The following is a 72089-nucleotide window of genomic DNA, read 5'->3' on the forward strand; positions in this document are numbered from 1 at the left end:
ACACGTGGAAGGCCATTTATTGGCCTGAGTTTGGTACGTGCCACCTGCAATATATTGGTCAAACAGAATCACCGTTTAGAATCCGATTTATTAATCGTCGTTCGCACTCAAAGAATGTCCTACACTTTCCGCTGTCAAAACACCTATGTACAACTGTATGTACACCCGGCCACAAAATATTACGGACCATGAAATTTGAGAAAAAGCTGCATATCTCCGCAACCTCACAACGCAGTCTGGTATTTGCATTTCGGGCATCGCCTAGAATATGTTAAGAACATTTTCGTATACTGTTCTACTGGATACTGCTACAGGCTGCTTGGAAATTTAACGTTTTGTGCGATTCTGTGGTCCGTAAGCTTTTGTGGCCGGGTGTACATAGTGGACTGTACAAGAGCGCGAAAAAAGAGTGCAGTTATGTACACTGTTTCGAGGGTATTAAAGTGACAATACTGGAATCTGGTTTTCCTTCCCACCACGATCGTTTAGTTCGCGAATCTTACCCGATATACAAGTTTAACTTGTATATCACTGCTGTGTAGTGTAGTTCACTGCTTGTGGTTTTAATGAAAACATCGGAAAACTAACCTGCATCCCTAATTTATATTGACCAGTTTATATATATCTTCTTGCTTGTGCACGTGGTCACGGTGACCTTTTGTATGAAGTTTTTCTATGTTGGGAAAGTTGAGATTTGTTCCCGGCGGCTGGAACCTGCAGCTATGGCATAAGCTGCCCCGGTAGCTGTTGACTGATGCTACGAGCGTGACTATTAGAATTTTGAGATGATAGAAAGCTTTGGTTATATAAGGCATGTTACACCGGTTTTGTCCTCGTGTGCGTTCTTAAATCTGTCCGTGTGTGCATTTTGAAATCCTGCTTGCTGCTGCATTGCACAATACAGTGCTAACCTTCATCTTTAACTCGTGTGCAGCTTCTGCTGTGTATTCTAGAAACCATGTACTCGCTTTGCATTTTGTTTGACTAGAGCTTTATTTTGCGCATGTTCATGTGGGACAGAGAGATAAGTGTCTGGTGTCTCGAAATATTATTATGACGCGACTATACTTGCATTCGCTCAGACGAAGGCCGGTCCTACATCCGAATCGGCAGTACAAACAGACAACATAACCATCGTCTTTGTTTTCTGTTTTGAACGTTATACGTTATATATTCGGTTCTGGCGCGGAACCCTTCGTCTTATATATATATATATATATATATATATATATATATAGACTGAGCAGAACAGAAACTGAGGGGTGACGGGGCCCAACTTTCGTTAGTCCAATCCTAATCCTGAGGGGCCAACAAACAGTGACTCCAAGGAAAGCTCAGGGACATAATCTGCAGTTCTTAACTGAAATAAAGAAATGAGAAAGAAGTGGAAACGAAAGTGGTTGAAAAAACAACTGACCTCAGGTAGGATACGAACCCAGGTCTTCGTATTACGCTTCGGCTCTCGTTCCCATCCACTTACTGGGGTATTTATGCTCGTCGACTAGAACTAGTTTTGGAAGTGTTAGCAAGCGCCACCACTCGTTGCCCTGCGGCAGATGGGGAACATGCTTTTTGCCTCACGTGTCATGCTTACGTGAATTTTCGTACTTTCCATCCACTTTATTTTTCTACTTATTTATCATGTCTTTGTTTAGATTACAAAATTCAGAAAAAGTCTCCTATGTTGTCCTTGGTGCCATTGTTTGTTGGCTTCTTATGATATGACTAGTAAAAAACGGGTCGCCTTTGTTTCCTTTCTTCTCGTTCATTACATAGCGAGGGTCTCGAATCCGGCAGCTTTGATACTTTGAGGCAGCACGTGTGTGTCTATCTCGCCAGTTGCCTTCACCCAAGAATGTTCATGTTCGCCGAACGATCGCCGGTTCCACTACACTCCTGGAAGAGACAGGACATGTGTCAGGTGACATCCTTAACGATTATAAGCAATGTACTAAAGGTGGTTTAAATCGTGGATCAGAAACATAAAACAGGATCGAGTTACGTAAGGCTCATGTAATTGCATTTAAAGGTTAACCGGCACTCACTTTCTCACGTATCATAATGCTCCAGTGCTCTAAAGAGATGTAGCGTTTGTGTCCTGATAAAGTACTCTTGAAGTAATAATTTTGTCTTTGTGCTTTTCGAATACAGCTAGTGTTTGGTCAAACATTTTACGGCAATACCATGCAAGTTTTCTGTCGCCCACACGTAAACCGACCAACAGTACACGAAGAATAAAAGTGCCAGACTGGGAATTTTTTTTTCGACGGCCATCGACCAACATAACAATGGCGCTGGCAGAAACGAAATGTCGAGGCGGAGACTTTGCTTGATTTTTCACATTTAACCAATTGAACGTTTTTGTGTTCCAGTGACCGTTTGTGTTGTTTGGATGCATATATCGTGTTTTATTCAATATGAGACCGCAGTTTTCTCACAAAACTTGGCTAGCTTTGGGCTTGTATATATTGCTACTATGCGTTTTTGTTCTACCTACACTGTTACTAGAAAATTACATCATAATTTTGTCCGCAGGAGAAATATGAAGAGCTTGTAATATGTTATTAAGTGCTGCAATTGCTGCTAGCAACCTTCGTATATTTTTTAAGGGTCGCCTCAGACTCTTCCTCACTGTAGTAACATAACAATGAGATGTAACTTACTTCACTGCTTCACAACTTCTTCACAGGAAAGATTCACACATTTGCCGAGCAATTGTGGTCACAAAATACTGGTTTGGAAAGTGAAGCTGAAGCCGTTGAATGCTACGAGAACATACAAGAAGGGACATTTTAGGCAACTTCAGTGTGAGGATGGCTCCACAATAATTTCATTTTCTGAAGCTGCGTTTTGCCTGCGCTTGACGGCTCATCACATAGGACGCGGAAAAGCTTGCTCGATGCCATCCCGTAAATGCGATAAATAGACGAATGCTTGTGTTTATGTACATTGCGAACCCAGGGCTTAAACAATGTGGCTTGGCCCGAATGAGAAAGGAAGTATATATATATATATATATATATATATATATATATATATATATATATATATATATATATATATATATCGGTAAAGTGGAATTCTTCAGGCTACTTTTCAAACGTAAACGGCATGTGAAAAGTCTCCCGAATTTACCCTTCTACAGGCACGTTTGGCTGGCAGATCACTCCTTCGAATGCGTCAGCGTTGTGCTCTTGCAGTCTGGTTTCCAACACACCCGTGCACGCAAGCACAGAGAATGTTTTTTCATCCATTAATTTGGAACGTACACTAAAGGAATTAATGAGAGTCCGGGGTGGCTGACGTGCCTCCGGGATATGCCGTGAGAGCGCATGGGAAGCGCGATTACATGTTCTGTACTCTAAAATTGAGACGCTGGCCACTGGTTGCTCGTCCCTACATATGCGCCTCAACAGGGCGAGCGGAAAACCAATAAATCCAGTTTCCTGCACCCTGCCACTGAAATGGTTATTCTGAGTGACCTATTGCCCCTTCTTGGAATCCGCACGAGCTGACTTGATGTCAGTTGCCGGGTAAACGTTCAAAAACTGGACCACAAGGAGGCTCTTTAACTCGGCTCGCTAAACCTAAGCCCGGGGGCGCACTTGCTTTTCGAATCCCACGCATATATTCTTTTTGGAATTATATATTTTTTTCGCACCGTAGCTGGACCACAGAGTTGCCGGAACGGGCCGTGCCTTGTATATGTGTACTGTGACACTGTGTTTCTTTCCACAAGTTTCCACTCTTCTGTCTTCCTTCTGGGCCCCTTCTCTATTGTGCCCCCCGCCACCCGAATCAACTTGCCCTCTCTCCCGCTACAACGGCAGCACGCGCACTGGTGCTGCGCAGCGACCGTTTTCTCCCTCCTTGCCTCGGGTGAACGGGGACCTAGCTGCCGCTACTGCCCGCCCCCTTCACTTTCCGACTGATGTCTCCCTCCTCCTGCGTGTTCTTTCTTTTTCTTTTCTTCTTTCTTTTTTTCTCGCACTCACCTCCTTGCCCTACATACATGCGACTCCGCCTTCCTCTTGCCCTGCATAGTTGCCAAAGGCAGCTGTAAATCTGCCAAAAGAGAATGTCAATCACTGTCATAACTGTCCCTCTCGGTTTGATGTAACTAACGTCCGGGCACCCGGTCTGGTGTCTACACTACCAGGGCCGAACTGGCATTTTTTTGTAAACCTTGATGAAGATGGGTCCGCCGATCGAAACTGTTGAATTTAAATACTTGTTCTGTTTACCTTGCATCACCGCTCAAGTTCTTTATATATGTAAATATATATATATATATATATATATATATATATATATATATATATATATATATATATATATATATATATATATATATATTTACATATATAAAGAACTTGAGCGGTGATGCAAGGTAAACAGAACAAGTATTTAAATTCAACAGTTTCGATCGGCGATATATATATATATATATATATATATATATATATATGTATATATATATATATGTATACGCACCTGGCAGCTAACCTCGGCCAGCCCAGGAACCTCCTCTTGCGCAACCCCACCAGTTTCTCTCTGGGGCTATGTGCGCGATGACTATGGGGGAGCACATACTTAACGTTCGACTAGCATTTGTAAGGCATTGTTTGGTACGCGGTAACTGTTGGTGTTGTCCTCGTCACAACAGACTCTTGCTACGCCCTCTTCAGTCTGTTCTCTCCGGTACACTCCGCAGCTCAGCGGCTATGCATTACCGCTTGCACATCGCGCGGTGAGTTTTACCATGACATTCTTCTTTTTACTTTTATCCTTTGGTTTCAGGAAAGTCACGCAGCGCTCTCTCGCAGTCTTTTTACTTCGTTTATCTTTGGCTCCTGCGTTCATTGCAGTCGGCAGTAAATATGGAGGTCAGCTGTACCACTGCTAAAACTGTGCATCTGCACTGATGGTGCGAGCAGATAAAGGTAGTGTTAATTCTTTCGGACCGGCCAGGAGTTGCGAAATTCTGAGCGCCTAACGCGATGTCCGACAACTTCAAGGGCAACGCAGAGAGCCAGACTCTCCATGGTGATATCGTGAATGGCAGTTAAATGTGGCATTACCTAAACTGAAGTGTTTTTTCCGAACCAGTTTTAGCAGCGTCTAATTTTGTTTACAAGGCAAGCCTTCATACCGCGCAATATCAGCAGGAAAGGACCCAGTACTATCCTAAGCTGCCAAAAAAAACAAAAGCACACGGGGCTTACTCAAGAAAAACGCATGGGCGCACCACCCACACTTGTGCACGCATAGGCAAGCACACAAATAAGAATTTCCATATGCTTTAAAGATGCATGTAGCATAATTTATCCTTAAGCAAAACACTTCTATCACTGCCAAGAAAGCGCATCATAATTATTTGTGTTTTACAAGACAAGACGATGCACAGTCAATACGGATATTTCTTTTGTGTTTACCAAAGATTGCCCACACTTTCATATGTGATCTCGCATGTGTAATCCTTCGGCATGTGCTATGTGCTGAGTGATAACGAGGCCAACTGAACCAAGCTGAGCCTGATAACGGTTAGTGAGTTCAATTCAGCCAGGTTGTTTAGAATTCAGGCGAGTCGGAGTCCGCGTGAACACGGCTGAGTTGAATTTTGGTGAGCGCGAGCTCGAAGGAGCTCGGATGAGTAGAAATTATGTGAGTTTTGGTCTGACTTGCCCAGGTTGAGTAGCATAATCATGAGTCTGATTGCGAGTAAGCCCTAAGCAAAACATACAATTCCTGAGTAAGGCGGAGTTCCAGTGTTGCCACAATTTTTTAAAGCTTGCTGTTAAAGTGAGAAAGAAACGTTGTTGAATCTCTGCTGAGTTTTCTTGCAGTGTCGCTGAAATACTCTATAAAGCTATTGAGTTCATTTTAGCTAACGTTATCCTTTGGGGCACTATTTGAAGCTAATCTAGCGCAAATCAGTTACCGAAACGTGTCATTTTTCTCAAGTGTCCGTGTCGGTATGCGTAAACATTGAATTTTGTAGAAATGGAAGTGGGCTTTTACGTTACCTACCCGTATAGTTACGTGCTACTTGATGATGACATCTGAAATTCCGCGCTTACATTCATATTGAGAGGCTACGAATGCAAGTCGTTCCAAAAGAGCACGAGTAATATGATCTTCGTAGTAAGCACAGCGGCCCTATCCACTTTCTACCTCCATGTTTCCTACGTCTCGACGCTCACGAAAGGAGAGCTAAATTCTGTGCCACGCACTCGGTAGCATGATAACACGGTTATTAAATTTACAAGACCTTATTGAAGGCAGATGACACGCTTCCCGCTCCCCGCGTTGATCTCCCTGAAAGCTCCGCGCAGTATTGATTTGTTCAACAGCCATGTGAGTTGCTTGAACGAGTCCAGCTTCTCGAATACGTACGCGTTCCCGCAGTGGATCTGTCGAATGAATCACCTACTGCACGTATTCTAAGATCTCACCATAAAATGTAGTACAATGGGTTGTGGTAAATTTACGCCCGGAAATCTAGGAAGTGTTCGCTAATCGAGCTTATTGAGTGAAAGCACAGATACGGCAGCATTCAGCCTCCTTTGAGTTTTTTTTTAAATAAATAAAACGCACATGCACACAAACATTTTTTCGGCGTATTATGAATCCTGTGAAAGCCTCCGTGCTGTGGAAAAGTGTGAAGACCATAGATATGGACGTAATGGTTCTTCCGTCACAGTCGCAAAGCCCATGAACGCGTCGAAGCGCCAAATTTGGGTCCTTACATATCTTTTTTTTTTTAATTTAAGTGCCTTCTAGAAGGCCATTTGTCACGCAACTTTCCTAGCTACAAACGTGCTCAAATGTGGCAAGTTGCTCTGTGACGTCGTTAAAAGAAGCCGCCGGTGTCTACTTGGAAACATTTGCTGCTATACAGACAAGAAACATGCTGGTTCTAGTGACAATATCGCTAATACGGGAGCAGTGGTGAGAGGACCGAATTCGAACCTCTCGCACATGCTCGCATCACTTAAGAATATGCGCCCTATACACAAACATGTTTGTTCATTGGGAAACTCCTTGCAGCGATTCACACGATGCCGGATAGCATGCTGTCCCCGAAGAGCACCGCATAACATCGACTGGCACAGTACGTACGATATTCGTCATTTTTTCTTAACTAACGGTTTTCAACCTCGATAATATTGACACGTGTACTTATCTTTATCGGGCGACCACGTTTGGTGGCCTAACAAATGTTATCGCGCAGCGCAGGACGCGCCTGCATGTAAAAGAAGTTTCTGGAATGTTATCGATGGTTCCGTAGACTGTCTTTCACCGCAACTCGTGTAATCTGATTGCATGTATGTGCGACGCGAATAGTGTAGAACTCTGTGGAAGACACGCGGGTCCCATCGGTTAATCTGGAACATTCGACGACTGATCTATAAAAGCCGACGCGCTTGACCCGCTGATCAGACTTTTTGACGATCGCCGACTGTGTTCGCCGCTTTCGTTGTGCTATAAGTGTAGCCTGTTTTGTGGGCCCAGGTTCGCCCAATAAAATCTAGTTTTGCCTTTCACAGTATTGCTACTGTGCTCTTAACGTCACCACCACGTGACAATATTAACAAAACCTCGGTGGCCTCAAAACATATCTAAGGTCTTGGTAGCTACCAATATTCTTCAGAAATACTGTAGCAGCGCCATCTTTTACTAACATGGCACAAAAAGAATATATTTTCACTCCTTTCTCTACGGCCACCAGTCTTCTGCAAAAGACAGCCTTGATAAAAGCTATCAGAGAAAGAATTTTCCGTATGGCGTTTAGTGCTTTTTTCTTTTCTTAGACAATCTTCTTCCAAAACTGCCGAATCCTTTCTTTCTCGCCCTTCTGACAGCGTTACGAGAAGCGACACCCCTTTTTCCACGTTTCAAGGGCGCTTGCGGATTCGGCTGCTGGCAGGTGCCTTCCTTGCAAGTTGAAATCTGTAGGAATGGGAAGAAGTTAGAAAAAATAACAGCAAGATATATTATACTGCTCGCACTTAGAGAAAAAGAAGAAATGTAGAGCATCACTGATATGGCTGACAAATTAAAGCGTTCGGAAAGCATGATATTGACTCAAAGATGCGCGCTAGCCTGGGCAACCTTCATTACTAGAGGCGTAGCCAGAAAGCTCGTTCGGGGGAGCTCACGCTGCAGCTCGGCCTCCTCCTAATAGAATTTGTCGAAAGATGAAATACATGAATAATAGCTGCAAACGAATTTTCGAACGCTACGCACTGTGAAGACAGGAAAAATATGTATTTTTTTCGTAAAAGAATATACTCGTATGTCCTAAAAATTGTGCCCGAAATAACTGATATGAATGCTTCCATGTTTTTTGTCTATTTGTTAAGTAAAGAAAAATATCACACGAACTTGAGAACTGTGTAAGTTCGAAACCAGCAAAGCATGGCATGTCGCTGATATGAAAAATGGAAACGCCGGGAAATGAAGTAGACGACAAACCATCATCATCATTAGCCTGTTTTATGTCTACTGCAAGACGAAGGCCTCTCCCTGCGATCTCCAATCACCCCTGTCTTGCGCCTACCGATTGCAACCAGCACACGCAAATTTCCTAGTTTCATCGGTCCAACTAGTTCTCTGCCGTCCTAGACTTCGTTTGCCTTCTCGTGGTATCCATTCTGTAACCCTAATGGTCCAGCGGTTATCTATGTGCCGCATTACATGACCTGCCCAGCTCCATTTTTTTATTCTGTTGCCAATTAAAATATCGTCTATACCCGTTTGCTCTCTGATCCAAACCGCTCTCTTTCTTCCTCTTATCGTTATGCCTAGCAATATTCGTTCCATCGCTCGTTGCGCGGTCCTTAACTTGTTCTCAAGCTTCTTTGTCAGTCTCCAAGTCTCTGTCCCATGTGTTAGCACTAGCAAAATGCACTGATTGTACACCTTCCCTTTCAGTCATAATGGCAAGCTTCCAGACAGAAGCTGACAATGCCTGCCGTATGCGATCCAACCCATTATGATTGTTTTATGAATTTCCTTCTCATGATCAGGGTTCCGTGTGATTAATCGGCCTAGGTAAACGTACTCCTTCGCAGACTCTAGAGGCTGGTCGGCATCCTGACCTCTTGATCCTTTGCCCGGCAATTCTTCATTATCTTTGTCTTCTGCGCATTAATCTTCAACTCCCCTCTTACACTCTCTCTGTTAAGGTCCTCAATCATTTGTTGTAACTCGTCTGCACTGTTGCTGGATAGAACAATGTCATCGGCAAACCGAAGTTTGCTGAGATATTCGCCTTCGATCCTTACTCCTAAGCCTTCCCAGTTTAACAACTTGAATACTTCTTCCAAGCACGCAGGGAATAGCAGTGGAGAGATTGTGTCTCCCTGTCAAATCCCTTTCTTTATAGATATCTTCCTGCTTCTCTTGTGCAGAATTAAGGTAGCTGTAGAACCTCTGTAGATAATTTCGAAAGTGCTTACGTAAGCGTTCTGTCCTCCTTGATTACGTAATGCCTCTACGACTACTGGTATTTCTACTGAATCAAATGCCTTTTCGTAATCTATGAAAGCCATATAGAGAGGCTTATTGTGCTCTGATGATTTCTCGGTAACCTGATTAATGACATGGATGTGATTCATTGCAGGGTATCCTTTCCTGAAGCCAGCCTGTTCCCTCGGTTGACTAAAGTCCCGAGTTGCCCTTATTCTATTGGAGATATCTTTGGTAAATATTTTATATAATACCTGGGAGTAGGCTAATGGCCTATAATTTTTGAATTCTTTAACGTCTCCCTTTTTGTCGATTAGTATAATGTTTGAATTCTTCCAGTTCTCTGGGATCCTTGCAGCCGATAGACACTTCGTATAAAGAGCCGCCAGTTTTCCAAGCAGTAAGTCTCCTCCATTCTTCATTAAATCGACTGTTATTTCATCTTCTACTGCCACTCTTCCTCGTTTCATGTCTTGCAAGGCCCTTCTGACCTGATCTCCAGCTATAGGACGAGTTTCTGTATCCTGTCCATTACTGTTTCTAATGGAAGTATCCTGACTCCCTCTTGGTATTCTTCAGGTCAGTATAGAATTTTGCCGCTTCTTTTACTAGATCTTTGAGATGGCTGATGATATTACCGTGCTCATCTTTCAGTGCATATATCTTGGTTTGTCCTATGCCAAGTTTCTTTCTCACTGATTTCAGGCTGCGTCCATTTTTTCCGGCTTCTTCAGTCTTTCTCACGTTATAGTTTTGAATATCACTCACTTTTGCGTTGATGATCAGTTTTGACAGTTCCTCTCGAGTTGGCCGCTTTCATTCTTTGCCATTTCTTTATCATGTCCTTTGTTACTTGGCAGAGCTTGTCTACTGGTTGCCTTGCTGCCTTGCTACCCACTTCAATTGCTGTCTGTGAAGTCAACCTAGTTACGGTTTCATTCATTACCTCTGTGTCAGCTACATCTCTCTGTTCTAAGACCGCATTTTGTTTGCAAGTACCAGCCTGAATTCGTCTGCTTTTACGCTTACTGCCTCTAGGTTGACCTGTTTAGTCTTCCCCAATTTTACTCTTTCTCTCTTCAAATTGAGGTGAATCCTAGCCCTCACTAACCTATGATCACTGTACGTTTCCTTACTTATCATTTCTACATCCTGCACTATGCTGGGATCAGCAGAAAGTATGAAATCAATTTCATTTCTTGTTTCACCATTAGGACTTTTCCAGGTACCCTTTCTGTTGCTACGCTTCCTGAAACAGGTGTTCATTATTCGATGCTTATTCCTTTGTGCGAATTCTACCAACATCTCACCTCTAGCGTTTCTAGAATCGACGCCGTAGTTGACAATTGCTTGTTCACCGGCCTGCTTTTTCTCCACTTTTGCATTGAAGTTTCCCATTACTACAGTATGCTGAGTTCGCACTTTTCTCATCGCTAATTCAACATCTTCATAAAACTTATCTACTTTGTCATCATCATGACCGGATCCTGGAGCGTAGGCTTGTACTGCCTTTAATCTATACCTCTTATTAAGTTTGATTACGATTACAGCAACCCTCTCATTAATACTGCAGAATTCGTCAATGTTGTCTACTATGTCCTTATGGATTAGGAATCCAGCCCCGTAATACTTCTGAGCGAAACTTCGTCATTCAAGAATGTTGTTTAAATTTTTGCACATACGCAACGGCCAGGGAAAAATATTAATGGCGCTCTTCCTCGTTCCAATATATTGCGCAGTAGGAGCTGTCATCGTTCGTGCACTGTGAGTAATTGCACCGAAATTATAGTCGCAATAGAAAGCACATAGAAAAAGCAGGATTCCTGCTAAATATACGAGGGTGAGTCAAACGAGAGTGAGCCAACGCGAATATATTACAAACGGGGCACTTCATTTAAGAGTAGTCTCCATGAGCATTGTAACATTTGTCCCACTGACTAACGAATCGCGTGATTCCCGCCTCATAAAGCTCCTTTGCTTGCTGCTTCGAAAACTCTATAACTGACCCCTTCACGTCATTGTCCGACACGAACCTCGTTCTTTGAGCTGTTTCTCAATTCCTCCAAATTGTGGAAGTCGCAAGGTGACAGCTCTGGGCTGTATAGCGGATGTTGCAGCGTTTCCCACTTGAAGTTTGCCAGTTTTGTATTTACCACATCAGCGACGTGGGGACGGGCATTGTCCTAAACAGATGACGCCATTCATCAATTTTCCACGTCCTTTGTTCTTGATTGCTACACGCAGCCGATCCGGCATTTCACGTACAATATCAGAAATGATTGATAGCCTCACCAGGTTTGGCAAACTCGATCAGTAATGGCCCTGACAATCGAAAAAAAAACGTAAACACCATTTTCTGGCGGAAATGACGGCCTTTCCTTTCTTTGAGGAATGTTTCTACTGTAAGCAATAATGTCGTGTTTCAGGCTCGTAATAGTGGCACCATGATTCGTCCCCGGTAACAGTTGCGGACAGGAAGTCGTCACCCTCATTGTGATACCGGATCATATGAGTCAAGGCAGCGCCGAACCTCTCCATCTTCTGGCCGTGGTTCAAAATCTTGGGCATCCATTGCGCACACAAGGACTGATAACCGAGATGTACATAAATTAATGTGTGAACCGAACTGTGACTGATGTCCACAGGCTCTGGTAGTTTGTCGACGCTTATCCTCCGTTCTTCTCTAATCAGCTCATCAACCTTTGTAACTGCGTTGGGGGTGACTGCACAGTCGCTTTGGCCCCCCAGCCTTGGATCATCTTTGCAACTTTCAAGTCCATCTTTGAACCCTTTGCTCCAACGATTCACAGTGGCCAACAAAATGCAGTGTTCAACGTACACGGCGGCGATACGGCGACTAATTTCTTTTTGGGAAACACCTTTAGCTGTCAAAAACCTCACGGCACCACGCTGTTCAACTTTTGGAGCGTTCATTAGGTCACGCAACCATGTTCAACCCAGTGTATGAGAGCATTAAAGAACATTGATGCTCACATTTGGGTGTCACTTTCGTAAATGAGAGATGCCTGTGTGCTACGCGCATGCCTCGCTGACAATGAACCGAATCATTATTTGACTCGGCCTCGAACATTAGAAATATAGGATACAATGGAATATACAAACGCGAAGCTACAGCTTGATGAAGGGCAAAGAAGTGTCACTGGAAACATAGTTCACCGCACGTATACACAAAAACTCGCTACAATATATTTAAATATACGTATAAGTCCCCAATAGATCTACATATCTATGAAAAAGTCACTGTATATAATGCATCAAACAAGGCAAATAAGTATGTTAGGCAATCACAGATTCACAGATCAAGGAATCTTAAGGCCTGCCCCCCCTCAACCCCCGCCTCCCTCCACTCCCCCAGATGCATCACGAGCGGCGGAAGGCAGAGCGCTTCCTCCCCGCTTTTGTCCCTTGCGCACACAAGTATGAGCCATCATCGTCGGCTTACCCATGCCAACACCCCCCCCCCCCCCTACGTTCTCACTCGCCTATGCAGCATGCGGCACCTGGTCACGATGTTATCGCCCTTGGACTTTCTACGGAACATGAGGGTGACGGCGACGGCAGGAATGTGCCTGGAGTGTCCACATAATTGCTATCGAAATAATATGATAATATTATTTCGATAATATAATATGAGTATCCGGCAACTAAAACTTTCCGTGGCCCTTTACTTTCCGCAAAAGAAGTAAAGAAATCGAACGTTCTCAAGCGGCAATTCATGGCGCCGCAACAATGTCTTTTTTTTTTCTTTTGTAGGGCCGGAGCACCGAATTGAAAAAAAAAACACATACACACACAAATGAAAGCGTGTTGGCCACAATGGAATGCCTACTTTGGGCACCCAATGTGGCTACAGAAGGAAGATCGAAGAAAACATGAGACCCTTGGCCCACAGAGAACGATACGCATACTGCCCCGTATACTACACCAGCGAGACAGGGCTTTCCGGAGAGGTTACGCTGAGGCGACCGCGTTGCAGTCCGTCGAGTCCCCACACTGATGGCGATGAGCGACCATTGTTTCTATTACTCGTCTGCTAGCCTGAAAGTGCCCAAAACAATGCCAGGCAAAAATCCACTGGGCCATACAAAAAGGACCGCGCACCGAAGTGCGCCGCGTGGTGGTCGGGACAGCACGAGAAAAACGCATGCTCTCTAGTTGGTTCTGGCAGCCCGCAGGTAACGGGAACAAGAAAATTGAAGAGGTTCAGTGTGGTCTTCGCAAATGAAAGTCAAAGCAGACAAATACATATGATCGTAGTTACCGTTACTGGATTTAGTGTCTTGACATGGTGCTTTAGCGTATATGAAAAACATGTTGATATTCTTTTCTGTGACATGACGGCACCAGTGAACCACTACAGCGTTTCGTCTCATCGGACTTCGCTGGTTGCTTTGTCAACTTCTCTGCTAGTGCTTTGATTTGGTATGTTTCGTTGTAAGGGCTGATGTACGAGTTTAGAAAAGTCAATGCACCTTTGGCGTCAAATGTTTATAACAACCTTAAACCCACAAATTTCCGTAATGGAAAATCTAAAGCACGACTTCTGAAATGTCAATGCACCTATCATATCTAATGTTTACAATAACTTCATACCCATAAAATTTCGGAAATGAAATCCGTTTCCTACGTAGATTACGGAGCCTCCGCGAGATGCCGTGACGAGCCCGTTCACCATCAAAACGCCCTTGAAACATTGTGCTAGGATGGAGCTCCTTGCGTTATGTGACTCACGGTGCATGGGCGTCGCCGCGAAACCCCGCCCGTGTTTGACTTTTAGAGCGTGAAAAAGTCATTCTAGAGAAATTCCAGAACGATTTCCGGCGCCGGTGGTTGTTTTGGTCGGCGGTGCTTGAGAGCACGTTAAAATTTCGAGGGGGTGTGCTGAAGCCCCATAAGCCCCGCCCCCCCCGCCCCTATTGCTACGCCCCTGTTCATTACTTATTGGTCTTAACTTTATTTAGTAAAGAAGATAGATATATAATTTGAGAGCATATTATTAAGGGGGGTTTTTAGCTTTTGATGAAGTTGATTTAGATAATTATAGGCTATGCGATCGTGGAACTTTGGATAGAAATAAATGTGTCATCTATATCCTTCTACATACCTGGGCTTGCGACAAGAAAGTTTCTCCAACCTGCGAAAGTTAGTATAAATAATTAGTTCAGTATTGTATAAGATGAAATAGTTCGTAAGTAATTATTTATTATATGCGCACATTCACAGCATCAGCTTTCAAGGAACTGCGTCGTAGCCAGACAGCACTATCCTCTCTCAATAATACGACACACACTTTTTGTAGACGTTTCAACTTACCGTTCGACCATGTAATCTCTCTGGCACTCACAAAGTGACACGGTAACCCGCTAAGTGGCGGACATTTGGAAAAGACGTAGTCCCTCCCAAAAAACGAAGCATAAGTTGCGTTAGGAAATGATTAGACAGACATAGGAAGTATGGATAGCAGCTTTATCGGCCGTATAGGCGGCGAGGAGTTACGGAGTCGCCATCTATCGGAAGCGCCTCGCTGGCGTAGTACGAGGGATCATGCGGCGCGCCCCTCATAGGTTTTGCTGCCAGCGCTCACTGAAAACACCACGCATGAGCTCTCCCGGACATTTCTGTAAGTACTTTCGAAACGAGAGAAGTTTTTTACTGCCTAAATAATAATCTTGGGTAAACTGAAAGCACAGAATCGTTTACAGACGCTATGTCTTTACCGAATACGCACAGTGAACGCCACTGCGCGCGGTCGCCGCGATGGAGTCTCCTGAACCGGCTTCTTAATATGCGTGCAAGGTAGGTAAACGCTGAGAGCAAACTATATGAAATATGTTCTTACACTGTTTGTATAACTAAATGGCGCGTAATAGAATGAAGCCTCAATGCAGCGATCGCACAGATTCGCAATTCGCAGCGACCGACTGCGCGTCTGCGTGCTTGTCCGCGCACTGTTTCGCTTTCGCCGCGTGCGCGTTCTCGCACCGTGCCATCAGCTTTAGGCCGCAGTATGAGCATTTGACAGTATACAAGCAACCATTGTTGCGTGGGCGCTATCAGAGCTGTTCAAAAATAATTTCATTGTAGAGACTTCGACGCCTACGGGGACTGTGATGTGCCGCCGCAACGATTCAATGTTTTTTTTTTTTTTTCATCAAAATTCTTGGACGTTTCAATAATATTTTTCGAGTTGCGCCGCAGGGTATCTTTATCGGTGTTCTCATCGTGCGATTTCCCGCTGCTTCGTTTTTGTTATCCAGTGCATTAATTCATAACACAAACATGACCATATGCTATACTTCTGTTCTTTAGTGTGCTTCTTACCGCTCCCTTCTCTATTCCGGTGAACTTGCCAGTATCTATGGCATCGACAAGTGTATAGACCAAACCGTCATGACATTAGTCGCGCAGCGGACTCGGTCGAGTGTCTCAGTGCGCGTGTCCCGAACATCACAGACCCGGCGCCGTAGCAGAAATTTTCCTCGCGTCTGTGCTTGCTGCATACTCGAGTAGTAGCCGATGACTGTTTGCCGGTTTTATGTTTCGCGAGCCAGGCTTCACGCAGCTTCTTATCCTGCGGCTGCGTGAGAATAAGGCTGGCACCGGGCTCCGTTGCATACGTCCGACACTGCGGCACCGAGCAGTAGCCTACCATGTTGCGCGCCTTCGAAGGCAGCCACTACCTATTGTAGTGCTTTCAAGCGTTGTAAAGGAGACACTCGAAGCGGGAAAATCTCGCCACTAAATGAAAACTGCAGCGTACGAGGGAATTTAAACTCTCGTTTCCAGCTCGCTTGAGCGCTCCCGAAGCAGCCGACGCGGCCGCTATGTCCACGTGATCCCTAATAGCACGTCACGCCGACGGGGGCGCCAGCTTTTCCAGTGGTGGAGCTCGAGGCCAATACACTTATAAACATTCACATACTAACTAAATTAGCAAGCGTGATCTCAGCACGCATAGGCAAACATGATTACATCACACTCGATGAGCGTGGACGCTCGCTCTCAAAACGCTGGCGTGAGGAAGCGCGGTAACCACAGCGAGCGAAGTGACCTTCGTGCTGTTTATCGCTTCAACGCAAACTGAGCGTCGAGAATACAGCGCACACAAAGCTACGAGCCATCGGCTCACCTAACTGTCGCCCGAAAGCAGATCCCTTTCAAGATAGAGACAGCGCGGTCGCGCCGTACGCAGTTGTAGCCCAAGCACAACACCGTCAACTCTCTCCTCCACCCGGTACCATGCACGCGACGGAGGGCAGCACGCTTCCTCCCCACTTTCCTCCCTTGTGCGCGCGATATTGAGCCGCGATTGTCGGCTCACCTTCGCTCGCGCATACAACATACCCGTAGACGGAGGCAGTGCTTTCGCGCTTGAATTTTATACGGAACATCAGGGCGACGATAGAAATGCGCCTGGAGTGTCCATATAATTGTTATCGCAATAAAAAAAAAGTCATCTGCGGGACCAGGACCGAGAGAGGGCGTACGCAATTTTTCCAGTAGGTAGCGAGAAGTCAGGCATTTTCAATTCAACAACTACTAGTCATCTTAACCGGGAGCTCGTACAGAAGACCACCTAATGATAAAAAAAAGGAAAAAGAGGTGCTTGCATTTTCTTCTCGCTTAAGATAGCAATAAGAATAATTGACGGATACCTATATAAAGAATTTTCTTCCTACGTTCAAGCTTTGTTGGGCTAAAGAACGAGAATATGAAGCTCTCTACCGAGCCACAGTGTCTTATTGCTGTGATTGCCTGATAGACGTGGAAAAACCGGCAACCTTGGTACCAAGCCTGGTGCTGTTTTTAAGAACTAGAGCAATGACTGTTATGTGAGTCATTTTTCGGCGGTCATACCGTACCCTGAGTCTTACGCAGAATGTCAATACCGGCCGGATAATCGTTTTGACACCAAAATCAACTTTTAGGAGTAATCGAACGCGTTCAGCGGATTCGCTTTTACGTGACTTACACGCGCCACTATTCAATTTAATTCGTCTAGGACGCCATTGTATGACAGCTGAGATGTTACGAGGAATCGCAACACTTTATTGATGCGATCAGGCCACTTCACGCCCTAGGTCTGTCTGTCTGTCTGTCTGTCTGTCTGTCTGTCTGTCTGTCTGTCTGTCTGTCTGTCTGTCTGTCTGTCCGTCCGTCCGTCCGTCCGTCCGTCCGTATGTCTGTCTGTCTGTCTGTCTGTCTGTCTGTCTGTCTGTCTGTCTGTCTGTCTGTCTGTCTGTCTGTCTGTCTGTCTGGCTGTCTGTCTGTCTGTCTGTCTGTCTGTCTGTCTGTCTGTCTGTCTGTCTGTCTGTCTGTCTGTCTGTCTGTCTGTCTGTCTGTCTGTCTGTCTGTCAGTAGCCTTGTTTACATGAATGCAACAGTAACGTATCGTATTATTTGTCTAGCTTATCGCACTTCATGTAAACGCAGTAATTCGCTAGGAAGGCGTATCGTATGCAATGCGACAAACGAGGTAGATTGAGATTAAAGATGCGCATTTAAAAATTACATGTATACAGAATGGCATTAAATTTGCTCCCCGCTCAAGGAGCTTTCCATGTAGCGCCTGGGCAAGTAAACTTTAGTGGTGTCCTTAGGGCTCACGCGTCAACCTGAGCACATTAAGAAAAAAAAATGTCCATAGAGCTTTCAAAGTGGTTTCTTGTCATTTACATGATGCACATTACTGTGACCAGAAAACCTTTATATTTAAAAAGCATAGACAGCTTTTCGTTCATTTTGTATTTAGTGAGTGTTGCGGCAGAAAATGTCATGATATTTGATTTTTCTACTCGCTGTTAATGTGCCTTACGACTTTTAACGTTATGTAGCTTGAAGCAGGGGACATGGGGATCTCTCCATCTCATTTTATAGTCTAACAGGTGTCCTGCAACAGCTCAAATGCCTGTTTCCCCTAAATGCTTTACAAAAGAAGTGCAGAATGTTTTGTGTTGCTTGCTAATCTATAACCCCGCACGAGTCGTACCCAGGCTTCAGCTTTGCCCTGCACCCCCTCCCCCCCCAAAAAAATGAGCAGGTTTTGTCTTTCAACTTTCTACAAAGTTGCGTGCAAGGATTGTGACCTTGCCTTCTGTTACGCTGGGAAAACATGGACACCTTTTAGTATTTTACATGACATTCCCTTTATAAATGTGGTACCTCAAGTTGTGTTCAAGTATCTGCACATCACCTTTGTTTTCAGGTTTACGTTTGCCGCTAGCAAATGAGTGCACATGTTGCCAGTGACGATATATGTCAGAAATATTCTTTCAAGAGCACTCAGCTGCCTGGCAGTTTATTGTTCATAGAATTGGGTAGCAATGAGTTTTGCTCCTAATGTTCAATAAAAATTTTTATTTTGCAATCCTAATTTGATTCTTATGGACTCGTGAATACAATGCTCGAAGTTTCGAGTGCGTGCCTCACAATTTCTGTTGCAGTACACGTCAGGGACAGTGTGTGCTAGGTAATATCTGCGGTCACACAGTTTTGTTAAGCCTGTGGTTTATTAAGAGAAAAGTAAGCTTTGGCCAGGTTTTACTGGTTAGAAAAAAAATATGTGAGTAACACTGCCCCCCCCCCTCTCCCCTCACTGTCACCACGATGCTGAACGCAAAGGGAACTCTTGTGAGAGGTGGTCCTTCAGGAAGTCTCTGACAGTGCTCACTACGTTTGTGTCAGCTGGTGTTCTTGCTGGCTGCACGTAGATGTTGTGTTCAATGTCTCTCGCACAAGAAATCCACTGATCCGCAAAGATTTCGTGCCTCTCTTCAAAGAAGTTGCGCAGTATGTATACTGCTGCAGTAACGGTAGGCATGAACTTGTAGTTGATATCCGCTCTCTTCAAAGTTACCCGCCACATTCCCTTAAGTCTTCCAATGGCATGCTCCACAATGTTACGGCTTGAACTGTGGTACTCATTGAACGACTCTTGTTCAGCAGTGAGCGCTCCAGTGTATCCTTTCAAAATTCATGGCAAGCGTGAAGAAGCGGGATCACCAAGCAACATAAATGGTAATGGCAGGCCCCGAAATGTCTCCTCCCCACGTGGCAATACGTGTTCACTTCTGCGGTACAAGCAGGACACTTTTAGGACTGGTGAGTCATGTGCAGACCCAGGCACGTTGCACGTGTTGCAGCGAAATCTGCCAAATGCTAATAAACTCACTTGAACATACGTATATATCCCATTTCATGCGTTCACAGACAATGTCTCTGGAACCAAACTTCTGCTGCATGGAATGTCTGCACACTTGTATTCAGCTGTTCTCAGTTAAAGGAAATAATAGTAATCAGAGAATGTACCAATTACTAAGCTCGAATTAAAAAAGTGCCCCAAAATAATGCACTTACAGAGCCCGATCATCCACCACAGCCAGCATGTTGTATAAGAAGTCCACATCTTCCTGTTTACGAAATCACGATACACCTTCTTAGGGGCTGCAATTGGGATGTGTGTCCCGTCTATAGCCCCAAAAATCTGATGAATGTAGCACTTTGCTTCAAATCTCGCAGCAATGGCTGCAGCTTCCTGTGTAGACGGCAACCGTATGAATGTCTTCATGTGGTACTTCACCAAGTTGCCACAAAACATGTAGACGCAATTTTTCACAGTGCTTTTGGGCACCCCGAATTGATTGCCTACAACCCGGTACTCGGAACAGCTGGCCAACTTGTATAGGGCTATTGCAACTCTCTTGTCTATAGGCACAGGTGGCCTAACACCGCCTGGTTTGGGTGACATGTAAGGCGCCATAAGAGTCACTAGCTCGTAGAATGAGGCCCTGGTCATTCTAAAATTCTCTCTCCAATCTTCATCAGTGAATTTCGTAAGCACTATGCGATTCCGCCAATCAGAAGATCGTGATTTCGACCAGAAGGTGCATTTCTTCGCTGGTGAAAAACCTGTAAAAAATATATTTCAGTTCAAACATCAGCATACCACTGTATAAGAAAACTGTACGAGAGAAAGATAAGTCGTAGAGTCAGAACCAGCAAGATTTAAATCGCCTGGGTGTCCTGATAAATAACGACAACGGCGGGCCTAGCACATCGTCAACCTAGAATTCGTTCTTATAAGGTACTGTCACGAGCAAAATGTTTGAAGACCATGGCATCAACGAAATATTTCACTTCCTGCTAGCGCAGCTTCGCAACCTAGAAATAAGTACGCTACATTGGATGAACACGCGCACGTAGGCTGTATCACCTAACTTCTGAAGGTATGACTAAGCTACAAAGAAAACGAAAAATTCGCGGCACCACTACTTTTAATGCTATTGCTCGCGAACGAACAACTTGCGTCGCATATACTACAGCACCGCTGCGGCATTCGTGTTTGAAAGGCAGTGCATGTACCTAGCCCGCTATTAAAGGTTGCGGGCTCACAAGCAATTTCCTACCATTGCGACGCTTGCAGGACAAAAAAAAATCATGTTCCTACCTACCATTAGCATCCATTCTGCCGGAGTTGAGTCAGCAGCTGGACAGGCTGCTCGTAGCGCCGTTTCCGGTAAAAGGACTGGATAAGGCGTGAACGTTCTCGGTAGCGCACAAGTGCAGTCACGTAAAAGAGAATGTGAATATTTGTCCACGCTGACAACAGCAAAAGGAACCCGATGCGATAACGAGCAGCCATCTTTGACAGACGCCATGCACTTTACGCGTGATTTTCACATGCCAACGGAAGTTGAGTGCCCGAAGTTGGCGTGTATTTTCCAAATTTGACACTACATGGTGCTAGCAGGCTGTTAGATGCGCATACATGTAAACAGCGACGCATCCGCCAAACACGATCTGCTAAGGCCATTCTATACGCTTCTTTCGCATTCAAGGAAACAAGGCTTGTCCGTCCGTCCGTCCGTCCGTCCGTCCGTCCGTCCGTCCGTCTGTCCGTCTGTCCGTCTGTCTGTCTGTCTGTCTGTCTGTCTGTCTGTCTGTCTGTCTGTCTGTCTGTCTGTCTGTCTTTCTGTCTGTCTGAGTTTCTAAACGTTTTCCTGCCAAATTGGATCATTTGTTGGCCCCCTTAACTGATTGGCCCCTGAACTTGGGCCAATACCGTTGAACCACGTCAGAAATTTGCTTAGAGCACGTGCCATCCAAAACGACTTGTGCGTGGCTGTAGATATCTCTTCAACTACCTCGTCGTCCCAAAGGCTAAGCTAACATGTGCTGCAGTGGCAATGGCGCATAAATAGCAGAATGCAAGATATATCGCTAAATTTTCAGAAAGAGACCACAGAGAAAACAAAATGGAGCGGCTTTACAAAGGTGCAGTAGACTGGCAATTTATAGTTTCATTTTAATAAAACAAGTCTATGCTCCAACTACAAGCCGTGTCCTTTCTGGCAATATTTAAAACGTAAACCTTGAGAAAGATAAAACAGTGATCTACAAAGGACAGAGTGCAAGACGAAACAACGGCAAACAACTGAATAAAAGCATAGTTACGCTAATTATCTTCTTATATAATTACATACCACCTCATATTTTAATATCCGCAATGTAGCTATTGAGTATGCAAGGCATATTGATATAAAACAATTTTCGACGACGACAGCGTTTTCTAGGTATACGCCGTAAAATCCGCAATAAAAATACACTATTGTACCACCTATTTTTCAAGAAAACAACGCTTCATGCAATGAAGCATAAAATAAACTGGAATGCCAGTGTATTTGGTCGGACATTTTGAAAATGAATATCTTGAAATTGGCGTAGTCCTGATGATTTGTTCAAAGTGAATGTACCTTGCGAACTCAGCGGCTACCATGCAAAAAACGAAGTGTCTGCCGCAAAGAAGTGAATAAAGAGATAACTAGCATTATTATGCTATTGATATATTTAAGCATTCTAGGTTCTCATCGGAGTAGTGGCTTCCCCATTCAGTTTTTTTTAGTTGAAGGGTTAGAAATGTGCTGTCTGCAGCGAGAATAACTTTCTGTACTTCACCATTTTTTTTAAGTGATGCTGCTTTAATGCACATTACTGATGCCTCTGAATGCACTCAAAACAACGTATTAATTTTTCGCTTACTTGACAGGGCGTTCCATCTACTTCCCTGTAGAGAACGACCACTGGGAGTATGTCGCGGTATGACAGCACGCACGGAAATGCACATGGGGTGATAATTGATGTCTGAAAGCAAAAGCGATATCTTGTTTGAGGAGCTTCTCTGCATGAAAGTCATCAAAAGCATCAAGTATCGTTACTGAATTTGTGATTCATGATTGCGGCGTTAACACCTATGACATAAATAAATAGTCCCAGTTTCATCCGAAAGGCGATGCATCCACGGCGATAGCTAGTTATCAGACAGCTAGATATGCGGAGTAAAGATAGCAGTTTTATCGACTGTATAAACTTGTAAACTTTTGCTTACTAACTAAGCATTCTGTTCTTTCTCTCTCTCCTGTGTCCACATTTATTTTAATATAAGCACATAAAAAGTTACTCCCAACAACGCCATATATCTAAGCTTTTCAGTTCTTTAGCGGTGTTACAAACCAAGTATAATAGAAACCCCATCTGGCTAAGTGCTTCATAAATCAATTATATGTGTTTAAACATGAGTTTCTTGGTGTGAGTAGGTCCTTCAGATAGTAACATCTGCTTCTCTACACCACAAAGTTTCCATGACTTTTGAATATGTAGCTTGATATTTACGTTGCGCAACAGTCTTAAAATGATCTCGTAATTGCACAAGTTATGCTTGCTTTCAGATCCAACGTTAGCCTGCTTTACGCTGAAATTAAGGAATGCAATACTGCCCTCGAGCCAGCAGCCGTTCAGGGAAGGCTTTACCTCGGGGTGACCATACTTTCAAGGGGTGTGGGAATATTATAAACTTTCGAATAACAAATCGATAGTGTCCTATTCGATTCGGTTTTCAAATGTAATTGTCTATTCATAAATGCGAACGTATACTTTTGAAGACTTCAAAAAGTCAACCGCGACCAAATTAACATAAAATTGGAGCAAAATCACGGTAAGTTTAAAGCTCCGCGGCATAGTATAGGTACAATACATGTGAATTTGTGTAATGGAGCAGGGTGCGTCACTTAGATAGCCATAATTTACAGCCTGTCTAGCGACCATTCGCACTCCCCGAAAAATCATGAGCATGCGAAGGAACTACTTGTTTGCTCCTAATGCTCAATTTGATCGTTTAATAAGCAACACTTCATAACCTACTATGTAATAACGAGAACCTGCTAACTTTATAATACTGGGGTGTAAACATCGGTTTAATAATTGTGATAACGGCTATTCATTATTCGAAACCTATTCAAGAGGTATAAGATATTCGATTTAATTTGCTTCTGGCACTATTCGAATCGTATATGATTTCGTATCGAGATTCACTGTTGGCACACCTAATAATTTCCATGTTCAAGTGTGTGTAAAACGTAGGAATGCCCACATTAGATACCGTTGTATTTACATGAATCTAGCTTGGTGCATTTCAGAAACAACGCTGAATTCCACCCTCTGTAGGAAGCCCAATTTTACCTTAGGGCAAAAATTAAAAAGTGAAATTACGGAGAACCACTGAGTTTAAAGAATGAATAATGAAGTTCCAAATTTGTTACGCTGCTCCAAAAGAAAATATCAGGGATTCGTTAGCTGCATCTGTTAAAGCATCCAAAATTTAGACACGTGATGTATCAGTGTTCAGTCTGCGCAATACAATTGATATGCTTACGAAGGTTTTGAGAACAGTCGTAGTAAGAAGTTTAGGAGCATATTTCAGTAGCACAAAGGACATCTATTTCGTCTGCGGCGGCTGTCTGAGCAGGCGCGTTTCCAAACGCCGCTATGTGTTTTATTTGAAATACTGGATTCTTCCTTAAATGATTCGTTTTTACGATATTTAGAATTTCCACAAATTTTTCACGCAGCTTATGGCTTAGGTATGCCATGCATTTCTGTAGAGTTTGACATTTACTTTTAATTTCAACAAAGCTATTCAAAATTGATGGAGTGGCTGCCGAGAAAAACCATTTCTTTGTGAACATTTCTTTCGGGAGGAACTCTTGAGTTAACCTTCCACTTAAACGCCTAAAATTGTGTTTATATATTCCTTATGATTAAACGGCTAAAACGAACATTTCTGACTTAAGTTTCCCTAGAGAATGTGGACGATGCGGCAGAATCGTAACTGATGCCTTACGCATTCCAAAGCGGCATGAATGCGTTGTGAACGAATATGGCACCACCGCAGCAATCTGCGCACCCTGAAAGCAGGGCTTCGTATCGAGGCGCCCTGCGCCAGCCTTGTGCAACACGCAATAGCTGCGTGTGTGCTCTCTGTTCTACGCTGCAGCCGTTGTCTAGTGCTGTCACGTGAAAATGTCAACGCTGCGTATTCTTAGAATATCGTCAGACGAGCTGCAGCGCAGTGCTGAACCTGCGATTACTCTCAATACGTCGCCCTTTCGGGCGAAACTCACCTATTTGTTGATACAATACTTTGCACGTACCCATAAATTTCCTTTACTTATCTATATTCATACCCTGGCTAATGCTTGCGTCCAGAAATACAAAGGAAGTTGGAAAGCGTATCAAAGGTAAAATATCTTAGTTACACCGATTCTCTACCCAGGTTTTTGCAACAGGGCTCCGCAGATTACCTTGGCAGGGCGTTTCATGCTTATGCGAACAGTTAAGCAGAATAGGCTAGCAGCACACAGGAGTGTTTTCACCGCTTGTGCAGTTATCGATCTTGCCCCTTCACCTCACTTTAAGGCTTTTACATGTAATGTGGTCGGGCTTAGCACGATGTAACGAAAAATGCCAAGGGCGTACGTTCCTGCCAGTCACTCCTCTTTATTTTCTTTCGTTAAATAAGCAACATCCAGCTTGTCAGAAATTAAGAAATATCAAAGGATGATTGGAAAGAAAAATCAGAGACAAGAAGTGCTGTCTGTGACCAAAATATATATACGCCGACGAAGACGGCAATTCGGGGATGCGGTTTTCATTGGAATTTCATCTCAAAAGATTCATTTCGTGCTAGCTTTTACAGACAAGAAGCATCAGTGGCCCGTCGCATAGTTGACCTCAGTATGGACGTGTTTGTGTGAACGTAACGCGGCCTAAACTGTGAGCCATGGCTCATCCATATTTATCACACAGGTGCAAATAGTAAAGATCTTCAAAAGAGATAGCGCGAACTGTGAAGCCACGCCAAGAGCGAAAGCTCACGTGGAAGTCGTTTAAGTGGTTATGCGAACTGGACCGGTTACTACTGGAGGCGAGCCCAGCGCGTGGCAGCGCATGCAGCGCTATTTCACGGGGACTAAGGGCTGAATTTACTTTCTTGACGACGGCGCATAGGTACAGAGACAAGTCCAACTGCCACCCGCGTGTTTTGAAGATAGGTAGGCATTGTGTGGCTGAAATTCAGACGTGCACAAACGGATCTCGGTTGTCAACATATTTCCTTGAATTCTTCTGAATGAGAACATAGACGCTATAAAAAACATTCACAATAGAAACGAGAACGTTAGCAGCATTGAGTGCGAAAGGTCGCGATAGTGCTCGGTGTAGACGTTGGCTGTCGGGTTGCCTGACAGCTGTTTCGCAACAACCGTATGCAGAGTAGCTCATGAAATGTTTTGTGTCTTGCTCTGATATTGAATATTGAATAGAGACTTCGTTGGAAAACGATGCTTCACGTTTTGTCGTCAGTCGTTTGGAAAACAGACATACAATGAAGCAACGGTTGTGGTTATCTAGCACAGTCATGAACCAGTGGAAATGTAATACCAGTATAGCTTGTCTGAACGCCTGAAAGCTAATCCATTCAGATTTTAATGGAGTAAATTTATTGTCTTCCTAGACACCTTCGTTTTCATCGCGTAAAATTTTTTGAGCAAGCAGTTCTCTAGCCCATAGCATTAAACTCTTTCAGTGTGAACTCGCGCCGTTGTTGTGTGATTGCAGTGTACGATTTGACTGTTGACACGTGTACTTCTTTATCTTTTCGGGTGACCGCTTTTCACCATCTAACAAATGTTATCGCTCAGCGCGGGACACGCCCGCATGTATCGGAAGTTTCTTGAATGTCACCGATGGTTCTTTGTACTGTCTGTTGTCACCGAGGTTTGTGTAATCTAATTGCATGTGCGAGGCGAACTGTTTAGAACTTTCTGGAATACACGCGGGCATCAACGATTACTCTGGAACATTCGGTGACTCTTGTCTCAAAGCCGACGCGCTTGACCGGCAGATCAGTGTTTCCACGATCGCCGACTGTGTTCGCCGCTATCCTTGTTCTTTGAGTGTAGCCTGTTTTTGAGGGCACAGGTTCACCTAATAAAACGCTAGTTTCCTCATTCATGGTCTTTCTCACTATTACGTGACATCTGGTGGAAGTGCTGGTGCGTTCATGTACCGAACGCTCCCGCAAATCCGCGAGCCAAGCCCGAGCCACGAAGAGGACATCAACTTTGCTAAGGACCAGCAAGCTAGCCGTAGGCTGCAAGGACTGCCCCAGGAGAACGGACTTTGCCTGATAAGACCAGGCCACGAGTCCAGGTACAATGACAGTCCCAGTGTCGCCAACACCGATCGTGCTGCAGCAGCCCAGGGAACCACCGACGTGCCCCGGAAAGCTGGCTGGAGACGTATGAGATGGTTGCTACATTTAACCGGTGGAACCGTGACGACAAGCTACGACATGTCTTTTTCTCATTGGAAGACACCACCAAGAAGTGGTTCGAGAAATGAGAAGCCACCTTAACGACGTGGGACCTGTTCCGGAGCGGCCTCCTGCAGACATTGACAAGCGTCGTACGCAAAGAGCGAGCCCAGGCTCTACTAGAAACCCGAGGACAGCTGCTCAATGAGACCATCGCGAAATGTCAGAAATGTCAGGAAAGAAAAAAGTTCGCTTCTTGTTGAGGGGTATCAAGCAAGAGCTCCTTGCCGGATTGAAATGAAACCCGCCCATGACTGTTTCTGAATTTGTCTCCGAAGCCACAACCATTGAGAAGCAGCTCGGTGTGCGGACAAGGCGTTATAACCGCCAAAACTACACTGATGCTCAATTACTCGGCAGCGACGACATGCGAGAAACGATCAGAGCTATCGTTCGCCAGGAACTACAGGAGCTCTTTCCTTGGTCGCCGCCTCAAGTGGTCGCAATCTCTGACATCGTTAAAGAAGAAGTTCAGCGATTCCTTACAATTCCCGAGGTGCAATCACAATCACTGCAGCCCCAACTGGAAGCGATGATCGTGTGGCTGTCGCCCGCTGTCAAGGTACCCTTAAGCGACAGTGCTAAAGCCCCATAACGCCGCGATTCCGTCGTCAGCCACCGCCGCCGCCAGCACGGCAGCTCATCACCCAGCACAGCTACCCGAAGAAGATGGATATTTGGCACTGCCTCTACCACCGCCTGCTCTGCTATCACAGCAGAGAAACCGCAACGGTTAACCGCCGATGCCCATACGCGGAGGTTCGACTACGAAGGTTCGCCGTCAATGCACCGCGTCTTTTGGACGTCAGGCAAGGTGAACGCCATCGCGATATAGCCAACTACTTCGCCGCTACTCAGTGGCTCCACTCAGACGAGTCCTCGACGACCTCCCGTTTGCCGACACCAGGCCGCTACCTCATCGCAGCACCCACCATACAATGTTCCAGCCTTGGGCCGGTCCACAAGTCCATATCCGGAAAACTAAAAGCAATAGCCGATGAAAGTGTGGTTGCTGTACGTCGAAATCCCAAAGATCCTCCGGCCATGACGAAAGCACTTCAAGATCCAGCTCAACAACATACGAACGAGACGACGCTATCACGACGAAGCCTGCAAGTCAAGAATACGCCGGCGAAAGACGACGAGACGTTCCAGCTTCAGGTCACCACAACGCAGCGGTGATGCCACGCCGTGACCTAGTAACGAAAGACTAAGAACCACAGACCTCAACGTGCATATCGACGGCCACTCAGTCACCGCCTTAGCGGACAGAGAAAACTACTCCGTGATGAGCGGGCGCCTTACCACCCAATTTAAGAAAGTTAAGACTCCATGGTATGGCCCTGAATACCGGACAGCTAGAGGACACCTAATAAAGCCTACTATAATCTGCACGGCAAGAATTACCGTTCATTACCAGACTTACCCTGCCACCTTCATTATCCTCTAAGTGTTCACGAGACGTCATTCTCGGTATGGACTTCCTGAACCTTCACGGCGCAGTCATCGACCTGAAGTCAAAGTCCCTAACGCTGTCGGAAGATCAAGCGATGCCGCCAGAGCGGTCTCATAGTCACGACACCTTGAGTGTGATCGAACATCACGTGAGCATCCCGCATCCCTCTAACATTGTTATTTTCGTCGGCACCTAAACACCCGCAGACATATAAGCCGTCATCGAGGCTAATAACCGTCTACGGCTCGCTCGCGCAATTTTCTTCGCGAGAGGGATTGCTGGATGTCTTGCGGAAAAGCGAAAGTGATACCGACCAACTTCAGCCAGGTTTTCAAACACGCAGACGAGGGAACGACGACCGCATATATCGAGGAAATTGAAGAAACCAGCAATGCGTTACTCATCTCAGATTCCACCGCATCTACTCCGACCATCATAGTTCCCGAACCATACTTCGAAATAAATCCAAGTCTGCCCGTGAGTAAGCAGCAACAGCTCTGCATTCATCTTCGGTGATAGAAATATTTCTTTTGAATGTCATCGAGTATTTAATAAACACCAGTAGCAAAGCAATGAATAATAACTGAAGAGTTCGCTCGATCACACCGCTAGAGCACTTACCGAGTTTGGGCAGGAGAATGTAGATATACAAGGCAACAAGCCGAATAAATTCTGCACCACGACTTCATCCAGCCGTGGAAAAGCCCGGGGGCTTCTCCTGTCTGAATACTTCGCTGAACAGCAAAGAGCTGAGCCGGAACTAAAAGGCATCGTCGAGCATTTGGAAGGGAACACTGACGTTGTTCCTAGGGCACTTAGGCTAGGATTGTCTTCGTTTTCTCTTCAAAACGAAGTTCTCGTAAACAAGAACTTTTTACCAGTCGGCGCTAACTACCTCCTTTATACCTCCGCACTGTGTCCAGAAGTGCTGCACGTCTTGCATGACGATTCTACTATTGGGCACTTCGGATTCTCCCGGACGCTAACGCGTATATAGCAAAGATATCACGGGCTGCGCCTCACCACCGACGTCAATCGATACGCCAATACATGCCGAGACTGTCAGCAACGCAAGACACCACCAAAAAAGCCAGCGGGATCACTACAGCTGATCGAGCCTCCTCAATTGCCGACCATTTCAGCGGATCGGGATGAAATTGTTGGGACCCTTTCCAACGTCAACATCCGGAAATAATTGGGTCCTCGTCGCGACGGACTACCTCTCCCGCTTCGCTGAAATGAAAGCTCTGCCGAAAGGTAGCGCAGCCGAAGTGGCACAATTTTTCGTCGAGTACATTCTGCTGCGACATGGTGCCCCAGAAGTCCTCATCACCAACACAGGAACGGTCGTAACAGTAGAGCTTACCCAAGCCACCTTGCAGTACCGCCAGACAAGCCATAGGAGGACAATTGCCTACTCCCCCGGGGACGAATGTTCTTACTGAGCGCCTGAAGAAGACCGTCGCCGTAATGCTAGCGATGGACGTCGGCGTCGAGCACCAGACGTAGAATATGGTCCTGCCGTACGTAACTTTCGCTTGTAACACTGCCGTTGGAGAAACAACTGAAATGATGGCCGTTCAAGCTGGTTTGCGGAAGGAACCCAGTGACTCTCGACGCCATGTTGCCGTACATCACTGGCGAAGAGAATCTTGACGTCGCCGGCTATCTGCAGCACACCGTAGAAGCCCGACAGCTCGGCCGCCTGCGCAGCAAGAATCAGCAGATGACCGATAGCCGGCACTACAATCTTCGACCACGATACGTGGAATAGGAGCCTGGGAACCATGCTTGAGTTTGGACCCTGGTATGCCGACGGGGACTTAATGAGAAGCTTTTACGCCTTTATATCGGACCCCACAAGATCACCCAACGCATTGGCGCGCTCGAATATGAGGTTGTGCCCGGCGACATTTCGATGTCACAGCCGAGTAGCTCACGACATGAAATAGTCTATGTTGTGCGACTTGAGCCGTTCTATCAGCGCTAACGAACTTCGGGACTTTGCATAGCTGAAGTTTAGACATTTTTCTTTGAAGTTTGTTTCTTTGTTGTGCTGTTACTTTTGTTTAATAAGTGTACTTTTCTTTTTCACCCTCCTGTTATGTTTGTAGCATCGGGACGATGGTTTTCGGGAGGAAGGCATTGACAAATCTACTTGTTTATCTTAGCGGGCGACCGCTTTTCACCGTCTAACAAATGTTATCGCTCAGCGCGGGACGCACCCGCAAGTGTCGAAAGTTTCTCGCATGTTACCGATGTTTCTATCTGCTCTCTGTTGTCACGGAAGCTTGTGTAATCTGTTTGCATGTGCGACGCAACTCGTGTAGAATTTTCTGGAACACACATGAGCGTCAGCGATTACTTTCTCTTTGCTGGAACTTTCTGTGACTCATATAGAAAAGCCGACGCGCTTGACCGGCAAATCACAGTTTCGACGATCGCCGACCGTGTTCGCCGCTATCGTTGTTCGTTGAGTGTAGCCTGTTTTTGAGGGGACAGGTTCACCCAATAAAGCGCTAGTTTCGTCATTCACAGTTTTGCTGCTTTCTTCATATACAAAACGTTCACTCAACAAGCTAACACGCTTACATTTGTCTTCCTGGTGGCGAGAAGGCTACAATTAACGATGAGCAGGCACCACGGGGCTTTGGTTGTCTAGCAATGGATTATATTCATAGGGACCTCCCACAGTTTATCACGCTTCCTAAGTTCACGAAACAGGCTTATTAAGGTGAAAGCTTTAGATCGCCCTAGGCTCGAAAATTGTGAAGTGCGCCGTTATGGATTCAAAATACATGGCACCAAAATTCATTGACAGTCGAAGCTTCGATCTTTGATGTTAATTAGGGCGAATTAGGCAAGAAATTTTTGTATCAGAAAGCGTCAAGACGAGGCGAAGAAGAAGCGTCAGCATGACCTGTGGTGTGAATTACGGTACAACATAGTTAATTAGTTACAGCACAAGAGACAGTTAATTAACATAGAGTCACATCAAGCACTCGAACACCGACCTTTGGTGGGAGCCGAAACCACTTGATGATTCGGGCGAAGCAGCCATATATCCAAGTGCGATATTGTGCGTTTGTTAAGCTCAAATAATCTTCCCTAGAGCCTATTTTTCTAACACAAAAACGGCGTTTGAACGCGTTATCTGCGTACTATAACACAAGGCGTAATGTAGGTGTCTTATGAGGATGAGCCTTGCCGCTTCGAACCAGTTGAACTACCAAAGTACACCAATTTCAGAACATGCACTTTTTCCTTATGAAGAAATTTGCAGTGCACAGCATGGGAACAATATTTTCTGGCGACAACGCTACACTACTTGCACCACATAGGCAAAATAAGTTTATTGTGTAAAGCATTATACATTGAGATATAAAATTTCCATAAAGTTGCACTCACTATAGATCTGGGTACCAAGCGCTGGCAATAGCGTTCCATGTTTGAGCTGGCCTTTCTGTTAGGGAGCGCTGAAAAAAAAGCTGGCAATGGAAGAAAATAACATGCTCAATAATTTGTCTAATAACGGAAACAATATTACTGAGGCGTGTTCTCATAACTACAAGTGGGTGCGCTAACAGTATACATTTGTTATCCACGCTAATGCTGCTATATTAGGACTATCATATATAATTGTAGAGAAGTAGATGTAGAGCTGTCTTTCAAGACCTTCACTGTATAGCGCTGTCTTTCTAGGATTCTGTTAAGGTCAGGCCAGTGGCTGCATTATGTACATCTGTATATTTATTGCACTCTTGAGATTACATTTGAACAGTCAATAGTCAGAATCAGCACTGAAGAGCACGGCGAGTAACGATGTACGTGATAAAATCACACTGTAAGGTGCCATAAATAAATGTTGTTGCGCTGGCTGATTTTGTGGTTTTGCCGCATCTCCGAACTTAAATATGCGTTGTTTTCACTATGCCTAATGATTTCATTTTGGGAAACGCACCTATTTAACCATGCACATTCTTAGAAAACATGTACCCAATCCCGCTGGAAAGCCGATCACGCAGATGTAATAAATTATTCCTGTTACACCTTATGTGCGAAGATAACTACACTTACCGAAGACGGTGAAGAGGGTTGAGAAGTGAAGCAAGGTAACCGCCATTTATTACCTAACTGCTTCCTCGAACGGGAGGCAGCCGGTTGTTTTCTGTTCAGCTTTCCCTTCATCGAAGATTGCATGGAAAGAAACAATATGTGGCCCTCTTTTGGAGAAGCTAGCTTGACGTTGGCACCCCATTGTCCTCAATGTCGATGTGCACGTCCGAGAAACGACAGCGCCAGCTGCTCAGCGTGTACAGCGCAGCAAGCATTCTTTTATTCATTTGTTTCTGAGTGTATAAAGCCACGCGCTGTATTTGAGAACTAAATATTTCCAACATATGGACGATACTATAGCTCACGTGTAAGTGGGGCACCATTGTAATTTCTGCGTGCATCTAAGTTCATAACCGATAGAAAGCTACGCATACACAGAAAGCGTTATGCTTAAACGCATGGGGAGCCGAGCACGACGTATAAATAGGTGTTCGGGCTAGATTAAAGGGCCCTGGTTCCCAAAAATAAAACAAGTAACGACGTTTCTCATGTTGCTTGGGTTCGGGTTGAATGGACGCAAGGTGTTCGGCGCAATTATGTGAAGCAGCTGTAAACTACATGCTTTACAGCTATTTGCGTACAAAATGACGGCACAATGCGAGTCAATCAATCTGTCAGTGTATTGTGCTTTTTTTCTCTTTGAGGAAGATTACGATTGTGCCGTCCGGAATCCCTTTCCAAGTTCGCGCGTCAATTTGTGCAAAACGTAAATATTTTTACCAGTGGTAGTTTTAATAATTGTAGTCAATGCAGGAGCCTACTGCATTATAGGAAGTTTCTATGTCACACAGTCCACAGAAAAATAATTTAGAGAATGGAGCAAAGTCTCTCTTCCACAGAAGTGGCTTCTGTTTGTTTTGAGTTGACCCTGTTCTTGCGATGTTGGATGGAATCCATGCTACAAATGTCTCATAAAACAAGCAGATAAGCTGATGTATTCAACGACGCGCCGGGTGCAATCCACCAAGTGCATCAGTCACGAAGTGCTGCATGAGCCTGTGTTTGACTGTCGAGAGCATATAATGCGCCCTGTAAATGCTGGCGAAGCTGTTATGAGAAGACGCAGAATTAAATAAAACAGGGTGCGAGATACGGTTATAAGACATATGATGTTCGATCGTCAGACTCTGTGATAAACGAACTGAGTAGATTGTATGATTGTATTTTACGCCATGTTCTATCTTCAGTTTGAAAGAGCTTGGCTAACGTTAACTGGAACGCAAGGTATAGCATGCTTTCTGTTCCTGTGTAGCACCCAATATTCACTTTGGCAGTGTGTTCCCCATAAAGAATCTCTGTGTACATGCGGCATGTTCCTTGGAGTACTCGTATTCAATACGTCATTAAGAATGCTAACCGCATGCTAGCATTAGCAGCGTACGTGACAGCCTTTAGATATATGGCTTCGTTGCATTGTGACGGTCTTTCCCATCTGCTATCCACTTGGTTCGTCGCGATCGAGCAGCACGGGGCACACTACTCATCTATCCATTGGTTTTGTAGCACGTATTGAGCAACAGAAAGCTGTATCGGGAGGTTTTAGTGTCGCTCTACAATTTTCTCATTAACGCTTTTTATGTAATTATAATATTCGTGAAATGCATAAGTTATTTAAGGCTACGTATCTAGTTAGGTGGAACGAAAAAAATGATGTTGGTATTTCCAAGCGATGGCAAACAACCTTACATTGGTTCCGTCCAGCTACGTGGCATTTGCATATTTTTAAACTCTGGCTAAAGTTAGCTGGGACACCCTGTATATCTCCTTAAGCTAGACAGCTACAATTATATATTTGAAACTAACTTTCATTCTACTCTGTTGTTCTTCGTAAGGCGTTGCTAACTTTCGACTTGTGGCCGGTATTTCTTGCCTTTCACAAATATGTTATATTTCCTTTCTTGACTTCCCGTTACGCTATTGCAAAGTTGCGCCAACAAACATTGTGCTGAAAACACAAGCGCCACTCCCTACTTTACTGCAGCTTTCCTTAATTTGTGCGAAAACTTATGCACATATGGCACAACCTCGAACCAACGCCTCTTCGGCAGGCCACCTAGAACGTCTTCTGCGGGCTGTTCGCGCAGTTGATTAAGCAGCGTCTTTGCGACCGCTTGAGGCGTTCCGTAGGCGTTATCCAAAGGGCTGAATACCTCTATTTCATCTTTTTGATGAATTTTCATGCAAGGTTTGCGCTAGAGGCAAGCATGCATGTACACAAGAGGCCCTTTATCATCCGGGATTCACTACAAGAGGAGCATTGGACGTAACCACGTAACCTGGTGGAGTATATCCATATAGACAAGATCATAGAGCCCACTTAGTTATTATTTCCAGTAGATAAAGTGAGTACATGTTTTACATACTAGTGTATGAGGATGTTATTGTGCACAAGACAAAATAGCCTCGACTATTATTTTCCCTTAAATAAGTTAACGGTAACTCTACAAGATTTTGGACGCCTTTATATGCTTTAGCTACACTGAAGTGGCAAGATTTGTGGACCGTGTCCACAGAAAAGCGCAGGCACTTCACCATGGCCTATGCGTGAAACGTCCCAAAGATAGGTGGGAACTTAAGTTATTCGCTCAAGAACTGTAGTGTATCATACTCAATTGTTCGTGGTCCACTTTCAATTCGTCGAAATTAAGCATTTCCATTGTTAGTATAGTCCACAAACTTTCGTTCCCCACTGTACGTGTCAAGAGACCATTACTCAACTGCAGTACGCTGTATTGCCTTTATCAAAGTAAAGTAACTAAGAGATTTAGATGGGCTAGTTCATTGCTGGCTTCATGAAACATGGTTAAATCGGCGCCTGTAAGGACGGGACAAATAAAGCATACACGGAGGACAATCGCCGAACTTCAACTGAGCTTTACTGCGGAAAAAATACTCGGGCAGCAGTTGCTATGCAGAAACATTGTAAAAAAAAGCTTTCTCTGTCCCATCCTTACACGCGCCTATTTAACCATGTTTCATGAAGCCAGCAACCAACTAGCCCGTCCAGCTCTCTTAATTGCTATTCTTTCTGGTAGATTGGGCCCTGTACTTCCTCTCCAGTTGTGTGTTAATCGTTTGGATTCCTTTGTTAGTCTCATCCAGGCTACTACTTGTCACTGTTGCGATTGCGCCGATAATGTGCAGAGTGGCCCGGGTTTTTTTCCAGTGTTTCTGCGCAGCAACTGCGGCCCATCTGTTTTTTTTTTTTCTGCAGTAAAGCTCAGTTGAAGTTAGGCAATAGTCCTCCTTACATTCTTTCTTTGACCCGTCTTTCCACGCGCCGATTTAACCATCTTTCATCAATTCAGGTATAGTAGTGCGTCATGAAGAATAAATATTCATGTTTTGATTGAGCGCACACGGAGGGGCAGCGAAAAGAAGAAGGGGGCGGGATAGGGATGGCGAGAGAGAAAGAACACAAAATAAGCTACAGAGAGGAAAGGTACTGCCATGAAGTTTACTGGCCTCAGGTCTTAAATGATGTCAGCACGCCATGCTTCCACACACTGAAAACGGTGCAGCTAATTACGACTGTATAACACACTCAATAATATGATCATGTTGGCTTAAATAGACTTTGTTTATTAAATTCGCGAAAAGAAAGGAAACGATGCCAAGAATAATTTCAGTTAGTTCTTGTACACGCCACGTATATCACGCATACAGCGCGCAGGCAAATATTCATTCGTCTCTCACCTCAACATGCAGGAAAGCTACTGCAGAAGCATGGTTGGTTCTGGACTTTCTTTTTTTACGCTTGGTTTGATACGCGGCATAATGTCATAATGGAGCCAAATATAAGCATACAGGCTCGTTTAGTTCTTGACTTGAGTACAAAAATAGCGCTATAGAATGAACACAAGGCGGGGAAAGTGCCCTTTGTCCCCTTGTCCCATTGGGCTCTTCTTTTCCCGCTCATATACACGCAGCAAAAGTCGCCAACCTGGGACGTACAATGCACATTAGACGTCGGGCAAAGAATTACCGACTGACGCCGGAAAACCTTCACGATGGCTCCCGAGTGTTCTCCATTTCTTTTCTTCATGTATTTTCTTGCTTTCCTTTCTTTTTGATGGAGAGATGTAATGGGCTTATTGTTTTAAAATTACGGCTCGATATAGGGCACTAGATTTTCCTTGCGTCGATAGAAAAGAAAGCAGTTCGCCGCTCCTTGTATCTTTCGTCCGCGTATACGCGATATCTGGTGCTTCTGACGTACGTCAGAGATCGCGTTCCAAGCAAATCTAACCTCGCCCTCCAGCCCTCGTATTTTTCGTCGTCTAAAATGTCGTACCCTCTTGAGACACATCGGGCTAGCTCACTATGCATAGGGCGATTGCGAAAAACATGTGCGCAGCCAGACGCTCTTTGCGATCCGGGCGAGTTTCCAAAACATGAGCAGTCGCGACGTCAATAGAAATGTGATAGCACTGCCTTCTACGTGCGTGGAGAGCCCCCCGCGTCGCGTGTGGAGCCGTGGGTGGAACGGGCTACGAAAATAAGTGCAGTCTTCAAGCGCGGTTGAACTGCCAAGAGCTGCCAGATGAGGTCTCTATAAGGACGTCATGAAGAGTATATTGTTCTCAGGTGCTTCTGTTACAATATAACAGTAGTAAGGAAGGTAAATTCCCGATGTAGCGTTCTGTTGCTCAATAAGTGCTGCATGAACGTTTTTTTTCCAAGCCTAAAGAAGCCAGCGAAAGCCCGCAAAAAAGGTGACGCGGATAGTTCCGCGAAAGTTGTTCCATTTTAGCGGGCTTCCATTTAGGCTTGGAAAAAAACATTTATGCAGCAAGTATTAAGCAACGGAAAACTCTATCGGGAACTTTCCTGTTTTTTCGACAATTTTCTCATTGGCACTTTTGTTCTCAATATGATATTAAATGAGCGTTTTTAATTAATAATAGCCTACTGTGTAATTAGGCGAGATACGAAAATTTTCTGACTAGATTCAACAACGGCAAACGTTACTTTAATTCTGCCCAGCTACGTTTAGCACTTACATACTCCGTCCAGCACTTGCATATTTTTACGTTTTCGAATAAGTTAAGTGGGATACGTAGTAAGAACCCTGCGTGCTGACCGACATCGGAGTGCGAGTGAGCGAATCTTCAGCGTAATAAAAAAAAATTTCTACGCAAATCCTGCACATATAATATCGGCTGATAGCACGCGCACCTCATAAGCACACAGACCTGGAATAGCATATATGCTATGGCTGATATGATATATATATATATATATATATATATATATATATATATATATATATATATATATATATATATATATGTATATATATATCTACTGGATTTTCTCCCAATTCTCTATTAGGCAAGTTTCATTGAGTGTGCCCGTTCTTGGCCAATCCTACAGAACGGGTATGTATCTCCGTGGTACAAGAGCCACAGAATCCTTAATTATGGCAGAATATGTGCCGTATACTTTTCTTTCAATACACCTGCCTTCACTACTGATCGCCTTCGTCTTCATTACATTGCTGCGTAGACGACTTGCACTATGCATCCGCTTGATTCGGTGATTTCACTTAGCCATAACTTGTGAGCAGTGTAGGGCATAGAAAATGGAATCGCATCAGGCTGAAGTCTCACTCGCTTGTTTCTTTCCCGGCGGTGAAGTGCGAACAGTCACGCCGCTCATGTGCGTCGGCAAAGGGCGTGACAGTGGCTCACTTTCGATGTTCAGCTTCGGCTTTCCGTGCGAAATTGGCCGGCATTCACTGGGCAGCAGCGATTAGTATCGTCAGTATTTTTTTTGTTTTTACATATCCGGAACCGGTTAGGATCTCATCAGGTGACTGCCTTCCGGTCTTAGTCTTGCATTAGGTTCATTCGTTTGACTGTTTTGGTTTCAAGGCTATAGGCTAATTTTCACAATTACTTATCCTGTTTCTACCGATAGTCATGTTAAAATGGATGTCTCTGTGGTAACAGCTATCCCAGCAAATGTTGACTTAGCGGACTTTTAAGCCCTTTAAGTACTTTCCAAAGCATTTATGTGAACCACGCCATATTAAACAGGAGCAAGTTGCAAAGCAAATATGCGTTTTATACAAATCGTTCTAATCAGTATCTCGATGTGGTGTCTCACTTCTTCTGCCACGACAACAAAGTGAAACCATGAATCACGCTGTGTCGCCGTACATCATTTCGATTGCCACCTTATGACAACAGCTAACTCTTTGTTAAAAAGAAGAAAAACATTCACCGACGATTATGACATACTCCCTAATGCGAAACTTGAGCGCGGGGCTATATGTATTTTGATTTCGCGATATACTGAGGCATTGCACCGATCACCGCACCAAATGGCAGAGCCGTGACGCGCCGCGCTATTTATTGACCTGCTACACAGTTGCCGCTTCCCGGCTTCTGCAGCTTATACAACCGCGATCTTTACCGGGAAACGCTTGCGGCAAGTGCTATGCGTGCAGGCGAACTTTCTGGTTCTTTTTGATCTCTCCCCCGCACGGTCGGTGCCGCCGCTGCCGAGGTTGAGCTCCTCGTTCGCTCTTTCATCGTTCGCTGTGCCCATTCACTCGGTTACGCCGAGGGAGGAAGAGGCGCACCGACTCTCAGGGCAGGGACGGGCGCCTAAGATCTGCGCTTTAATAAAGAGAACGGCCTACGGATAGATGGAAACAACTTTATCTTGAATCCGGCAAATTTGACGACCCGGGCTCAGGTCTCCCATGAGGAGACTTCGAGACCTTGCCTCGTCGCCGCCTCTCGGGCTTGCTGGACAGCCCACTCTTGTGTCTTGAGTTTAGAGCTGCGCAAAGCGGCGGCCCACTTCGGCACAAGAGCCTCCGGAGCGACTGCCATGGTAGCTGATGTAACACGACACTCCCACAACATGTGTGACAGCGTCGCTCTAGTTTCCTGACATAATTTGCAAAGAGCAGTCGGGTATTGCGTGGGGAAAATGTGCTGCAATCGCACCGGACTGTGGAATGTTTGTGTTGGCAATTGTCGCCAGATGACTACCTGGCGACGTTTCAGCATGGGGTGAGGTGGCGGCAGCAACCGCCTTCTAGCTGGTAGTGCTTGGTGATGTCGTTGTACCTGACCAGGCGTTCTCGCGTGTTTTGAACCAGGAGTTCCGAACTCGAAGAGGCGGTCTCCGATTCTGCGCGGCGGGTCAGTTCTCTCGCAGAGCGGTGTGCTACCGCGTTCAAGTTAGGGGGGCCCTCATAGGTGGGGGTGGCGACGTGCGCTGGAAACCACATGATCGCGGTGATATGGAAGTACTGTCGATCAGCTTTCCTTAGAATCTGGAGAGCTTCAGAGGAAAGGCGCCCCCGCGCGTAGTTTCGAACTGCGGATTGTGAGTCGCTAAAACTACCTCGCAGATGGGGTCGGTAAGCGCAAGCGCAATCGCTACCTCTTCCGCTGTTTCGGGGTATTCCGTTGCGACACTACACGCGTGCGTAAGCCGGGAGCTAACGTCTACGACTACCGCCGTGAACCGGTGTTCTCGTGGGTATTCTACGGCGTCTACAAAGCGCGTAGTCCTCTTTCCACCCAAGGAGCGCAGCAGTGCCTTGGCACGGGCCTGGCATCGGCCCCAATTAAATTCGGGGTGCATGCTTCGAGGGATAGGGGCGACAATCAGCGTGTCGCTGAGGTCGGGTGGAATGACCTGTTTCTGACCGTGTTAGACGTGGTAGTTGAAGCCGAGCTTCTGCAGGATGTACCGGCCCGTGGCTGTCAGAGACATGCGTTCGAGTTGATAGGTTCTTTGTGCATCCACGATTTCCTCAAGCGTGTTGTATGCCCCCAGCTGTACCCAACATCGCACCACGGTTCTTGTTGTCACTGCGGTCACTGGTGACACAGTCTCTATAGGTAACTTTTCTTTTTCATGGACGCCGCAATATTGCGTAGGCAGTGACGCCATCTATGGGCAATCGGTATGCTGGCTTGGGCCAACGTTCATGTTGTATGCCATGTGTACACTCGGCGGGAGATTGTGGCGATTGTTTTCGCCTTCGCCCAGTCTATTTAGCATGACGTAGTGTTTTCGACCTCGAAAGCGGTTCTGCGAGACGTACTGAAGTGATATAAGTCAGCATGACACGAGTTTCGGCGGCGTTGAGGTGGAAGAAGCACCCAGCGCATGTGCGCACGCGTGTTTGAGCTTACACTCAGCATCGGAGATCGGTTGTGCACATATAGAAATTTGTTTCATTAATGTGAGACGTTATGCAGCATTCTCACTATAGTTTTAAGCTGTTGCTCAACAGGAATGCGTAATTATGAATCATGTGACGATCCTAACAGAGTGGGTACTGTTATGTTACAGAACAACTTGTACGGTTTGCTTTGAGAAGCTTTCGAGTTACTCTCTGTAGATACACTGCGCGACTACCTCTTTTGTTGGAAGAGGTATTCATAAAAACGAATAAAATAATTTTGGTTAGATTTAACAGCATGCGGGGTCTTGTGGTGGCGCTCACTTTTTCCTTGTTTATTTTTATTCTGATTCTCTTTTTTCGCGAAAGGAGACAGCGAAAGCAGATTTTCTTCTTTTATTTTAACGGGGGGGGGGGGGGGGTCTGCGTGGTCTTGTTAGTCCCGTCTGGCTGAGCAGAACGCCCTCATCCGCTTGGCGGAAATTGAGTTCTCACAAATAGCCGCCGGATTCTTTTTATGGGATCTCTTTTGGATATTACTGCTAAGGAGGCAATACCGAAGCAAAAAACTTATATGCATCACGCTGATTTACCAATCGCGGTGATCGCTGGGTTGAGGAACGCCGTCGGCCTCATACAGGAGACTAACGGTGACGTAGTATAATGATTTCAAGTCTGCTAGTCTTCAAATGCGCGAGAACGAAGCATGTGGCTGCCGCAAATGTTTTATAACTATTGGCGGTTAGATGTTTCGGGGTCGCGTTAGGATGGCCTTACATGAGCACTGTTATTTTTATTTCTCCCGCCAAGCGATGCGATAGTGAGATGATTTCCCAATTCACGCTGGCAATTCGCAGACTTTGTCTTTCATCGACTAGTGAAAAAACGATACAGCCAAAATAGTTTACAACACACAAACACAGCACGGCTGATGATGCGTGTCGCATGTTTGCGCAATCAAGAGACACTACCGCATATACTGCAGTTAACCGCTGCAACAAAAGGCTGCACAGTGGTGCTTCAACGAACTTGTATTAACTGACATCACGTAAATTTCACGGAGAACGAGGTAAACATCTCCAAATCATTGCGCAACATGCGACGGCAGCATATTCAAACAGCGCCGTGCCGGCTCGCACAAACCAGAAAGGAGGAAAGGCTTGCTGCGCGCAATTTCCTCCTTGCCCGCAGAAAAGGTCTATAAAAGTTCACATTCTTGATGGTCTTTCTGGCGTTTCGCAATTTCTGCTTAAACGGATCAGTCGTAGTCTCTCAACAATCATTTCGTTTGTGTCCCTTTATTGCTCTAATATGCACCCTATTGAAGGTAGCCGGACGCCGAGTTTATGATAACGATGTCCGATATTTTGGTTCCTATAAAACTGCAGGTTTAATAATTATTACAACGCCCTCCAGAGGGGCGACTATCACAACCTCTATCTAGCTTCAGTTATTACATCATCGGCCATTGGGAAATATTTTAGCGGAAGCGCCCCCTCTACCACAAAATAAATAAATAAATAAATAAATAAATAAATAAATAAATAAATAAATAAATAAATAAATTGAAGTAACGTCGAGATTCTCACCCACGTGGCCATAATTGCATTCTGGACTGCCAAATTTCGTACACAAAATTTTGCATGTACAGCGCACATGTAAGCTATGGGATCGTAGTAAAGCTTTAGTGAAGCGCTTGATGAAATACTATAAAATTGAACGTGAAGGCTCTCAAGGGTTTTTATTTTAACCCAAGATCAGATGTAATCTCATGCGATGTTGGCAATGTTTACATTTATGCGCCGCCAGATGTCAGAACTTTAATGTCGTACAATGTTTACTTTTTTTCGCGTTATACTTTGCACATAATATGCCAAAATTGAAACAACAGTTCTTGCGGATAAATAATGCCAGATGTCGATGTAGCCATGTCACGAGGACAAAGGAAATGTTTGGTCTTCGTCGAGGAATGAACGCAGAATGTCAGAGGGAAGTGCGATGCATATACGAATACATTTGAGGCTTATGTACCCCTTGTGCCCACTGTGGTGTCTACACCTATTGATGAAGAATGGCCACATATACAGCGGCACATACCGCTGGCCAAGGAATGGGACAAGTCAAATATAAGAAATATAAAAATCAAGAAAGCAAGTGAGTGAGTGAGTGAAAACTTTATTGAGTCTTTTAAGAGTTTCGCGGATACGAGGTCTCTGTCGTCTTCATCTTCTTGGCGCTGGCGACTTGAGACTTCTCTTCAGCAAGGGTGGGCCCCTATTATAAGGCTCCGCTGAGTCGTGCTGCATCGCTCGCGTGCTGCACTAGGGCCCTTTGGGCCGTGAGCGCGCTGCTGGTGAGCCGACTCTCCCATTGCTCCGCACTCGGGTGTTCGTGTTTGTGGAATGCAAAAAAAGAATTCTGCGTTGGTCCACTAAGAGATCTGGGTCCTTTCGATATGTCAATGATACATTACACGTAGATATCTCAGGTTATGATATCTTGTTTTAAATACGCCATTATAGGGGTGCACTCACTTTATTTACATTGTCGGTCAAAATGCAGTGCTTATAAGGCCTGTGGAAATACACATATCTGAAGATATATCCAGTGAGGTATTGACAAAACCGGGAAAATTAAATTGTTTTGGGCTACATAAAAAAAACTAAATAGAAACATGGTGTAACCGACTTACGGTATTCTTCGTTTTTACCGGCTGAAAGGTTCTGGCGATTTTCGCTGAGAACCTAATTTCTGAGAACGGGAAAGTACGATGCATGTCAAATTAGATTCCATGCCTTTAGGTTCCACCCCCCACTTGTACACATTCCGCGCATGCATATTACCTGAAAGAAGGCTTGCTCATCCTCAACGACCTGCTTCCATACGTACGGTTAACTACAATAATTACAGGGAGCTCTGGCGCTGCAATCGTTCAAGCGCCATGGGAGTCATGGGAAGTGCGTGGATTTGTCTGGTCCTCGTGCTTGTGGATTCAGACAGTCTTGTGGCTTTGTTTATTGCTCTTCAAATGGCTTCGTTGCCCTGCATTTCAGAGCAATATATAGTTTTTTTTTTTCCAAGTGCAGAAGATACTGCTAATACGCTACCATGTGCAGCCATTCAGCTTGTCGAGGTGACCACATGAAAACGCGCCAAGCGTCTCATGGCACTGGCTTGCCCGCGATAAATATATAGGGCGTTTTATGTCACCTGTACACGCATTCGTTAGTGGTGTAATGAGTTCAATGTCGGGCTTCTGTGCTAACGGTCCTGTGCTCGAATACTGCCATCGAACGATCTTAATGACCTTTATTTAATTATTTAATACTCAGCACTTTCTTGAAAATCACGAGTTTACAAAGTCATGACGCCGTTTGAGGCCAGAAGACGAAGTTTAGCAAATCCCTGTACTTCCCATAATACCCGTGCTGGCTGAACCAGCCCCATTGCAGCTCCCATAGGCACTAGCGCCAGAGTTCATTTTAGTAATTATTCTATGAAACTCTATGCTTTCACATGCCACGTGATGACGTCGCTGGTGACGCCATACTCACCACTGCAACCTGACTTGTTACCAGAACACATTTAGGGCTTAGTCATAGCAGAAACTTTAATAAAAATTCCGAAGAAAAACACTTGACACCTGGCCATATTGCTGGTACGCGTCGTGCTGCATGCATTCAGGGCTGTATTTTTGACGGTTTCTTTTTTTTTTTTTGTCCGGCAAAGTTTGACATCCTCACCCGGGCTATATTTTTTATGGGTTTTTTTCTGCCAAAGCTTGACATCCTGGCCCGATAAGCAGTCCGGAACGATGTCTGTCTGAGCGCCCTTCACTCTGTCATGCCCGACGGACACTAGAAAAGGCAAAACACCCACGCAGCCTCTCCTAACTTTTCTATTTTTTTTCTTTTCGCCTGTCATCGCTGTAGTCTCCAAAGGTTGACCAACATGGCTGTACTCTCCAAGGGTTGACCAACATACGCGTCGCAGATTACGTTTCCCTGTCACTCAACGAGCAGTGAAAAAACACGGTGCTTCTTACGCGTGTTTCTTGCACTTATGGTACGAAACATTCTCCTGCATTACAGCGGCGTCCAGATGGGAAATCCGTCTGCTGAGACGTATCCCATTTCGCTTCCTTGCTGCTTCGAGATGCGACCGTTGGTATATATAAAGGCCCGCGAACACCTACATTCAACCGACCTATATTCAAGGTGTTGGCTCAAGACAGTAAGTAGCGTTTTCGACTTTTGGTCAATTCGAACATTCGTAAGTTTTCGTCATTCATAATCTTTAATGCAAACTGCATGATGAAGGACAGAAGGAGAAGACAGCACTGTTTGAATGTCTGTTTAGAAAAAAGTGTATTTGCAATATGTGAAGAAAATAGCGATAATGAACGTAGATGCATGACTTCGTGTACAGATAATACGTATTCGCAAAATAGTAAACAGGCACTGTAGAGGTACGAGCAGCAATTACATTGAATCACAGAGCAACCGACAGTGAAAAGAATGCTGGAAGAATGCTGGGGAGCGGCGTTTATGCCTACTCTGGGTGAAAGGGCAGATGAGCTCATCCTTTCTGGACCCAAAACAAAAGTGCGCGGTCAGTGACGAAGAAACTCGCGCACTGCCTGTAAGAAAGCTCATCCGAAAGGAAGGCGAGCATGTCTCTCCTCAGCCGCCCCAATGTTGGCCATATGGCACGATGGCGACAGTCACCTGCCACAGCTTCGAAACAATTGCGCTACAGGCTAAACGGGTCGGCCACCATCAGAAGACCCGCCAAACGGCCGCGTGGGAAGCGCCCGCGCGAATCGAAGTCCTGCATACACCATGGCTACGGAACCCCGATTGGACGGCATGCTATAATGCGCGCGCGATGACCCACTCAATTGTTGTGCGTCTGTTTGTTTCAACTATTGGGCTGTTGGGACGTGTAGAGCCGCGCACGATAACCCAGCCCTCTCGAGTCTGTCCCGAATGGAGAGTAAACACAGTGTAGGTACCAAACAAAATTTAGATTGTTCGAGGTTGCTGGGTTGTTCAAGTGTGCGCTCTGAAAAGTCCTAAAGTGTTGTATAGATAAAGAAAGTTACTTTCGCATGGAGCTTTCAAATTCCTTTTTTTCTACTCGTATATTTCTATACTGGAAGCTTGCGCCCTGCATCTACGAAGGCCAGCTCTTATACGAGCGTCACACTGGTCGGGGTTCGGTTACATGATTCACGGAGTCAATGCCGGCGGTTTATCTAGAGTGTTTTAGAATAGATGCCCCAATAGTTTGGGGCCCCAGAGAGCTTAGCGGGTGTTAGCACTGGGGCACGCAGGAGTGAAGAGTTTTATACTAGGGCTTTGCGTTTGAGGATTGCGCTGACAGCGACACTATGGCGTCAATGAAAAGCTATTACAAATAATAAAATAAGATATACCATTTTATAAGAAGAACAGTAATCTTGCCTTTCGTGTTTCCGCGTTTAATTTCAATTCAGAGGTTATTCTGTAAGCAGTTAACAATTCGTAGCGCTTCAACTTTACGTGGCTTCACCAGCCAAGCTAAACTGTGTTAGGCCTACGAGCCATAAAATTCACAATCGAATTCGGACTCAGCGGCGTCTAATTAATCAATCTTCATAACACACGCTAGTTGAGAGAAATCGATAACCACAGTCACTTCGCCTAGCTTGCGAACTTCACGCGTTACCACGAATTGAACCCTGTTTGGTGCTAGGTTAGAGCCGTCACTTCGATGGGAGCTGTCATGTTTGTTTGCGCAAATCTTTTGGGACAACTTTTGGGGCTCCCGTTCAATCAGTGAAATAGCATGTCCGCTGCAAGTCCCAAACGCAGTTCGTGTCTCGTGCATGCGCAGTGGCGTGTACGCTATTTCTTTGGGGTTCCAAACGTTTGGGGCCCCTATTCTAATATCCTCTTGTGTCAGGATAGACGCCGCGGTTTTGTGAGTGCTGCGCAAACTGCCAATGCAATGTATATTACGGTGCTCTATCCGTTTTCCGCAATATATGGCATGATCACTTGAAATTTTATGTACCGTGTAAAAATCCCCTCTTGCGGATAACACAATTCTAGTCCTTGACCTCTAGTATTCAGAGAGGGGTACATTACTTGCTCTACAAATCGAAACACATACTTAATTAACTTATGAAAACTCACTAATTACCTTCCGAATTAATTAATTTACGGCAAAAATCGCAATTTACGAGCTATAGCAAGTGAAATTTCAAGGTGTATACAGTTGCAATAAATTTCCTGAATGGCACTGGTGTTCCTTGATGTATACATCTAAGTCTGAACAAAGGGTCTAATATGCCTGCGCTGGGCACATAATTCGTCCATTCGCAGGAACGCAGAGCAGGTGGAATAGTCAGTGGCCAAAAAGTAATGAAGTTACAGGTCGACCATAGTCGACGCTTGCTCAAGCGTTGTAATTTCATTGCCCTCTTTTTGCCAAATAATGTTGAATATACGTTCAGGATGACTGTCCTGTTCCCATAGTGCCTCATCGTTTCTTGCGGCGCATGCGCATTCCTTGGCAGTGCTTCAAGTCGCGTGGCTCAGCTTCCCGGAATTAGAGGCACCTCTTGAATAAACTAATGTAGCTATGGCAGATTAAGCAGTTCTCACAGAGCCGCCGATGTGAATGTGAGTGCGATGTCAGCGTTCGTAGCAGCAAGAAATATGTGTTGCAGAGTAAAGTATTTTAATGCTGACATGAGGGTTCCTGTTTTGCTTTTCATTGTTTGCACAGTCTTAGACCAGACAGAGAAAGTTTAAGGAGGCAGAAAAGGGGCAGAAGTGCTCCGATAGCGAGGTGCTAGCAGGTTGATTATTTCTAAAATATATGCCCCAGGAAGAGGATGTTCATGGGCTTTGGCAACGTATCGTACACGAGAGCGATTCAACTCCTGCGTTTGTAGAATTGGTAGTAGCTTGGAGCTGTCAAGTACATCTGAAAACCACCGGTGAACTCCTGGGTCATTTTTACGGATTCACGTGCTGCCCTGTTATCCCTAAAGTCGTTGCGTGCGAATGAACAACTTATCAACGACATCAGCGGTCTGCACACCAACGTATGTGGAATGCCGCACACCGTTGCTATGCAGTAGCTGCCTTCTCACTGCTGATTAGCTAGCAATGTATATGCAGACTGTTCTGCTCTATAACTCTTCCAGAACTCTACTCCCCTAGGCTGCCTCTGGCCTGGAGTAACATTTTCAAATGCGCACTCTTTTGTCATTGGAGTCGCCAGGCCCACTGTGAACTTTGCGGGTGTAGTAAAAAAAACGTGTACCCTCTCTGCATGTGTCCTCCTTTCAACCAGCAAAGATCAGTGCTCTCTGGTATGTTAGAGCAGCCAGAAAAGCGCCCACTCGCACAAAAGAAGAATGTTGGACACTGGCCTACGCAGAAGTCAGCGCGAGCCTCTGCAAAACGCTACTGCGTTTCCTAAGAAACATTGGATGCTGCAACATATTTTAAGTGTGCACTGCGTGGAACTTTATATTTGAGTGGGAGATCGACATTGCTTATGACTGTGGGGCTGGTTCACATACTGTGTGAAAGCGCCCACACTCAGAGTTATATATTGTCCGTGCTTTCCTTCACTCTCTTTTTTTTCATTCATTCTTTCTTTCTTTCTTTCTTTCTTCGATAGCTCCTTTCCCCTTACGCATTAGAGGAACCGGAGATATCCTACGGTTAACCTGTCATTCCTTTTTTCATTCCTTTTTCCCTTCATGAAAAGAAAAGAAAGCAAGATTATTGCTGACGTTCAAACATGAGTAGTGTTGGTCCAAGTATATAGAGGTTGTGTTGGAGAAGGGTCTTACGCAAATATTTTGTCAGAGTTAGTTAGCTGACACCTCATGCAACACACTACAATGTTACAGTTGCTATACAGGGTGTTTTTTCTAGCTGCCCCAAATTTTTCAAGTTCGAAAAATAGAAATCATGGCAACGTTACGTTTACCATTCGAGTGTACGAATTGACAGCTTCTAGATATGGAGCAATTTCTGCAATTACGTGCGTAATTAGATAAGCTATGGTAATTGACTTTCTAATAAGCAACAATAGGCGGCTACAGCAAACGGGTACTTTGGGGCCCGTCCTCGACGCTACCTCGCCCATCGGTCAAATTTTGAATAGAGGTGCTCATGTGTGAGCTACGCGAACAATTAGTTCCCGTTGGAAGGCTCCTTGAAACCGAAACTGGCTGGCAAAAGAGCGCCTGTGTCGTAAATTTTAGGTACTGCAGGCCGGCGTCATATCGGTCTGCGTCGTCGACCATATGGCATTCCTTTCTTTGTTTTCTTCCTTCACTCGGTGAGTCATGTTCCCATATGTGTTAGTCTACGCGCTTTTAGTTACGCAAGTGGCACGCGTGCGTTTGAGACAGGTTTCCCGGAGAAAGTGAATTTCGACCAAACGTCGGAATTGCGTCGGCGGAAGAGGACACGTGGCACCCAACGGAATGACGAAGTAAATTTGGCCGCGCGCCGGCATTCAAGCGTTACGCCAACGCTGCAGACAGCAAGGAGATAACGCAAGTTGCTCGCGGTGCCAGACGGGCGGTGACCTCGGATACATGACGCAATGCGGGGGAGGAGGGGGGGGAGCGCTGACATCGACCACACAGGCGCTCTTTTCCCAGCCAGTTTCGGTTTCAAGGAGTTTTCCAAGGGGAATTAATTGTTCACGTTGCTTCCACATGAACACCGCTATTCGAAATTTGACCTTTGGGATAGGTAGTGTCGAGGACGGGCCCCGGAGTACTCATTTGCTGCAGCCACCTATTGTTGATAATTAGAAAGTTAATTACCGTAAATTCCCTAATTACGCACGTAATTGCGGAAATTGCTCTATATCTAGAAGCTGCCAATGCGAACACTCGAATGGTAAACATAACATTACCGTGATTTCTATTTTTCTAATTTTAAAAATTTGGTGCGGCTAAAAAAAGAAACGCCCTGTATATGGCGCCAAGCATTACGCTGCTGCGTCGTATAACTTGGTGTAGAGTGTCGTCGCTTCTCGTCTAGACCTGGTCATCTTTATTTTTATAGGTTGTTTAAAAAACTGGTGTAATCTTAGTAGTACATGCCCACGCATAACACTCATCTGTCTAATAATCGCGTTTATTTATTTATTTATTTATTCACTGAAATAGTTAATTGCTTAATTATTTATTTAATTTATCAAAATACTTTTTCAGGTAGCCCCATTTTCCGACGAGGCGATATGAAGGTGCTTGTGATCGCTCTAATCTTCACGCTGGTGTCTGGTAAGTGAATGAATTTTAATCCACAGCTTCCGTCGGAAAGAAATTCATAAGAGACTTAAGGTATTTTGGTTTTATAAGAAAAGACACAAAGCGTTTCCTTACGCCTGAGATTATAACGCGCTACTTCTTTAATAGCTTTCGTAGCTGTGATTTCTACCATAGGAGCCTTGCGAGTCGGGGATAAATTCACTAAACTTGAAATACAGAAAGTACAGATGTGGCCTTTACTCTAAACAAGCTTGTTGTGGGTTGCAATCTGTATTTGTAAGAAGTTCAGAGAGAAGTGGAAGATCTTTTGCGGGGAATAGAGGGGGTGAAGAGAATGCGTAGGGTTTGACATAGAGTGCACCTCTTCGAGCGTCGTCATGTATGCTACTATGAGAATGTATTAACTGAGAAAAAAAAAACGTTTTTTGGCGATAGAGGGTGATGTCCGATAGCACTTGTTGCTTCTGCTCGCCAACAAGGTTGAATGAATGACTGGGCTTTTAAACACTGTCATCCCGTCATTGCGATTCGTAGTGCAGGCAACGTTGATACACTGCAAAAAAAAAGAACAACAAACAAACAAAAGAAAACAAATAAAGATTGAGAACAGCATTGTGGCCTCTTTCTTCCATGTTGTCAAAGTAAGCATGTGCTGAATTCCCAGAAGGTAAGAGCCGACTAGCCCAGCTAAAATCCTTCGTAACGTAAAAGAAATATGACAGTGGCAACGCTTGTCATGTCATGATTGTTTCATTTGTATTTTTTTTCTTTTACGTGGTATCGACGCCGTCAGCATGCTGGGGCTTCAAGGAAGCGCGGAATGTCCCTACTTTCATCGTGATCGAGGAACGAGCGTCTAACGTTTGTTATTAGCCTTCAGCCATACACGCGCCTTGGAGAGTGTTGGCCCTCTCCAGGCTCTTTGACACTAGGACATTCGGCGTCTAGAGTGGTATGGAATGTAATTCGGCGGTGACGAATTGCGCCGAAAAGGCCCTTGCCACGCCGATTCGTTCCAGACCAATCTCTGCCGCCGCAGCCGCTCTAATTCCTAACTGTGGACCAATCAGAATGCGAGTCAGTGACTAAGTCCTCCCCCGCCGGCATCCACAAGTGGCGCCAACCGTTAATATCGTCAGTAACCGGAATTATATTGTTTGTAAAGGGGGCCTGCCAATAGCAAAGAGCACTTAAGAAAAATGAGCTTTGCCAATTCGGCTCCCGCACCATGTGGGCCATCTGGGCCCACATTCTCAAGATTTCTCATTCGTGAAACCGCTTTCTCATTGTGCAGCGCTAGTGAAAGCTCACATGCCTGCCACTTATGAAGCCATCGCCATGACAGCGAGAAATCTCCGCGACGATTGTCGACAACGGACAGCACTTACGTTAAAGAAGTTTTGTAAAAACGGAATCAGGGGCCAAATTGAAAAAAAAAATCTTTTGGCTCGTAGTACTGTCTGTTATTGGCCGGCCGCCTTCGCTAAATAAGTTCAGCATAACGAATGGTCGTTATCCGGTCTTATACGGACAGTGGTAGCGTTAGAACGCTTTTGTTATTGCAGCTATGCCCAGGTGCCGCATTCACAAAGCTTTACATAAGTGCTCCTTACCATTGGTTAGACTCCTTCACTATTGCAGTGTCCAATATTACAGTTGGCTGCTACGTTTACACTTATGGACTGCGTTAGAGCAAGAACTGTTTTGTGAATACGAGACCGAATTCAGGAATCGTTTTTTTTTTTTTTCGTAGGTTCGCTTAGCCATTGGTCGGTCGCCTTCAGTAATTATGTATCGAGTGTTAAGATATGCCAGAATTTTCTCTTCCCGACAATTCTAGCGCAAGAGCTATTTTGTGAATACGGATCATCATCTCTTGTCCCGTAATCACAAATCTCTTGCGTAAGAGACGTATCCCCAGTTTCCGGTTTTCGGCCGCCGCTCACTCATGATAGCGATCAGAGTGTTCAACGAGGCCATCGCCGCAGCGATGTCCAATAGCGAATGGCACTTATACTTCCCGTTAGGGCCATGTGGTACCTACAAAATGGCGCATTTGTCAATACGCGCCCAGTTCTGTAAACTGGCTAAATAACACCACTGCCTCCTTGGATTATGCTACATTTAATGAAAGTGCTAACGAAGGTTTATTTATTGTTGTAGTCGCAAACAACGAGCGAAGAAAGCGGTGTCGCTGAAAGTTTGCGAAATTGATGCTAGTCCATATTTTTAAACGGCACTTTTTTATTTGTTATCCTTCTTCCTTGTCAGCATTGACTCGCGTGACTGGGTTGGGCGAAGGATAAGGAATGTTTGGAATCGGCATGAAAAACAAAAATAATGGAAAATAGGGCTCCTGCTTGATAATTATGCCTTATGACCTATAACTCCTGCTGTGGAAGCTGCTTATCGCTTTTATTTTGCTTAATAAGACATTAATTGCCGCCATCCTTTCCTTGCAGGCATTCTCGCCACCGCTTCTCTCAATGAAGACAAAAGTGAAGTCGCCCACTTGAGAGTTCGTAAGTATAGTTCATGCACCAAAAAAGCAATAATGGGGACTCGCCGTGGTAGGGAAGTGCCTAGGGCATGGCACTGCTGAGGTCACGGTGGCTGGCTCAATACTAAGCGCGGCGGCCGCATACCGATGGGGCAAAATGCAAAAAGCTCTCGTTTACTTAAATTGAGGGGCACAGTAACGAACCCCAGGTGGTCAAGCAAAATTTGGAGCCCCCCCCCCCCCTTACGCTCTGTATCCTTGGGACGTAAAACCTCAGAATTTAATTGAAGCAAACATGGGGACAAACCCATGCGGCCATTTTCATTATTCTGCCGACTGATTCTAACGAAATGAGTGTCGACGCTTAGCAATGTGTAAGGCAAGTGCCACTCGAGAAATTTGCTAGATACCTTTGGTCAGGAACTAAAATAGCAATGCAGACATCCATAGCTACCTCGGGCAATGCTATCACATTAAATTTAGTTGACTGTATTAACTAATTAAAACGCCGATTTGTTCTCTTTATATATATTACAAACGCATCACGTACACTAAGTGCTGACAGATTCCCAAGCTTACATATCAATGACCGCCATCAGCACTTGGAAGACACTTCTGTTTCACCTTTTCTGGTTTTGGATAGCTATCTTATGTCATTGTACTTGTTGGGTCTTTTCCCGTGTCTCTACCTCTGACACTCATACAAGTCGAAATTTCATTCTCTGTGAAGCTTCTGTGTCTCGTCCGCGTTTTTACGCGACGAACAGCTAGAATAATTGTGCCACCTGAACTCCAGTAAACGCGATATTTTTGAACCTAGTTCACAACTTCACTTACGAGGAGCTGTCTCCAAGGCGCCAAGATACAGCGGACGGAAATAGGCAGCTCCATGCAAAGAATATCAAGCATCCGATATTTAACACCGTGACATTTCCATCAGCGTCGTCTTTCATTGATCTAGAAGGAATTCGAAACAATTTGGACACTTCGCGAAGAATCTGATGCTCGCAAATATGAGAAAAGAAACCGAAAGTTGATCACACATGAAAATTAACCTACATCGGTTGAAAAAAAAGTAACAAAAGATAAGCACCCGAAGGCGGCATTGTGCTGACTTCTCTCAGTGCGACATGGTAAGCGCATGTTCGACGCAGCCGAATGAAACTTGGGCCCCAGAGTTCAAGTGCCTTGCGAAATTGCTACTGTTGCCTTTCCCTATCGTGAAGATGAATTCTCGTGTGATCTTTTTTTTTTTTAATAACTGTACAGGACGATGGGGATTCGGCTGTCCGTTCAACCAGCGCGCGTGCCACCGCCACTGCCGCAGCATTCGGCGCCGGGCTGGTTATTGCGGCGGCAGGTTCAAGCTGACCTGCATCTGCGTGCGTCGCTAACAAACTGCGCCAGACCACACGTGGGATGGGCCTGAGCGACTATATGAGTGCCGCTTCCGTTTATACCGACGTGTTTACCTGTGACAGGTGGAAAGCTGTGAACACACGGAGTTTTCAGCTGAAACCCATCTGTGCGCATTGTGAATACTATTATTAAACGAGAGAAAGAAAAAAATATAAACTTGTGTTGTCCATCTCTAAGTGCCTTACAGCGAAGAAAAGAAAGCTTGTTCAGGCATCCTTTGCCACGATGAATACTGAGAGCGCTTATGCCCTACCTTTTGGTGTCGTATCATTCGCCATCGTCTTGCTGCCTGCCAGCGGTGCGTTGGCCTGTGTAACAGTGCTCTGTTAAACTTCCTTAATTAAAACTAATGGTATCTTCGGCTGGCCGTTATCGAATGCTCTAGAGTGCTTGGACACGTGATTCAGTATTCGGCTGGTTGAAGCGGGGAGGTCGCAACGCGCTCGGCTGGTTTCATCTGAGCGCTTTCAGCCACTCCCATGAGAGATGTCGGAGTGGCTCCCAGATCTCGCTGAAGTCCGTTCACGGGACGCCCGCCATTTCAATTTGTTGAATGACGAAAGTGAAGTCGCCATTTGTCTCGCGTCTGTGCTGTGCGGGGACATCGGCGCTTCCATCGAAAAATCGCGGAATTTACCCATGGATCCGTGTCCGTCGTTCTATGGGTGTGCTCGCCTGAGGTGTCCTTCCTCTGGTTCGAAGGAAGAGCGGCTCTAGATCTGATTGCTCCCAGGCAGAGCCTCGCAGCTACGAGCCGAAGATACAATATATGTGCATGCACAGTGAGAGAGCGGTGCGGTCAAGAATGTAAGAGGCAGTTTGTTTATATGTCTTTGTTCTTTTGTTTTACTCAGACAAAATGGGAAGATTGGACCAGTATCCCAAGATTATTGTTAAAAATAAACAAACAAGAACACTAAACAATGACAAAAACATAGGTACCCTTGTTTAGAGAACTGCTGATAAGTAACTGGGCCAATGGTGCAGTCGACAGAGTTTTTAGAAGGAACCTCCTTAAAGTCAGTCATTTAAAAAAAATCTTCCGTAATTTCTTTTCATAGACGACAAGATTATCAATCTAATACGCACATGCTTAATGGTGAGGTCATTTCTTCAGTAGGTTCCATCAAATATTTAGGACTTAACATCACCCGTGACCTCACGTGGTCATCACACGTCACACACATCACAAACAAAGCTAACCGCACCCTTGGCTATCTACAACGTAATATCGCACATTCTCCGCCCTCCGTTAAGTCATTAGCCTATCACTTTCTTGTAAGACCTAAGTTGGAATACGCATGCGCGATCTGGGACCCTCATAAACACAACCTTAGAAAGACATTCGAGTCGGTACAAAATCATGCAGACTGATTCATCTTTCCTGACTACTCAATCATGCAAGTGCCACTCAGTTAAAATCAAAAGCTAATCTCCCCAAATCTATACAGGTGCCGCAAAACATTCAGATGTTGCTTTCATCATAAACTCTACCATACCCACCCTCCTGACAACACCCTTATCAAACCAGCACACCGACTTTCAAGCCATATCAGCCACCATAAAGCAGTCTACCTACCACATGCTCGGACAACTGCTCATCTTCATTCCTTCTTTTCTCAAACAGCCGTTGATTGGAATAATCTTCCAGTCAGCGTCGTTATTCATGGTGATCCTACGTGTTTTAGGTGGGCCATGGAATTACTTTCCTGATTGCGTCATCTATCCGTATTATCTGTAGAGTTCTTTTATGCGTGTTTCTATCGACATCTTAATATGTTTATCGATATGTCTGCCTGTTTTTACTTTTACGTCATCATCAGCCTGGTTACGCCCACTGCAGGGCGAAGGCCTCTCCCATACTTCTCCAACTACCCCGGTCATGTACTAATTGTGGCCATGTTGCCCCTGCAAACTTCTTAATCTCATCCGCCCACCTAATTTTCTGCCGCCGCCTGCTACGCTTCCCTTCCCTTGGAATCCAGTCCGTAACACTTAATGACCATCGGTTATCTTCCCTCCTCATTACATGTCCGGCCCATGCCCATTTCTTTTTCTTGATTTCAATTAAGATGTCATTAACTCGCATTTGTTCCCTCATCCAATCTGCTCTTTTCTTATCCCTTAACGTTGCACCCATCATTCTTCTTTCCATAGCTCATTGCGTCGTCCTCAATTTCAGCAGAACCCTTTTCGTAAGCCTCCAGGTTTCTGCCCCATACGTGAGTACTGGTAAGACGCAGCTGTTATACACTTTTCTCTTGAGGGATAGTGGCAACCTGCTGCTCATGATTTGAGAATGCCTGCCAAACGCACCCTAGCCCATTCTTATTCTTCTGGTTATTTCAGTCTCATGATCCAGATCCGTGGTCACTACCGGCCCTAAGTAGATGTATTCCCTTACCACTTCCAGTGCCTTGCCACCTATCGTAAACTGCTGTTCTCTTCCGAGACTGTTAAACATTATTTTAGTTTTCTGCATATTAATTTTCAGACCAACCCTTCTGCTTTGCCTCTCCAGGTCAGTGAGCATGCATTGCAATTCGTCTCCTGAGTTACTAAGCAAGGCAATATCATCAGCGAATCTCAAGTTGCCAAGGTATTCTTCATCAACTTTTGTCCCCAATTCTTCTCACTACAGGTCTCTGAATACCTCCTGTAAACATCCTGTGAATAGCACTGGAGAGATCGTATCTCCCTGTCTGACGCCTTTCTTTATTGGGATTTTGTTGCTTTCTTTATGGAAGACTACGGTGGCTGTAGAGCCGCTATAGATATCTTCCAGTATTTTTACGTATGGCTCATCTACACCCTGATTCTGTAATGCCTCCATGACTGCTGAGGTTTCGACTAAATCAAACGCTTTTTCGTAATCAATGAAAGCTATATATAAGGGTTGGTTATATTCCGCACATTTCTCTATCACCTGATAGATAGTGTAAATATGGTCTATTGTTGAGTAGTCTTTACGGAATCCTGCCTGGTCCTTTGGTTGACAGAAGTCTAAGGTGTTCCTGGTTCTACTTGCGATTACTTTTGTAAATAATTTGTAGACAACGGACAGTCAGCTGGTCGGTCTAAAATTTTTCAAGTCTTTGGCGTCCCCTTTCTTATGGATCAGGATTATGTTAGCGTTCTTCCAAGATTCCGGCACGCTCGAGGTTATGAGGCATTGCGTATATAGGGTGGCTACTCTTTCTAGAACAATGTTCCCACCATCTTTCAACAAATCTGCTGTTACCTGATCCTCCCCAGCTGCCTTCCCCCTTTGCATAGCTCCCAAGGCGTTCTTTACTTCTTCCGGCGTTACTTGTGGGATTTCAAGTTCCTATAGACTATTCTCTCTCACATTATCGTCGTGGGTGTTACTGGTATTGTATAAATCTCTATAGAACTCCTAAGCCACTTGAACTATCTCATCCATATTAGTAACGATTTTGCCGGCTTTATCTCTTAACGCATACATCTGATTCTTGCCTATTCCTAGTTTCTTTTTCACTGCTTTTAGGCTTCCTCCGTTCCTGAAAGCATGTTCAATTCTATCCATAATATAGTTCCTTATGTCAGCTCTCTTACGCTTGTTGATTAACTTCGAAAGTTCTGCCAGTTCTATTCTAGCTGTAGGGTTAGAGGCTTTCATACATTGGCCTTTCTTGATCAGATCTTTCGTCTCCCGCGATAGCTTACTGGTCTCCTGTCTAACGGAGTTACGACCGACTTCTATGGCGCACTCCTTAATGATGCCCATAATATTGTCGTTCATTGCTTCAACACTAAGGTCCTCTTTCTGAGTTAAAGCCGAATACCTGTTCTGTAGCTTGATCCGGAATTCCTCTAGTTTCCCTCTTACCGCTGACTCATTTATTAGCTTCGTGTGTACCAGTTTCTTGCGTTCCCTCCTCAAGTCTAGGCTAATTCGAGTTCTTGCCATCCTATGGGCACTGCAGCGCACCTTGCTGAGCACGTCCACATCTTGTATGATGCCAGGGTTCGCGCAGAGTATGAAGTCGATTTCATTTCTAGTCTCACCATTCGGGCTCCTCTATGTCCACTTTCGGCTAACTCGCTTGCGGAAAAAGGTATTCATTATCCGCATATTATTCGGTTTTGCAAACTCTACTAATAACTATCTACTGCTATTCCTAGAGCCTATGTCATATTCCCCCACTGACTTGTCTCCAGCCTGCTTCTTGCCTGCCCTGGCATTTGAATTTTGAATTTACCCATCGCCCATTCCACGTCTTCATCGAAGCTTTCGACTTCGTGGCCATCATCACTGGATGTAGGGGCGTAGACCTGTACTACCTTATATTTGTACCTCTTATTAAGTTTCACAACAAGACCTGCCACCCTCTGGTTAATGCTATAGAATTCCTGTATGTTACCAGCTATATCCTTATTAATCAGGAATCCGACTCCTAGTTCTCCTCTCTCCGCTAAGCCCCGGTAGCACTGTATGTGCCCGCTTTTTAGCGCTACTTCTACTTACCGTATTCCAAATCTATAAATATGTTACTGCCACCTTTTGTACAAATTACGTTGAACACTTGTTCATTGTCATATTTGATAAGTTTTCCTGTTTTTCTTTCGCATATTCCTGTTTTTTAACTTGTGGATGTGCAAGGTGTTGTAGTTTTTACGGTTTTCTACGTTGCTGTTTCTCACCTAACTCATTTCAGTGCTTACTGCAATGGTATTGTGTTTATGGCAACTTGTATGCTCGCACACCCCTCATGTAAAATCTCTCCAGCAGTAGTATTTGAGGTATTGTAAATAAATAAGTAAATAAATAAATAAATAAATAAATAAATAAATAAATTTAACTTACGGCTACGCACCGATATTCAAAAATTAGTAGCAACGTTAATTTACTTTAAATTTGGACTTTACGTCAGAATTGCCTGTATTCCGTCGACTGGTTCATGTCATGTGTCAAGGCCGCTCCTAGTCGGCACTTCTGTGAACTTCAGCGTTGCTCCTACAGCTATTCGCTGAGATAAACTAGAACCTTTCTAACAGCAAACCGCTCAGAAATGTTTCGAGCTTTCCTTGTGAAAATTTGCATGGGATTTTTCTCTTTGAACGTTCCTCGAACCTAAGCCATGCGGGGAGGTAGACTTTAAAATTATACGTCTAAAGCAGCCTGTAGGCGTGGAGCCGTTTATCGATCCTCGCCGGCGCTGTTTACATGGTGGCCTATCCGATCCGTTGGGTCGATATAAAAAAAAAATCTCAATGGGTTGAATATTTAATCAACCGACGACCACACAGAGACAATCAATCACCTTTGAAGGCAAGGAGAGCTTGGAAGACGTCCACTCCATTACATTTCCGCATTGAGTTGTCTTCGAAAGAAAACATTGTCATCTACCCCAAAGCACCAGGAAGCTAGAAGGAATACAATGCGGATTTCTCGGAAATAGAGCTTCGTAGTTTAAGAAAACATGCTTGCTGGCTGGGAACCAAACCTGCGATCAACGCCTTTCCGTGACCTGAGCTAGTCAGGAGGCTAGCAGATCGCAGAGAGAGGCGCAATTAATGTATTCGAAGCATATGGGCATTAAATACCGCAAATTTCTGCCATGTTCTGTGAATTCCCGCAGAACGAATTTGTTCTAAAGCTTCAAGAAATTCCACTGAAGAGTTAGATTAGTGTTTACTCTCATAATTTATAAAAAGATAAAATGAAACATGGCAAAAAAGAAAACATATTTTAGCACAACGTGCCGTCAGTGGGAGCCGTACACCAAATCTGCTCATGGCTTCAATTTTATTCAATTTATTTCCAGAATTATAAGTGTTCTGGTGGATACCTAAGACTAAAAGCTGTTGGAAAACAGCTTGACTAGGCCGATGGTCCATTACAAGGCATACATGGTGGCTTATTGAAACAATTCAGATCTGATTAATTCTGTTACGCGCTGAGAATTAAGGAAAGGTTCATATCTCGAACATTCCCTCGGATATGTGTCTCGTGTTGGTCAGAAAGATTTGTTTTGTTTTGTTTAGCGTAGCCAGATTTCAGAAATTGATCTGTTTTGATTTTGATCTGGCGGTTTGAAGCATATTGGGAGGGTGCTTGCTTTGGCCGGAGTGGTTTGGCATCGTTGATTCTCGGTCATTCCAACGGATCTTCTCAGGGCCGAGTGGCAGGGAAGACCAGCGGCGGAAAAAGTGGCAACGCCTATGCCTCCAATCAATGAACGGCGTCGCTCAACTAGCGCATCCAATCGTCCGAGCTGCGTCGAACAGCTCAATTTCTGGATGCATTGTTTGGCGCCGGGGGTTCTGTTGGGCTACACTGCATGCCTATCCTGGAGGCAATGGCCGCTCCCCCCTCCCTCCTCGTTCTTCTGAAGTGGTTGACCTTGTGAAAATCGGCGAAATTCCAGGAAACTGCCGAACCGTTGCCTTGGGTCGAGCTCAGGAGTCCGAGAGCACAGAGCACCACAACAAATCCTCTTACAGCCTTCAAGATTCCACAGAATTGCTGCCCCCTTTGCCGTGGAGACCGGCGGTACGTAGCTTGATGTTCTTCCGCGACAAAAGAGCAAAGCGACCTGTTCGACGTCAGCGCCTGTTCAGCCTCGCTCCTGCTGACCGTGAGTCGCCAAGAAGATTTAAGGCAGAGCCTGCCCATTGGTGGGAGAGAAAGTCGCTACCAGCCGCCTTGTTAGTCTGGTGCGTGCTTCGGCACAGCTACTGGTGTGCTATAACCGGCTATATGTAAATATTGTACAAAGCTTTTCGTCTTTTCTTAGTCTGCTTCAATAATCTGTCTTTTGTTTTGACCCCGAGTCGCAATACTGAATGGCAGCTATGGGCAGCTATGGGATTGACGAACTCGTATCTCAACAGCGGGTGGCAAGCGGCGAGACACGAGGCCCGGAATAGCCTGCTGCACCGCTCGATGGCAGCTACGATGCCGACCCTAGTCAGCGCCTTTCGCAGGGTGAGTGCGTGAGGGAGAGAAGTGGTTCTTGAGGGAAAAAGGAAAGGTCGCCGCTATCTTCTGCAACCCTAGCGGGAACATGACTCAGCACCAACAGGGGTGGGAGGAGATAGCTGGAGCAAATGAGATAGGAGAATAGGGGGTTAAGGTGACGCCATGGCAACGGCTGAGCAGACCGGCAGGAAGGGCCTGGTGGGTCCGGCAGGAATGGTGAAAGGCCAGGGAGCAGTGATCAAGCAGGAGCCAGATGTTTGGGGCAGGTCAAATAGCCTAGAGTGGGCTGGATAGCCGTGAGGCTATCCGTCTTTGCAGAAAAACCTAGAGTCTCGCCTAGAGCTCCGAGGAGTTGAAGTACTCAACGACACTTAGGAGGGCTGGCAGCTCGTTGCGACCAGGGAAGAAAATATCTTCCTGCCCTGCAGAAGGAAGCCTCAGGCGTCAGAACTCCTGCAGGAGGAGGCCGTGCTGCTGCCGGTAAGCAGGGCACGCCAGCAGGATATGTTCCAGGGTCTCGTGCTCCCCAGAGAAGGCAGAGCTGGAGAGGCGAGGAGGCCGTGCTGGTGGCGGCGAGCCCCCGTCCAGCAGCAGCCAATCTTCAGTCGCAGCAAGGGAGAGTTCTCCCTGCGTGTGAGGCAACGCTGTGGGAGTGGTCGTGGAGGGTGGTTCAGGGACATCCGCTTGTCCGGATGGCAGGCAGCAGATGACGTCGCAGCCTGCGGCTTGTGAAGTCACTACCTGTCACTGCCAGGCTGCGCGGGACCACGCAGTGGTGGGCGCGCCTTGGGAATACATCAGCCTCCTCGTTGCCCGGTATGCCCACGTGGGCTGTATGCCAGTGCAGGGACACCGAGCAGCCCGCTTCCTGCAACGCTATCAGCCTACTCGAGAGCAGGGCGACCCCGACGCTGGCCCTTTCTGGCATTTGCAGGCTGAGAAGTGCTCCCTTAGAGTCGCACTAGATGGTCACTGGGGTCGCTGGGAGCTCCTCCACGAGTACGTCCACAGCCAGGTGGAGGCGTGCTACCTCGCCTCTGTTGACGTCGCATGGTTGGGGAGGTGACACTGCCTGCTCTCCCGCAGGGCGGGCACCACGCAGGCCGCAGTCGACGGGCCCGTGTCCCCATGCAGGAGGCAGGCACACGTCTGCTGAAGGGCACAAGTGGTGAGCGCCGTTTGCAAATGCCGCGCAGCTCTGTGGTGATAGGTCTCTGGGGAGGAGGCAGCTGTGCCACGACACGGCTTAACCCACTTCTGTTCACCATGCAGGATTTCGTTTGCGCTATCTCCTGCGTGCTGTTCCCCGTTCTTCTGGGCCCGGTATCAGCCATCCACGTGAACTACCCTTTCCCGGCTAGCCTCGTCACCGTGGACAACTGGCGCCTACTTCCAGCGTTGGCCACTGTAGTTTCTGCGGCGCTGGTACCTGGAAACTGGACGCTCGAAGAGGAATTCAAGGTCACACCGTCATCGACTTCATCAGGCACACTGCGTATAAATCATCCCCGCCAGCCGGGCGCGCTCTGTGGGCTCGGTGGCTGTGCCACGACACGGCTTAACCCACTTCTGTTCATCATGCAGGATTTCGTTTGCGCTATCTCCTGTGTGCTGTTCCCCGTTCTTCTGGGCCCGGTATCATCCATCCACGTGAACTACCCTTTCCCGGCTAGCCTCGTCACCGTGGACAACTGGCGCCTACTTCCAGCGTTGGCCACTGTAGTTTCTGCGGCGCTGGTACCTGGAAACTGGACGCTCGAAGAGGAATTCAAGGTCCCACCGTCATCGACTTCATCAGGCACACTGCGTATAAATCATCCCCGCCAGCCGGGCGCGCTCTGTGGTCTCGGTGGCTGTGCCACGACACGGCTTAATCCACTTCTGTTCACCATGCAGGATTTCGTTTGCGCTATCTCCTGTGTGCTGTTCCACGTTCTTCTGGGCCCGGTATCAACCATCCACGTGAACTACCCTTTCCCGGCTAGCCTCGTCACCGTGGACAACTGGCGCCTACTTCCAGCGTTGGCCACTGTAGTATCTGCGGCGCTGGAACCTGGAAACTGGACGCTCAAAGATGAATTCAAGGTCGCACCGTCATCGACTTCATCAGGCACACTGCGTATAAATCATCCCCGCCAGCCGGGCGCGCTCTGTGGGCTCGGTGGCTGTGCCACGACACGGCTTAACCCACTTCTGTTCACCATGCAGGTCAGTAACCAGTGTCGCCTTTTCGCTAAAATATCGAGCAATAGATGCCTTATTCAGCTACCGAGCCCTCAGTGCTGTGTTTGCATCATGTCTGATTGTAATAACAGTGTTTGTTCTTTGCTACTTATGTTATTCGGAGACATTGAAACTAACCCAGGACCCCCCACCCTAAATAAAATACTAAATGAACTAAAAGGCGTGTCTTCTGGTCAAGCCCAGCTAATTGGAGATGTGCAGAGCCTAAAGATCTAGCTCTCAAGCACGGATAAAGCCATTTCCGAACTAGGCAAAAGAATCGACAGTTTAGAATCGCACTACCACCAGCTTCAAACGCTCCGAACAAATTAGACACCGTTGCAACCACCACCTCCCAGACTACTCGACAGGTCTCTGTATTGTCGACTCGGCTGGACGACATGGAAAACCGCTCCCGACGAAACAACTTGTTGTTTTACGGCATAGCGGACGACACGCCATCCGAGACCAACGCTCAGTCTGAGGAGCTAATCACTGCGTTTTGCAGGGACCATTTCAATGTAGCCATTGAACCTAAGGAAATAGAGCGTGCCCACCGTCTTTATCGCCACTTGCGAGACCGGTGCCGCCCCATAATTGTAAAATTTGCCTCTTTTAAAACCAAGGAAACTGTTCTCGCTAATGGCTCTAAACTCAAAAATACGCATTTTAGCTTTGGGGAAGATTTCGCGCCTCACGTTTGGAACGCACGGAAGCACCTTCTCGCTTTTGCTAAAGAAAAATCTGGTCCTTTTCTTTTACGATATAAAACATTATTTATGGGCTCCAAATGCTACGTAGTCGACGATACAACCGAAACTGTCGAAGAAAAATCATAGCTACCCGCTCCCCACCCCAAATCATTAAATGGTTCCATTCCTGGTCACAAAGCTAATCTCTCTTTTTCGATTATTTTCACAAACATTCGCAGCTTTCTTTCTAAACGCCACCACGTGTCAAGCCTTGTATCTTCATCCAGTAGCAATTTACTTATTCTAACTGAAACGTGGTTGACCTCTGACGTCGCCGATGGCGAAGTTTTATCCGACTTGCCCAACTTTAATCTTTTTAGAAAGGATCGTCTCTGCACACGCGGCGGTGGCGTCCTCATTGCTGCAAACAAACAACTTTCGTGCTCTGTTATCAAAATATCCTCCAACCTTGAAATATTATGGTTAATCTGTCGTTCCGCACCACAGTCGGTGCTCTTAGGTGTTTGCTACAGGCCTCCTAGATACACTCCAGATTTTTCACGCGAACTTAATAATATCTTAACCAAAGTTTTGACTAAATACCCTAATGCTCGCGTCGTTCTCTTTGGAGAATAACTTTCTGAATATCGATTGGGTGACCCTAACCTCGTCAGCACCCAATGCGAAAGAAGCTAACGAATTTCCTGACGTTTGCCTAAACTTTAATCTTACTCAGCTGATATCACAACCTACACGAGTCACTTCCGATACCGCCAATATTCTTGAGATAATCTTAACAACAGATCCAGGGAGCCTGTCTTCTATAACATTTCTAAAAGAAATAAGTGACCACAAAGTAATTCATGCTAACTTTGCCTTTGTTCCCGAAATACGTCAAGCTTGCAGGAAAACAATTCGACTATATGACAAGGGGAACTATGGGGCCATCATTAGTGAACTTGATGCCTTTTTTCCATCGTTTCAAGACGGTTTTTGGGAACGACCTATTAACGAAAACTGGTCACTCTTCAAAAACAAAATGAACCAGTTAGCTGATGACTTCATCCCTAAGGTAACTTTGCGTCCCACCGGCCAAAAACCTTGGTTTACTAAGTCATTAAAATCGCTTGAAAACAAGAAGAAACGTCTTTTTCGTGTCGCCAAGACTAGAAACAGTGTTTGCGCATGGGACAAATACAACATTGCAGAAAAAGCATACTTAACAGAAGTGCACAACGCTAAATACTAATTCTTTCACACTGAGCTACCAAAAATCCTTGCTGATTCACCCAAGCGTTTCTGGCAAATTCTAAACCCACATGACACCCCTCCTGTTATCCTTACTAATCAATCTGGTCAAGAAGCAAGTTGTTCAGAAAGTGCCAATATATTTAATGTAGCCTTTTCGTCTGTCTTTACAAATGAACCTAACCCTACTGAAACAGAACTGTTTTCCGTTTATTTACCTGAACTGCCACCCATAAGCATTAGTTTCTCAGGTATCCTGTCCTTAATTGAAAAAATGAAGTTGTCATCTTCTATTGGTACGGACGAAATAAATTCCAAGCTCTTAAAAAAACACTAAGCACATATCTGCCGAATTTTTACTATTTTTACTATTACTGTTTTCCCAGTCACTCTCCTCAGGAATTCTCCCTTACGACTGGAAGTGTGGGAAGGTCATTCCAGTTCACAAAGCAGGCAACCGAGACTGTCCGTTAAATTACCGCCCCATATCTCTAACCAGTGTGTGCTGCAAACTCATGGAACATATCATATACTCTCAGAATATGCAGTTCCTTGATTCTAACAGCTTTTTTAATCCCTCTCAACACGGATTTCGAAAAGGCCTCTCATGCGAATCCCAACTAGCCCTTTTTCTTCACGACCTGAATGCTAACCTCGACACTAACCTACAAACAGATGCTATTTTTCTTGACTTCACAAAGGCTTTCGATAGAGTACCACACAAGCGTCTACTAATGAAGCTCTCTCAACTAAATCTGCCACACGGCGTTCTAAAGTGGATCGCCCAATTTCTGACTAACCGCTCTCAGTTGGTTTCCCTTAACAATGTCAAGTCTGACTCGCTCCCTGTAACGTCCGGCGTGCCGCAGGGATCTGTCCTCGGCCCACTTTTATTTCTAATATATATCAACGACTTGCCTAATAATTTATCATGTAACATCCGCATGTTCGCTGACGACTGTGTTATCTACCGCAAAATAACTAACATATCTGACCAAACAGCCCTACAGAATGATCTTAATAAAGTGTTCGACTGGTGTAACCGCTGGCTAATGACCCTTACTCCTAACAAATGTAAATTAGTTTCCTTCCACTACCGCAAAAACCAGCTCCAATTTCCCTATGAAATCGCTAACATACCAGTTGAAACAAGTGAATCCTATAAATACCTTGGTGTAACACTAACCCCTGATCTTTCCTGGCGCACCCATGTCACGAATATCATTTCATCGGCTAACCGATCATTAGGATTTCTAAAACGTCATCTGCGTCACTCACCCTACCACGTAAGACTTTTGGCTTACCAATCGCTAATTCGACCCAAACTTGAGTACGCATCACCAATCTGGAGCCCTCACCAAGTTTATTTGATTAACGCTATCGAAGCAGTGCAGAATCGTGCAGCTCGCTTCATTCATTCTTCTTATTCATATGATATCAGCGTGTCATCCCTTAAGAATGACTCCGGTCTGCCCACTCTTTCGTCTCGCTGCAGGATCGCCACACTATCACTTTACCACAAGTTTTATCACAGTTCTTTCAGCCATCCACCTTACATCGCTCCCGCCGCTCGCACATCCCCCCCGCACGGGCCATCCACTTCAAGTCACCCGACCCCATTCTGGCACCACTACTTTTTCTGCATCATTATTTTGCCGCGCAGCTTCAGAATGGAATGGCCTTCCTCACGACATTGTTTCAATCACCTGTCCATCACGTTTTATTCAAAGTGTATCCATATACCTGTCTTGGTAAAAACCTGTGGCATTTGTAGTATCTCTGTACAACCCACCCTTTATGTAACACCCCCTTGTGAGGTCTTTAAGGAAATAAAGTGAAGTGAAGTTCGCTGGAGGCCTCCTAATCACCTCCTCGTACAGCCCACAGAGTCTCCTCATCTGTGAGTGCGGCCGCGAGTGCAGTCGGGACAGTAAGGCACTGCTGGTTCGGGCGTGGTGGAGGTGGTCAACATGGTGTAGCCCCTGTTTCAGGAGCAGGAGTGACAGGGGCCATGCTCCCGCCTCGTCGAAGCTCGCATCGACTTGAGAGCTAGGGGGAGCGCCCAGGCCGAGCCTAATCGCGGCCCGATGCGGCAGCTCCAGCTTCTTGAGACGGGCAAGTGGTAGTACCACGAGTGGGAGGGCGTACCGCAGGCGTGATGTGGCTGCTGCATCGTACAGCCGCAGAGCCCACCTGGTGGTACAGCCCTTTCCTCGGGCAAGAAGCTGGGAGACTGCCTTGCGGATCCGGAGGCCCTGGACATGTTTGCTTTTAAAGCGAAGCTTTCTTTGCCTCTTCCTTCCAATTTCCCACGGCTGCTGCGGCTGCTCTCAAGCACATCGTGTGGGAGGGGGGACCTTCGCATCGCACGCGAAATGCGAAGGTTGTGGGATCGATCCCCACCTGCGGGAAGTTGTTTTTTCATCCACTTTCATTTCGATAATTTAGGGTTCATTTATTTCATTCATTAGCACAAGTAATTTCCCCTATACCTGCACCTGGTTTTTTGTATGCGTCAAAGAAAGCTTAGCGAGATTGTTCTTTTTTTTTTTTTTGCAAATATCAGTAACATAAACAATGATTATGAGGCGTTCATTGTTTTCCAGCTGCCTAATAGCACAGTTGATTCGCCTAGTCGCATCCCTCGCTTCGCTTGCCTGCAGAGTCCACCATGTTGGTTTTGGAGAGGGAGGAACCGTTGCTCCCGTGCATGAGGGAGGAAATTTGCTCCATTTAAAAACGAACATAGGGGACATTGCCGTTTCTCCCTTAATGGAGCAAGGATCACTCCTTTGTTTCGTAGAGTGAATAACAAGTATATCGACTCTCCAGGCGCATCGCCGTCGCAGTCGCCGTCGCAGTGACCTTCCGTCTGAAATTCAAGGGCGGTAAGACCGTGTGCTAAGACCGATAAGAACCCGCGAGCCATATGCTGTGTCCATGTGAGGGCAAGCGTACGATGGTGAGCTGAGAGACGATGTTGGATCGATGCGTTTCGTCTTTTGGCGCGCTTATGTTGAAAGTCGTGGGATCGAGTCCGCGCTAGAGAATGTGAGCGCTTGTCTCCTCCTCCTGCGTCCGTTTGATGCGTGGCTGTCCGCGCGGGCCGCGCAACGGAGCGCATACGTGGCTAACGCGCCGTGTCTCGGTAGTAATCGCCGGCGGGTGTAAAAACTATTAGCGAGCAAAATGACTCTTGGTTTCAAACGCGATGTTTTTCCTTGCGCCTATAGTGTCGGAGGTCGCGTAATCTTGAGCCTCAAGGAGGCGATGAAGCAGGAAGCAGCATGAAGCGTTCGCTTCCGGCGCTCTCACCACGTCAGCATTAATTGTGATGGCGAGCTAGCGCACGCGGTCATCGAGTTGCATCTGATGACGTTTGCCTGTGCGCAAGTGACACCATGTTTGGTAAGTTCATTAGTAAACAAAAGTTTATTGCAACGTATACGGCCAATAAACGTTTTGCATAACCATCAATAATTAATCTTTCGGACAAAAGTGTAAATTATTTTCTTAGCTCGCGTTGTCCGAAAGTGTTTCAGACCAGTTGTGCATGTGCCCGTAACTTATCCTTGCAGTGAAGCATTAGAAGCCAGTGATATCTGAAGGGCCAGTGTCCGGGAAAGGAATTGGTCATTATAGTAGGATACAACTTAAAAAAAGACAGCAGTTGGCAACCAAGGCATGCGCACCGCGCAGGATTGTGTTAATCCGCGAGCCAATCGCAGAAGCAACAAAATCGTCGTCATGCGACCTTTTCAAAATGGCGCTGTATTTGATACCTGCGGAGCGTCTGCTGTTCTTGATTGTTTTCATGGGTGGAAGCGGTGAGGTGTGCAACAAGACATGGACGAAGTGCATGGAGTGCGAGAATTTCGTTCTTCTTTTTTTTATAGGGTTTCACGTTCCAAAACCACTTTCTGATTATTAGGCACGCCGTAGTGGGGGACTCCGGAAATTTGGACCACGTGGGGTTCTTTAACGTGCACCTAAATTTAAGTACACGGATGTTTTCGCATTTCGCCCCCATCAAAATGCGGCCGCCATGGCCGGGATTCGATCCCGTGACCTCGTGCTTAGCAGCCCAACACCATACTCACTAAGCAACCACGGCGGGTAAATTCGCTCTTCCAAAGTCCATGGTACAGTTCATTTCACAGCTGAGCCCGTGTTACTATTGAAGCTTCACGGCCAACTGAAGTGAAACTTGACAATAAGTTGCAGCGGAGTGAGCGTTTTATTTCAGTTCAATACATAATTAGGCTTTAGCCGTTCCACTATAATAGACAAGTGAAAACCTATAAAATTGCGCCATTTTAATTTTATTTTGGCGGTTACAGCATTTTTACGTAGCAGGGAAAGTTTCAAGTGCGAACTATTTGTAGCCTCGCGGAGGAACAGTGCCTGGCAGTTATGAGTGCGTGGGCGGGGCTTCAGTGCAGGCTTGAGTTGTATCCGTCTATAGTAAGAATAACTTCGACAGAACTCGCAATAATAAGAGCATGACATGGGTGGGCATGACAGCGCCAGCGGCAATATGACCGTCACCGTGCATCTGCTGTTCATTGCGCAGGGCAAGGTGACGGTCATGTTGCCGTGCTCGGCGCCTGCGGGGATGCCGTGCAGAGCCTGGCATCACCGCACAACTTTTTCCTAAGCATGGATACGCCGTGCAGCTCTCTGGCGGTACTGCACAGCACTTTCCGCAAGAACATGGTCACAAGTTCACCGGAACGGTGTTTACATTCGTCACAACGCCACCAGCGTCCTCTACTATAGACAACGCAGCGTGGCGTCACTAGAGACCAGCTATAAAAAAAATTATATTATGCAGTTTTACGTGCCAAAACCACTTTTTGATTATGAGACACGCCGAAGTGGGGGACTCCGGAAATTTCGACCACGTGGGGATCTTTAACGTGCACTTTAATATAAGTACACGGATGTTTTCGCATTTCGCCCCCATCGAAACGCGGCCGCCATGGCTGGGATTTGATCCCGCGACCTCGCGCTCAGCAGCCCAACACCATAGCCACTGAGCAACCACGGCGGGTCCAGCTATAAATACGACAGGCCTCAACAGTTCATTCTTGTGGGCATGACGGAACCAGCGGCAGCATGATCCTAACCGGGCCACTCCTCTTCATTGCGCTGCTTAGTCCAGATACAAGTTCATGGCACGTCGTACCGATAGCTGCTTTCTTGTGCTTCTGCTGTGCCCGCAAAAGTGTCTTGACCTTGTTTAAAAATGTCCTCATGCGTGCAAATTGCTTTGATGTATATATATAGAGCACAATCCAGAGCCGACACAAGAAGAATATTAGAGCCGATTCTAGAAAACCTATCCGCCATTCTGCTAGAAATTGCCGCTTTAAAAATGCAGGCTGAGAATAACGAGAAACTAAAGCGCGATCTTCAGTATATTATTTTAGAAAGGTTCTCCCCATCTGGGCAATACGGCACACGTCAGGTTCACTTGTCCGTTAGGTTTATTGAACAGGCTATGTATGGGAAGTTTAAAACAAGAAAGTTGGTAGACCTTAAAGATGGAAATAGGCGATCGAACTTAATCATTCAAGGCATTCCAGAAAGTGGAGATGAAAGTGAATCAGTCCAAAAATTAAATATTACTTGTAGCTCGGGAGGGCGGATTCATAGAGTTGGCAAAGGTGACCAATTGTAGTCTACCTGCAAGACCACAACGAGAAAAAGGCAATATTCAACAATGTGAAACACTGGCTCCTTCAACAAACAAACAAAGGCTCCTTCACTTATTTTCAAAACTATCACTCACAATCTACGCTACAAACACGCAAGCTTCTCTGGCAAAGCACGCAGAATGAAAAGGAACAAGAAAAGAAACGTAACTTGGTTTATGCTACAATGAAAGTAGCTAAGGACCTTTTCTTATTCGGATGAGAACGTGGGAGAACGTGTTAAGATTGCTACACAGTGCTCTCGACAGCCGCGGTAGTGAAGGAGAAATCATCCAGGGAAAAACGCCGAGGCATATCCAGCATTAACTTTCGCAGCGTTCTTAATAAGACGAAAGTGGCAGAAAGTTCCTTGATGCAACATGATACCCACATCGCTGTTGTAACTGAGACTTGGCTACACGTAGAAATAAATGATGATGTTTTTCCTCCCTCTTACAAAGTGTTTCAAGATGAGAGATCTTCTAGTGGAGGTGGTGTAGCCGTCTTCGCAAGTAAAAGAAAAAAATGACGCCATATTGCTGCGCGGTATTACGGAGCTTGAATTCCGATGCATGAAGCTTTCCTGCTGCGGTCATACTTTCATTTTGTATTCTTGTACAGGCCTCCCGACGCGTTACCTGACTTCTTGAACGAATTGCCAGTCCACGTGACTGCTTATCAATGGTGTGACTTGTGATTGTTGGCGCCTTCAACTTGCCAAGTGCCCGGTAAGATCGCCTGGAGGCTTGGCCGAACTACAGCAGGAGTGTTAGTATTATTTTGGATAATATGCTTGCCTATAACCTAATTCAAGTTGTACCAGAATCAACGCGCCGATAAAGAACCTGCTGCTCAATTCTGGACGTAGTATTTCTTCCTGAAAATTTTCCTGCCATAATATATCTATAGAACAAGGGTTATCCGACTACAATCTCGTCAATGTATCCTTTTCAGTACTACCGCTATCGGCCACCCCAACATCCCCCATTGCGTTCCTTCAATGATTACTCGTGCACCGATGATGAGTATATAATAAAACACTTAGAAAGCTACCTAATTGATTGTAATGAAATTGACGTCAGCGTTCTTGGGAACAGGTTCAAAGAAATATGACAGCACTGCATTAGTAATTTCGTGCCGG

The 72089-nt window shown here is 45.5% G+C and overlaps 2 protein-coding genes across 3 annotated transcripts; one reads left to right on the forward strand and one right to left on the reverse strand.

Annotated features, from left to right (window-relative positions):
* Positions 1–7657: 7657 nt before the first annotated feature.
* LOC129383148 (uncharacterized) lies at positions 7658–32872 on the reverse strand. 2 transcript variants are annotated; one of them, XR_011893103.1, is made up of 5 exons: positions 32736–32871; positions 32067–32146; positions 22534–22635; positions 14600–14629; positions 7658–7953 (listed from the first exon to the last, which is right to left on the reverse strand). XR_011893103.1 is itself a non-coding variant. In XM_072286783.1 (5 exons), exons 1-5 carry the CDS (start codon positions 32779–32781, stop codon positions 7868–7870), a joined length of 381 nt encoding a protein of 126 aa, XP_072142884.1. In that variant the 5' UTR covers positions 32782–32872; the 3' UTR covers positions 7658–7867. The 2 variants fall into 2 exon arrangements, 1 of the variants encoding a protein (XP_072142884.1); XM_072286783.1 differs by having other exon boundaries at positions 22534–22672; positions 32736–32872.
* An 11309-nt stretch (positions 32873–44181) lies between these two features.
* On the forward strand, positions 44182–54350 carry LOC140216435 (defensin-like). The gene is made up of 4 exons (XM_072286784.1): positions 44182–45162; positions 50168–50236; positions 52687–52746; positions 53994–54350. The coding sequence occupies exons 2-4, from the start codon at positions 50194–50196 to the stop codon at positions 54116–54118; spliced, it is 228 nt and encodes a 75-aa protein (XP_072142885.1). The 5' UTR covers positions 44182–45162; positions 50168–50193; the 3' UTR covers positions 54119–54350.
* Positions 54351–72089: the final 17739 nt, after the last annotated feature.

The sequence above is a fragment of the Dermacentor andersoni genome, chromosome 3, assembly GCF_023375885.2.
Source record: "Dermacentor andersoni chromosome 3, qqDerAnde1_hic_scaffold, whole genome shotgun sequence".
Taxonomy (NCBI): Eukaryota; Metazoa; Arthropoda; class Arachnida; order Ixodida; family Ixodidae; genus Dermacentor; species Dermacentor andersoni.

Bases quoted from the DNA above. Each gene is read 5' to 3' on its own strand.
- LOC140216435 (XM_072286784.1), top strand. From the start codon at position 50,194: ATGAAGGTGCTTGTGATCGCTCTAATCTTCACGCTGGTGTCTG. The intron at 50,237-52,686 runs GTAAGTGAATGA...CTTTCCTTGCAG, and splicing joins AATCTTCACGCTGGTGTCTG to GCATTCTCGCCACCGCTTCT. The intron at 52,747-53,993 runs GTAAGTATAGTT...ATAACTGTACAG, and splicing joins AGTCGCCCACTTGAGAGTTC to GACGATGGGGATTCGGCTGT.
- LOC129383148 (XM_072286783.1), bottom strand. From the start codon at position 32,781: ATGGCGGTTACCTTGCTTCACTTCTCAACCCTCTTCACCGTCTTCG. The intron at 32,147-32,735 runs GTAAGTGTAGTT...TTCCATTGCCAG, and splicing joins AACCCTCTTCACCGTCTTCG to CTTTTTTTTCAGCGCTCCCT. The intron at 14,630-22,533 runs GTAAGCGAAAAA...TAACTTTCGCAG, and splicing joins TAGATGGAACGCCCTGTCAA to GTTGGAGAAACTTTCTTGTC.